At 39.6% G+C, this 72,089-nt stretch overlaps 2 protein-coding genes across 5 annotated transcripts; one reads left to right on the top strand and one right to left on the bottom strand.

Moving 5' to 3' along the window:
• The first annotated feature begins 4,549 nt into the window (after window positions 1-4,549).
• On the top strand, window positions 4,550-13,775 carry N6AMT1 (N-6 adenine-specific DNA methyltransferase 1). 3 transcript variants are annotated; one of them, XM_063447075.1, is made up of 7 exons: window positions 4,550-4,591; window positions 5,366-5,497; window positions 7,072-7,158; window positions 8,523-8,613; window positions 9,388-9,471; window positions 9,576-9,717; window positions 13,147-13,775. In XM_063447075.1, exons 1-7 carry the CDS (start codon window positions 4,569-4,571, stop codon window positions 13,257-13,259), a joined length of 672 nt encoding a protein of 223 aa, XP_063303145.1. In that variant the 5' UTR covers window positions 4,550-4,568; the 3' UTR covers window positions 13,260-13,775. The 3 variants fall into 3 exon arrangements, with proteins under 3 accessions (XP_063303145.1, XP_063303148.1, XP_063303147.1); XM_063447078.1 differs by having other exon boundaries at window positions 4,576-4,587; XM_063447077.1 differs by lacking the exon at window positions 4,550-4,591 and adding an exon at window positions 4,652-4,696.
• A 12,585-nt stretch (window positions 13,776-26,360) lies between these two features.
• Window positions 26,361-71,607, bottom strand: XPOT (exportin for tRNA). 2 transcript variants are annotated; one of them, XM_063447072.1, is made up of 26 exons: window positions 71,435-71,607; window positions 59,500-59,636; window positions 58,533-58,615; window positions 54,482-54,538; window positions 52,735-52,804; window positions 51,727-51,945; window positions 51,594-51,611; window positions 51,327-51,511; window positions 49,754-49,922; window positions 47,340-47,576; window positions 46,385-46,423; window positions 45,075-45,137; window positions 44,502-44,626; window positions 43,480-43,624; window positions 42,308-42,427; window positions 41,129-41,223; window positions 39,519-39,588; window positions 38,670-38,908; window positions 34,075-34,360; window positions 32,546-32,735; window positions 30,305-30,421; window positions 28,761-28,876; window positions 28,403-28,450; window positions 27,474-27,545; window positions 26,889-26,945; window positions 26,361-26,758 (listed from the first exon to the last, which is right to left on the bottom strand). In XM_063447072.1, the coding sequence occupies exons 2-26, from the start codon at window positions 59,557-59,559 to the stop codon at window positions 26,732-26,734; spliced, it is 2,907 nt and encodes a 968-aa protein (XP_063303142.1). In that variant the 5' UTR covers window positions 59,560-59,636; window positions 71,435-71,607; the 3' UTR covers window positions 26,361-26,731. The 2 variants fall into 2 exon arrangements, with proteins under 2 accessions (XP_063303142.1, XP_063303143.1); XM_063447073.1 differs by lacking the exon at window positions 51,594-51,611.
• Window positions 71,608-72,089: the final 482 nt, after the last annotated feature.

Below are 72,089 nucleotides of genomic sequence, written 5' to 3'. Positions count from 1 at the left end.
CATATTTGTGTATGCCGTCGGTCGATTTGGACAGGAGGCACGCCCATGGGTCCAGGGGCACCCTTCGTTGGAGGATATCTGAGCTGAGGGTCTCTACCCTCTGCCAATATTCTTGTACTCTGTGGCACTGCCACCACATGTGGATGTAGCTCCCCCCATGTCCACATAGTCGCCAGCAGAGGTAATTTACTTTTACAGAGAAAAGAGCCAAGCTGTAAGAGCGCAGCATAAATTTATATTATAGTGGAGAAAGTCAGATACGGAGTGAGATTTCCTCCAGCAGCGTTCAGCAGTTCAAGAGCATTTTTGGAGGTAACGAGTCAACTTAGTGTGCCAAGGTTGTAGTTGGGGGCGCTTGCTGTTTTTAAGTGTAGGAGGTGCCTTGATGTCTAGTTGAGAGAAAAGGAAGGAGATTGCATAGCTAGGGCAGGTGAGGTTTGAGATAGGTAAAAGGAAAGATTGGAGGTTAGATGAGAAGTTCTCTAGGTCAAGACATTGGAGTGCAAAGTAGGTAACCAGTAAATAGTATTATTATTATGTTATTATTTATATAGCGCCAACAAATTCCGCAGCGCTTTACAGTGGGTGGATGAACAAACATGTAGTTGTAACCAGACAAGTTGGACACAAAGGAACAGAGGGGTTGAGGACCCTGCTCAAAGAGCTTCCATGCTAGAGGGAGTGGTGTAAAGTGACACAAAAGGTAAGGGTGGTATTAGACTAGTGACAGTTGCAAGAGAGGAATCAGTCGGGAGCTATTAACAGTTTGATTGATACGCTTTTATAAAGAAGTGGGTTTTTAATGATTTTTTGAAGGAGTGGAGACTGGGTGAGCATCTAACGGAGGAGGGAAGTGAGTTCCACAGCCCTCAAGAAGTCTTGAAGGCGAGCATCAGAGGTGGTAGTACTTATAATAACATAATATGTAGCCAGTATACTACCACCTTCCAACATGGATATTGATACAGGTCTTCTCTTGGTCCTGGAACAGGAAATTAAATGTACAAGTCCAGCAAATAAAATGTATAATCAAATATTGTTTTATTTTTTCTTAATTTTCTGGGTATGCTGGTACATCTCAGAGACATTTGCATAAAGTGCAACATATGCAAAGACAATATAAAACATATATGCAGTGTTAATCATCCCGAATTTAGGTTTAGTTAAAATTATTGTAACTTAGAATATAACAATCACTCAAAGCATCAACAAATCTGCATGAGGATCTGCCCATTTTTATTTAAACACATAGGGATTGCAATTTAAAGTGAGTTAAACAAATAGTACTAAAGAGCCTATTGGGCACAGAAGGCTAAAAATATATGCAAGGCACGTTTAAGTATGAATAGGGCAGCATTATAATAAATGCTTCATCTACCCAGGGGGGTAGAGGGTTTTAGATTGTAAAAATTGTAGTTCCATGCTCGGGTGAGCGGGTGTGAATTAAAGAGGCTAAGCGTCATGGAATTTCAACCGAGTGGTATTCCCAGGTATTTTAAATATTAAGTGATCATCCAAAAGCATTGAGAAATGATAAGAAAAATAAACTGAGGAGCACAATGGAAGAGTAGTCCCTCAATGTTGATTCTTTATTCGCTTCAAGTTAGGTGCAGAGAAACAGCTTGGAATAAAAACTTTAATGTTATCGACATCCCAGGAGTGCGATGTCTCTGGGTCTTTAGTCAGTGATGGAGTAGCAGATACTCCTAGGGCTGGCAAAATTCCAGCTGTCTCCCATTTAGATGTCAACTTGTATCTTCGCCCTTCACTATCGACTATCAATACACAGGGTGTTTCCCGTCTATATGGAATCGCTGCCTCTCTAAGCTGTTTAATCACCACCTCGTGAGAAGCGCGCCCTGTAAAGTAAAGCGACATAGGTCATGGAAAAGGTAGAGAGTGTCTAGAGTGTCGTTCAAAAATAAAAGGAGTTTGTCCTTTGACTGCTTTCACAAAAAGGTCCTTATCACAGCAGGACTTGAAGCTCATAATGACATTTTGACCCACTGTGGGTTGAGCATTTGGTGGTCTTGTGAGTCACTAAAGCCCCTATAATGAAGCCCTCTCACCTGTTTTGGTGGCAGAATAGCAGTAAACAAGCATCTAATAAACTGGGAAAGTTCTCCTGAATCAATAGCATCAGGTATATCCCGGCTTTTTAGGTTTCTTTGCCTCTATCTTCGAGTTGTTCTACCTTAGAAGTATGCATACATCAAGTTTTAGTTAGCTTCTGTACTCTCTGGATATCTTTCTCTGTGGCCTTAATTCGACCAGTAAGAATGCTAAAGTCTTCCTTCAGGACGACCAATTCTGTTGTGAAAAAGGCATTAATGTCCACCATTAAATTGAAGATGTCCCCTTTTGTGGCCAAGTGAGTATTAACTTCCCTGGGGGTTAGTATTGCGCTATTCTGTCGGGTAGTCAGCATGTCTGGATAATCTTCTCCTCTTCTCCTCTTAGGCCGACGTTCGGATCTGCCATTTTGAACCTTGGAAGCTGTGACAGGATGAGGCCTATATTTCTTGCAGAAGGTCGAATTTTTGAGAGCGTCTCCCCATCATGTTCTCAGGCATGGAACTCAAGGCTCACTCCAAAAAAAATGTAAAGTATTCGAACTTAGATTTAACGTAGATTTAACTGCTCAGTGGTTGCTCTGCTCACCTCCCCCGGGGCAGCAGGCGACAGGGACACAAGAGGCAGCGAACCCCAGCCTGAAATAGAAGCGCAAGCCCCGACCAGTTGGGACACATGACACCAGGGGAGGCAAGACCCCTCGTAAGTCTCCTCCAGCATAGAGGTCCCCCAGCATTGATAAAGCGAGAAAGGGAGGCTGCCACCCAGGGCAGAACACACGGGCCCAACCTTCGGACTTACCTCCCCTCTACAAACCAACAACGCCAAGGGCACGGACAACCCCACTCCGACTTTATACCACTCATATAGACATTTGTATGGCACCCTGAACTACGAAAGTTGAGACTGACACTTGTGGGTACCCAAGAGTCTCCTAAGTGGCGGACGCTCAGTTGACGTGCCCTTGATCCGGGGTTCCTATCGGGGACTGATGGGCATAACAATACACTGCGACATGGGCCGAGAAAGGCCTCTGTCACACTTCTGTATGAATGATATAAAACTTATGTTGCCGACCACAGCTCAACACGGGTGATACACACCCACACATTAACCTTGATTAACCTCTTTAGGAGGCTACAGGAACACTAACACGAGGTGCACAAACTAGAGTCAGGCAGCTAACCTACAGTCCTAATCTTCACACCCCCTGGGAAGCGGGCGACCCACCTACGCATCCAATTGGAGGTGTTAAAACACCTCACAGTCGCTAGCCAAACGTCACCCAGTACACAGATAACTAAGAATGAAATGTCACCTGTATCAATGCTTTTCTTATGCCGGGCCCCCGGCAAGGTGATGAGCCGCAGTCAAGGGTTATCAAGTCACGATAACACAGCTGCGTAAACACAGGCGGTACTCACCCTTGCACACGGGGAAGCAGCCAAAGGCATCTACTTCCCAAGCTTCTTTTACTCACAATACCTACACCTTAGCTATAGGATATCAGGGCGTGATGTGCTTGTTCCTGGCCCCACTCATTTACACTAGAGTAGAAATCAGCCAACAACCACACATACCGAGGTCTAACGACACAACAGAAAGGCAGACGCTGGTTGCACCAGGGGAACATAATAACATTGTTACTCTATAATGACATGCTATGCTTCATTATGTTTTACTATGTTTCTATGATACTGTTATCCTAATCTGACAACCTAATAGACCAATCTACAAAGTAAAAAAAAGAACAATGTTTCTTATTTACACAGACTGATTTCTAAACACATTTACTGTAGTTTACACACAGATGACTGTATTATTGCCTACCCTGACACACAATACGGAGCTCAAAGGAAAGGGGGGCATTGGATAGAAAAGAGGGACAGAGTGATTTGGGCCCAAAATAGGGACTGTCCCTCCTTAATAGGGACACTTTGGATGTATGTTTTCTAACACCTTTTTTTTTTTTTTTTTTTAGCAACCTAGCAAGAGCTACACAATCTGTATAAAAATGTATCTTTGGTCTGTTTATTTTGTTAGTATGAAGTTGTACCTTCATGTTGTATTTACAAGAAACATGACAGAACCCCAATTCTACTCGAATTTTATATTTACATTGTACAAATCAGCGACCAAATGTATACATATATAATTATTACGGACAAAACAGACTCCTTGTTAAACTGCCCTGAACCAGGACAGCGGAATAAGACCCCTAAATCGGGGCTGTCCCAACACTTTTGAGTATCCCTCCACATATAACCCACTGAATAAAGGTAGAATAGTGTATCTTTGGATATTACTGCCCATTCAATATCACTCTGAATGGAACTGTGTTTGTTTGACCGCTCTGAATCTCAATGCATCCGATTCACGTTAGCACATTGTATTAGAACACGTGCATGAAGCACAGGCGCTCTTCCCACTTCCTGGTACCACGTGCTTTCAGAGACGTCATCTTCGTGCGACACTCATAGAATTAGCCAGAGCGCATGCGTGTGAGGTGGCTAAGTGAGTAAGTTGGTTCATTGCTGTCATTGATTTCTGTTTTTATTTTTATTGGGGCAGCGACCTATTTCAGTTGTGAGGGACAACGGTGCAGCCAAGTGCAGCATCTTCAGTGAATAACCCAAGCAAAAACCATTCCAAGCATGTTGTACTATTCATTTCAGTGAACAAAAATCTCTTTGGTCTACTGTGTTATGAGCTGACACAAAACTGTATTAGTTAGTGATTTAAACTCTACATTACATTGGCATCCATGGGCTCCATGTTTAGGGTTACTTGAGTTTATGTTTTCGCCCCATGATGGCTTTTTATGTCAGTCTTGTCTAGTCCCTAAAAAAAAGTTTATTGCTGTAAAACAAAAAATGTGTGTATATATATTTGTTATTATTATTATATATTGTCTGCTTTAATTGGGAGGAATGTCAGTTTGATAGAATTATAGTTATGGTTATAAACATATATTTGCTCTGAGGCCACTTATTGAAAATAAAACATTTCACAACAGCAATAGACAGAAAAAGTATCTTTATATAAAGCACATCTGCAATCTATTTAACTATCTAATACAGAGGCAACCTTCGGCACGCCAGATGTTGTGGACTACACCCCCCATAATGCTCTTTTACCCATAATGCTGGCAAAGCATCATGGAAGGTGTAGTCCAAAACATCTGCAGTGCTGAAGGTTGCCTATGCCTGATCTAGTAAGTGGTCGGATGTCAGATCAATTCTGTGTCATTTGGTTTTAAAATCTAATGGCGAATTTGTACTTTTTTTTTCAGGGAAGAAATGTTTCCTACTCCTGTCTATTCACATGTCGGCCATGGTGACTTTATTAATGTTTATGACCCGGCAGAAGATTCATTTCTTTTAATTGATGCTTTGGAGAAAGATGTCGAAGAGCTGAAGTCTAGGTAATCAATCTACACAACAAAATGAATGAGGTTTCTACCTATATTTTTCTAAACTCCAAATGAATCTGTAACCATATGCATTTCTTTCAGTGAAGCATTTTGATTGCATATATACAGAAGCTATTGAATAATGTAAAACATATCAATTTAAACGAGTAGCATGGTTTACTTATCACAAGAGTAATTCATTCAGACCATACTACACCAACCTGGCTCATTCAGCAATCCATGTTTTTAGTGTGGTAGTTCCTCTTAACAATAAACTCTCCAGATAAGTGGAGGATTGTCCCTAGGGGCAGATGGAATGGCTCCCCACCACATTTTACTGCATTAAAAAACAGGAACAAACAATCTACTGATATAGGGAATACTATTGCGGTGGTTTTTTTTTTGTTTTTTTTATGGCAGCAGTTTCAATGTGTCTTCGGAGGATCCTGTGTTTTTTTTGTTGTTGTTTATTTAACAATTGGTATATCCTTCCCTAGATAAAATCAGGTCAGAGCTAATTAAAGCGGCAATGTCATATATGGTCATTTTAGGAATACTTTGTCTTATAGGCAAAGTCAAGGTTGACAAAAATTGACTAAGGTTTCCAAGTTAGGGCCCATTGGCCTTTCTTATTATTGACGTCCTAAAAGATAGGCCTGCCTACGAGCCTGTTGTCTATGACTAAAAATGACTAAAGCACCAGGGGCGGAGTGGCTAGGCTGGGGCTCTGTACTAGTGACCGTTTGTGTGCCTGTGCATGAGAATGTGTGTACAATATTGTATCTATTAGTGCCAGAGGTGGTGTCTGGGTGTTTTACTCCCTTGATCAACGACATTTCCTTTGGCATTTTTTATTGTGATTTCAATTTTTTTTTTTCTCATGCTTTCATTACATGTTTTGTCCTCCTATATGGCAATATAATATTTAAGGGAAATAAACCTCAGATTAGACTGTGATTTAAAAAAATATTAAACAAAAAGTGCTGATTTGGAAAAATTCTCCATCAGCTTCATCAACCACCTCTGCTTCCTATATATCTTTCACCCCACCTACTGTATATAGGCTGTTATTCTCAGGGTCCTCCGTAGTCATAACCTTCCAGAGCGCTCATATCTTCCTCCATAGTTATCACCTTCCCTTTACAGTCATCAAAAAAACATTACCCCTCCCATACTTTTCATGCCACATCCTTTCTTCTCATAATTTCCCTGTCTCACTCCCCATCCTTACGGTTATAAAGAGCAGGAAGCAGTTTTTCTAGTGCTGGCACCGTTGAGAGGTGGATGGGGATTGTGCTTTCACTTCTGAGTGAAGATATGACAAATTATGTCATAGCAGATTATGGGCATCTCCATTAATCGGTGGTGGCACCAGAAAATACAATTTTTCCACCTTCAGCTTCTTGTCAGTTGTTTGAGAGCAAGAACAAACAGACACATAATTCTGGTATGAGCTTAGGTGATGAAAACTGAAGAAAACAGGGTATCTCTAAAAATTGTTGCTCGGCATATTCAGAATAAAGGTTATTGGACACTTTGAAGGAGATGGTATATCACTTCAGAATATATGTTTGTACTTATTGTAGAGTTGGAATCTGTCTTGAAGTGGGTTGTGGATCAGGCGTTGTTTCCGCATTCATAGCGTCATTACTTGGACCAAACACCTGGTATCTGTAAGTATAACTTTATCACTAACTTTACTCTTTCTTTATAATTATTATTTATTTAACATTTAAAGTGTATGCAAATGTGTTCACAATAGAGAGAGAAGTCAAATGTATCCTCCAGGTACTAGAAATGAAATAATCTATAATAATTAATAAGAAGACTCAAATGTAAATTGATCGAGAAAGACCAGACAAATGGAGAAAGAATGAAAAAAGGGGGGGGGGAATAGCTAAAAACATGAAAAAAGCCATGGTACCTGCTCCAGATGTTTGTCAAGCCAAGGGGAACATATTTTATAAAACTCAACAGAAATGTTAAGCACTGCATCAGTCACCCTCTCTATTATAAAAATGAACATTATTTTGCTATCTCTTTCAATATATGAAAGTGTCCCCTTTCAGTGTTTCACCACACACAACCACTATATAAACACAGACAATATAAGGAGGAGTTCAACTGCAGTACACAGCTCTTTGTGGGGGTAGGTAGGAACTGTACAGGACCTGATAACTTCTATAAGGAATTGATCAAGGCGTTTTTAACAAAATGGAGCAGTTCGTCTCACTGAAAGTATTCAGCAGTAGACATTTCATTTGTTTCTCTTAGATCTTCTTTTAGGGGTGGGTTTATTCCGCAACACCTCTAACTCTGAAGTACTACTAGGAGAACCTAAAGAGAACTTTTACTCCTGGAATGTGTCACTACCTAAGACTGATAGCATGCAGGTTCCTGGGGAGAGGGAGTTTGTCTTTGTAGCAGTGAGCTCTCTGCAGGGAGAGGGAAAGAGTGGCATTAGGGGTGAAGGGGCAAACAGTAGGAATCTGGTAGCCAAATGTACAGTAGGGAAGATCTGAGTGGACCTACCTTGTCTTGAGTACCTCTTATCAGTGGTATTCATGGTGTGAGACGCTTAAAGGGACACTATAGTCACCCAGACCACTTCAGCTCAATAAAGTGGTCTGTGTGTCAGGTCCCTCTAGGGTTAACCCTGCCTGCTCTAAACATAGCAGTTTTTTAGAAAAAAGAAGGAAAAGGGCGAGTTGATGAAGGGGTTTTAACCCCTTCAACGCCGCGGGTGGGGGCACCCTCAGGGTACTATAGTGTCCTTTTAATGTCGGAAGGATATGGCTAGGTCTATAAATTTCATGTAGAGAACTTTATCCAAATCCTCACGTAGGCCAGGAAGAAAACATGAATACATTCTTACCAATACCAAGTTCTTCTATTTTCATTGAGGTTTCCAGACTTATTTTTTTTTTTTGCACAGCTGTGCCTTTCATAGACTATAATTTGGATAATATTAAAGTAGCATACTGTGTAATGCGTTGAAAACACAGTAAAATGTCTAACATTGCTGCTTTGCTTTCAGATGTACCGATATTAACCCACTGGCAGCTTTGTGTACTTTGGAGACATCACAAGTTAATAAAGTACACATTGAACCAATTGTGACTGATTTGGTAAGTTTTGGTATGCTTAAGTATATATTAAGTTACTTTTTTTTTTTTTTTATTCTTTCTTTTTTGTTGTGCAAGTTATAACAAAGGAGCCCGTCTTGCCACAACAGCAGTCACAAGCATAATATTATCATACATTGTCAAACATGGCAAGTAGTAGGTCTGCACAATTTTATAATATTAGTAATCAAGTGTTGGTTAGGTAAATATTAATGACCATTGTGATTTAGCACAACACAAAATACAATTTTTTTTTTTTTCTAAATACATATTTTTTGAGAGAGTGCAAAATGTGGATGCCATGTTTTTAGTATTCACTACTTTGCCTGTGACAATAATGCAGGCTAGGTAGAAATTAAGTATCAGAAGCATGAGACTGAGACCACAATGGTTGGCTCATCACCTACAGTAATCGCTGTCACCCTTTGGTTGAGCCTTTTTTTTCACCCACAGTAGAGAAGGAAGTTGAAATTAGAAGTGGTGTTGGCTAATCCTTGGTCTAGGACACAGAACTAAGGAACAGCTAAATAAACTTACTCAGTGTTTTGGCAACTTGTAATCAATTGGGCTTGGTTTAAAGGGGAACTAAATACTAAATAGGAGTTAAGCTATCAGTAATTATTATCTCAAAATCACATGGCAGTTAAATTAGCGGCTGACCTGGAATATAGGAATTGAGAATATAATTTTTTGTTTCACTTTTAATTGGTTACATTCCATATACTTTTGTGTACTGTGAAACGGCTCTTATTTGTCCTTTTTTTGTTATCTGTACAGGTCAGTGGATTACTGCCAAGGTTACAGGGACAAGTTGACCTTCTTCTTTTTAACCCACCCTATGTCGTGACCCCCTCTGAAGAGGTATTGTTTATTAATAAAAAAAAAAAAAAACCTCATGGGGCATTTCTCAAATATTTTTCCATGTGGACAACGTTGACATTGTTTTCGTCTTTTTAATTTTCTAGGTAGGAAGTCATGGTATTGAAGCAGCGTGGGCTGGAGGCACAAATGGCCGTGAAGTAATGGACAGATTCTTTCCGTTGGTTCAAAAATTACTTTCTGCTACTGGCGTATTCTACTTACTGGTACTGAAAGAAAACCACCCCGGTAAGAAGCCATAAGAACATTCCTCAAAACGAACACTTTAGCGCTCTTTGTTGGAATTTTTTTTGTTTTACGTAGGTTAGCTGTACATATATATTTATTGTGAATCCCATTAAAATGTCAGTGATTTAGCGGAATTAAATCTGTCTAGGTTGGTCAAGCTGCCATTTGGATTTTGGCATCGCTTTGATTAAGTCACTTGTTTATTTATAGGCATAGATTCTTCCTGGAACCAAAGAAGTCTCCAGTATACTTGGAGAAGTAGTGCTGATATAGTAAACAACTTATGGGAAGTTACCTAGGGCCCTATTAATATTTTATGCTTTTTCTTAGAAAGGAACCCATTTGTGGTCTTGACCAGGGGTTAAGCTCAATTCTCTGCCATTTAGGAGTTAAATCACTTTTTAAAACTATTATTATTTATAAAGCGTTAACAAATTCAACAGTACTATACAATGGGATATGCACAGGGCCGGTGCAAGAAATTCTGCCGTCCTAGGCAAAAACCCATTTTGCCGACCCCTCATGAGATAGTTCCACAAGTTCATTCACTAAACTCCAAAAGGAAACATTCCACTGATTTCTTTTATCAATTTAGTAGTTATACCCCTAAAGAAAATGTACTTTTTTTTTTTCCTGCAAGCCGTCCAATCAGAGGCTTCTCACTGAGAAGCCCCTGTTCTGGGGCAGCAGTTGTGCGCATGCGCACTCGATGACCGCTTTCCTATGGTTCCCTAGTTCAGCTCATTGAGAAATGGAGAGAGCAGGTGCATGCTAGAACAGCACATCTGCCTCTTCTGTTACCTCTGTGGGGCTAAAGGATGTGAAAGAAATCCTTCCTAGCTGTGTGACAGACAGCGAGGTGTTTTGACCCAAGGTATAAAAGGTCAAATTTCTATTGATATCAGTAATTTTATATACTGTCAAGAAAATGACAAACTTCAGACATATAAAGCACTTCAGCAAGTTGAAATACTTTGTGTGGAGTATTCATCTCTCTTAGCGAACACACACACACACACACACCTCTCTCTTATACATACAAATACAAGCACACAGAAACTTACGAATACATACATACATAAAAACTGCATCATACTCACAAACTATTTCTAATGCATACACTTACACTCTGCCTAATACATACACAAACTGCCTTATAGATACATACTGCCTATTAAGTACTTTTAAATGTATGATTTATACATACATGTAATACATACACCAAAACACAAACTGTCTCATACTCACACACTGCTATATATATATATATATATATGTGTGTGTGTGTGTATATATATATATAATACACACACACACACACCGATACATACAGGGGTATGAATTTTTTAATTTTTTTTAAATCTACTTGTTAAAGTGACTAAAGTGGACCCAAACACAAAACCAATGACTCATACATAAACACATTGACCCATACAGAAATACTCTGCACACTGACACTAACCAACACTGACCCATACTCACACACACACTGACCCATACACACACACACACAAACTGAACACTAACACTGACCCTGGAGTGGATGCTGCAGCTCTTCACACCTCCCTGTGAGCTGCAGCCAGGTCCATTTATACTATCCCTTCACTTGCCTGAGATAGACTCCCTGCTTGGCACCAACACCTACTAAGGCAGCCCTAAAAGAGTTTAAAAAAAAACAAAAAAAACAAAACATCGCTGGGTGACATACATTCCACATCCCTGATGCAACCTGTGCAATATATCATATTACATGCACGTAATACATACATACACTGCTTCATGCATTCACAAACTGTCCAGTAGAGACACACTAGTCAGGTGTAGACACAGTACTGCCTAATTCATACACACACTCTAAAAAGCACACAGAAACAGTCTGATACACACACACACTGCCCGATACAAACACACTGCCTAATATATATATATATATATATATATATATATATATGTATGTGTATATATACACACACACACACACACACACACTGCCTAAAACATATACACACACACACACACAGCAAGCTGCCCTCCTTCATCCCTCACATAGTCAGGTGGGGGCTAGGGTAACTGGAAGCAGCACAGTCAGTGTGGTACCTTTTCTGTGTCATGCTTCCAGTCTTTCTGTGATCTCTCCCACCAGGAACAGGACAGAGGGAGCAGCACAGGAAGCTTCTCTCTCCCACTGGCCGCCTCTTCAAAGGATTTCTAGAGGCAGGGACTTGGGAGGAGGCGGGAGAGGCAGGCAGGGGGCAGAGTTAGAATGGGGCAGGGAAAGGCGGGGTTAGTTGTGGGAGATGCGGAGTTAATTGTTTGTGGGCGGGCAGAGGCAGGGTTATGATCGTAACCCCTAAGCTTTAATGAAAGCATTTTATTTGGTTAATTTACAAAAAGGAGGAGGGCAGAAGCAGTGAGGGGAGGACTCCAGCGGCTCTTATCACAGGTGGAGGCAGGGTCTCAGTGTTTTCCGTGAGTAAACACTGCCAGCATACTCTACTCTGAAGGATTCAGACAGTATTACAGCCCCTGTGGGCGCCCCCTCTCACAGAGCGCCCTAGGCCACTGCCTAGTCTGCCTATAGGAAGCGCCGGCCCTGGATATGCAGCCCTAGTCACACCTCCCTTCATGTGATTTACACAGCTTTCCTAAACACTTCCTGTAGAGAGACATCTAACGTTTTAACTTAATTTATTGCACATTCTGTTTAATGTAGAATTTTGTATCTTCTGCTCTGTTAATAGCCTTCTAGACTCTGTGTCTGAGTAAATTTCGGCTTACAAAAGAGATCAACATTTCTAAAGCAAGTTAACATTTGATTGGTAAAAAAACTAAATTTTTATGTACCGGGAATTGTAACTAGGGCTGCATGGACAGAAACAAAAGTGACTTAACGCTTAAATGGCAGAGAATTGAGCAGTGCGACTGTTGTTTCGGTGTCCTTTTAAATTGTGTTTGCTTACAGTATACATGATAACATTAATGTGTGAGATGTTATGTATGTTCCAAGTCATACATTCTGCCATGTGGTGGTTATATGGATAAAGTCTTGGCTAAGATTCTTAATGATATTTCTTTTTGAGTAGGGAGTAGTGCTAGCATAACAAGTTATAACTTGCATTTTGGAGACTCGGAATATTAAAATGATAATTAAATGATACATATTAGTTTTATGTTTGAATGTATTGGATATGTGATTCATTTCATATCCATATTTAACATTCTGGAGGTAATCTGGACACTCTCTTTTACTACTGTGTGTTACATTTTTTGTGGTTTGTTATAATTAGTGACACCATACTGTTGGATTCTAGGTTAACCATTAAAAATAACAACTATGATCGGTTAGGGTATGTGCATTACTACACCTTTTCACCAAGATTATTTATTGAGTGTCTTTCAATTTAGATTTCTCCCCTTGTTTATTTGCAGATGAAATTATTGATCTTATGAAGACCTACAAACTAACAGGCTCCAAGATGCTCTCCAGACAAGCGGGCAGGGAACACCTGACTGTGTTGCGATTTAGAAAAGGACTGCTCTAAGCCTTCTAGCATTCACATATGCTATTTATTTAATTAATGTTTCCTCTAAGAGGAATGTATGGGGGGAAATGAATTGGTCATAATGACTGTATCAATGTGTCTGTTGTGTCTTTCACTTACTAGACTAGAGTATGAAAGTGATGGGTAATATTGCCTGTTTCTGAACAACACTTTCTGTGATCGTAAGACAGCAAAACCTTAACGGTCCTACAATATACAAAGAATTATCAGTTACCATGACACCCTGCTGTATTGGATATTGGATTCCTCCTTTGCTGTGCTATGTTTCCACAGAAGCTGGGAGCCTACTTGATGTCTTGTGTGGTTCTGGCAACTTCCATGTGGCATGTTGCACAATTTTACCTAATTAAAGGATGAATGGTATATGTTACATTAGTGAAGCTTGTTAATTTTATATCTAAGCATATTTTTAAATGTAGTGTACATCACCATCATAAACCCTAAACTGTTCGTTGGCAGCGGCTGGTAACATTTTAAGTTGGTGGGGCGCTAGATTTGACTAAATGTTTTAAATGATGAATAGGAATATGTCTATATGGCTCTGTTACCTCCAAAATATGAGAACGATCCATTACAGGGAGTGCAGAATTATTAGGCAAGTTGTATTTTTGAGGATTAATTTTATTATTGAACAACAACCATGTTCTCAATGAACCCAAAAAACTCATTAATATCAAAGCTGAATATTTTTGGAAGTAGTTTTTAGTTTGTTTTTAGTTATAGCTATTTAGGGGGATATCTGTGTGTGCAGGTGACTATTACTGTGCATAATTATTAGGCAACTTAACAAAAAACAAATATATACCCATTTCAATTATTTATTTTTACCAGTGAAACCAATATAACATCTCAACATTCACAAATATACATTTCTGACATTCAAAAACATAACAAAAACAAATCAGTGACCAATATAGCCACCTTTCTTTGCAAGGACACTCAAAAGCCTGCCATCCATGGATTCTGTCAGTGTTTTGATCTGTTCACCATCAACATTGCGTGCAGCAGCGACCACAGCCTCCCAGACACTGTTCAGAGAGGTGTACTGTTTTCCCTCCTTGTAAATCTCACATTTGATGATGGACCACAGGTTCTCAATGGGGTTCAGATCAGGTGAACAAGGAGGCCATGTCATTAGATTTTCTTCTTTTATACCCTTTCTTGCCAGCCACGCTGTGGAGTACTTGGACGCGTGTGATGGAGCATTGTCCTGCATGAAAATCATGTTTTTCTTGAAGGATGCAGACTTCTTCCTGTACCACTGCTTGAAGAAGGTGTCTTCCAGAAACTGGCAGTAGGACTGGGAGTTGAGCTTGACTCCATCCTCAACCCGAAAAGGCCCCACAAGCTCATCTTTGATGATACCAGCCCAAACCAGTACTCCACCTCCACCTTGCTGGCGTCTGAGTCGGACTGGAGCTCTCTGCCCTTTACCAATCCAGCCACGGGCCCATCCATCTGGCCCATCAAGACTCACTCTCATTTCATCAGTCCATAAAACCTTAGAAAAATCAGTCTTGAGATATTTCTTGGCCCAGTCTTGACGTTTCAGCTTGTGTGTCTTGTTCAGTGGTGGTCGTCTTTCAGCCTTTCTTACTTTGGCCATGTCTCTGAGTATTGCACACCGTGTGCTTTTGGGCACTCCAGTGATGTTGCAGCTCTGAAATATGGCCAAACTGGTGGCAAGTGGCATCTTGGCAGCTGCACGCTTGACTTTTCTCAGTTCATGGGCAGTTATTTTGCGCCTTCGTTTCTCCACACGCTTCTTGCGACCCTGTTGACTATTTTGAATGAAACGCTTGATTGTTCGATGATCACGCTTCAGAAGCTTTGCAATTTTAAGAGTGCTGCATCCCTCTGCAAGATATCTCACTATTTTTGACTTTTCTGAGCCTGTCAAGTCCTTCTTTTGACCCATTTTGCGCATTAGGTCTCCTCGGCCGGTGAGCGAGATCAGTCTCGCCCACCGGCCGACGTAATCACTAGGAGGAGCGTCGCGGAGGCGGAGACAGCGGCGAGGGACATCGCTGCTGTCCCAGGTAAGTCACTGAAGGGGTTTTCACCCCTTCAGTAACCGGGGATTGGTGGGTGGGAGGGAGAGGGACCCTCCAGTGCCAGAAAAACGGATCGTTTTTCTGGCACTGGAGTTTCCCTTTAAACTACAGTTTAATGTAGTGGTTCTTGTGTCTAAGGCAGCGGTCCTCAACTCAGTTCTCACGGACCTTCAAACAGTACAGGTTTTGACAGTATCTCCATTTGAATAAAAAAGGGAAATACATAAATCCTGGACTGTTGGTGGTCTATGAGGACTGGGTTAGGGACCACTAGTCTACAGCCTGTCCCTGCAGGCTGAGCACTGTAAATGCTACCTTTTCAGAGAAAAGGCAGTGTTTACTTTGCTGCCTAGGAACATCTCCAGTGGCAGTCACTCAGACCGCCACTAGAGATGCTTCATAGTCTAGTGCTGCACAGTGTGCAGCACCTGCATTGAGCGTCTCCATGCACTCATGGAGACGCTGAACGCTCCCCACAGAGATGCATTGATTTAATTCATCTCTATGAGGAAATGCTGATTATAGAATTTTTTTTCAGAGCTGCTTAGGTTCCTAGTCCGGCCCTGGTATGCTTTGTTGGTATCAGTAGTAAGAGGAGGAGGCAGTGGCCACGCAAAACTGGCATCATGGGACTGAAGGGAAAAAGCTAAATTTATTTAACTATTTAAGGGGGAGGGGCAATAATCTAAATCGCCCATAGCTTGCTCTAGCGTTAGGAATATATGTATTTCTAATGTTTAATTTCTGTTGTGAACTACAATTCAATGCTAGTTAGGCAGGAAACATAGATTGTTCCTAAAAAAAGTAATGGTTTCTTCGCAGATCAGTGTTTTTTATGTAAATCTTTTTATTGAAGTATTAACATGACATAGAGAATGCGCAGTGAATAAGCAGTGGGAAACACGCAGGTTTCAGGCATTTGAAGTAATAAGTCATGACACGAGATATGCAAATCTCAGCGGGATTATCAATAAGGAGATACGCAGGTCTCCTGGTAGGTAAACATAATATTCGTGCTTAATGGATAAAGTAGGCACTTAATAGGTGTAATGAGGGGATCTCTTGGAGCACCAAGCAAAGGGTACCTGTAGGGTTTCCCAAGGCACATCAATACGTTAAGGACAAGTGTGGCTAGCGTCGGAAGAAGCTGTTTTCAACTAGGCATGGGACACGGGAAGGATACGTAGGTATGGAACTCTAGAGTCTTTGGCGGAATGCCAGGGCAGAAATAAGAAAGGTGGTCTATGTGTCTTTATCGAGTCAGGCGCACCAATCTGTAACTATGGCGTCTATCAGTCATGTGGACCCGTGGATGTCGGGGTCACCATGGGTGCCTTTCACAGTCTGCTACGGGGTGCTCGGGATGACATCTATTCTCTTCAGTGTGTGGATTGGGGCCCGATCGCCCTCTCGAGACAAAGTGGTCTGAGAAGTTGTCCCTGCTAAGGCTTCGCGTTCCCAGGGGCCTTTCCCTCATGTTCAAAGACGTAGGTGGTCAGTGTTTTTTATGATGGTGCTGTTGTTCTTTTCATCACTACAAAACTGATATGATATCTCAGATCCAGAAACATTTTCTTTTCTGCAAATTAAGAGTGTACTTGCCTCACATGCCAGACCAAGCTCACACCCTGTAGTTAAGGACCTACTTGCACCACTTTTAATCTTAGATAGATGCTGAAAAGCACCTATAAAACGTGGTTGTAATTTTTACCAGACTATAAGCGAACCTTCGAAACACAATGGGAAGAAAAGTGTAACCAAAACTTTTCTGAACCAGAATGGCTCAAAATTCTAAATATTTTATCTGTATTGACATCCTGTTTCACGCATATTGAAGCTCATAGGAAGCTAATTTACAGCCGGTACTTAAGTCACATAAGCTTCACAAAATATATCCAAATATCATTCCTCTTGCCTGTTGATGCTGCACCGAAACTGGCACAATGCTATACACATGGTGGTTATGTGGTGGAGTTCAACCACTTTGGAAAGATGTCCGTATACTATTTATGTCCTTAGGCATCGAAGATCTTCCTCTGAAACCCACTACGTCACGTGCCTCATCTTGCTCTTCCCACACAGGTTACTAGAGGCCCTAAATTTGTTAACTGCTCTCAATCTGATAGCATCCAAATTGAAATTTGCCTTCCCAATGAAAATAAAAAATTCAACGAAACTCTTTATATGAACAAATGTCCCTACATATGGCCCATAAGAAACGTCAGTTTGACATCACTTTGGAGAGGTGGCGTGACCTATGTTGAAACCCATGCGATGAGCATACCCCCGGGGAGACGAGAGCTACTGCTATTGCCTAATCACCCACTCATATCATGCACACTCTTCAGTGACAAACCACTTGCAGGACTATCACCACATAAGGTCTTGTTCATTATGATTTACAGTTTGGATTATTTGTCCATTATTTTTCACAAATAGCCACGTTATTACTTGAGCTTTACAATTATGTATGGTAAGCTACTGTATCACGCAATGTATACGGCTGAACATCTTGTATAATCAACATCGCAATATCACAATATGATTTTCTCACAAACCATATGTACTATGTACCACTGTGTTAAACTATGTGTGATTATACCTATTTTTCTGTAAAAACACAATAATATTGAAATAAAAGAAAAAGCAATGCATTCTCTTGAAATGTCCTTTAAAAAAAAAAAAAGGGGTTTCCTAGGAGACTAGAGTGTTCCTTTAAGAAATATATTTCAATTTAAAGTTGATTAATGACACAAGGACAGCTGGGAAACACAATGTGGGTAAGTACCCCAACTAACTAGGAGAATTTGGCAAAGGCATTTCTTTTATACTGAACAACTATAGATAATAAAATAATAATATATTTAGTCCATACCGGTTTGTATCAGCTACAGAAAATAGGTAAATAAATCAAAGAACATGTCTTTGGAAATGAAAGTGAAGATATTTGTAAGTAATTAATCGCAGGAAACTCTCAATTTCTGTGAATTAGAACTATATAATGGTTACCACAGAGATATGCATCATGCAATGTATCCACAAATACCCAATTCAGCCCTGAAAACCTCAGAAGTAACTCATTTCTGAAATATGTAAACCATACTGATAAACCAAGCCTTGAAATAAAGGGGTCACCGAGGAGCCCCTCCTTTTTATTCACTAACACAGCTGTGTAAGGGTTAATGTAAAATGCCCAGCAGGTGGGTGGGATACATATTAACCCTCACAGTGCTATTAAAAAATATTTGACTCTGCAGGGTGAAACTAGAATGGTGGCCAAATGAAAATCCCCTTCTATAAACTGCTTGGAACAGAAACTTTACAAATCCATGTTTAACCTCTAAAAAAGCATTTAAAAAATCTGAATAAATATTTCCAGACCTACCAGCACATTTCTAAATTAAAAAATAAATACACACCATATAGAGCCATAAATGTCACCATCTACTATACATAGATAGCAATAGTAGTGAGAGCCACCACAGAGCGCATACCGATCTAAATAACCACTAGATCCCAATATGCACCGTACAGCAGAGTGGCGCAGCGGAAGCGTGCTGGGCCCATAACCCAGAGGTCGATGGATCGAAACCATCCTCTGCTAACTTTTTTTTTTCTTTCTTTTAATGACATATATAAATAAATATTACATAGATATTGTAATTATTCCTAAAACGTCAGATAAAGCGTTTATATTTATTTAATTTAGCATAAATGCAGCACTTTAAGGTTTGTTAATAAATGACCAGTCCTCTAGGATCAGTCCATTTTGCCATGGACACTAATGGATGTTTATTAATATTTATTGATTAATAGAACCAGTGCCCTCCCTTCCCGCACTTTAATTATTTGCCCCCTCTATAGGGACAGAACACAGGCTGGGAGAGTGGAAAGTAGAGAGTGCCCTATATACCCCTAAGGCTGTGTGAAAGCCATGCATTCCACACACAGAATGAAGGCGGCGGCTACAATGTATCTCTGACAGGATTCCATGGCGGGAACTCCGGCCGTATTAGCCCACTGTGGGCCACAACGTGCAGTACTTCTACTGTTCAATCTATTTTATTTTGTCACTTTTTTTGGTTTACCTGTTAACCTTTTGTGTTCCTGGTGTAGGAATGCATAACTTGTTTATTTATTTAGTGGGGGTGGTTAGGTGCTTTTTTACAGTTTGGATCAGAAATGTAACCACTTGTGTGCCAGAGAAATTAGTTGTCATATTGCTCTGACTAGAATATGTCTCAAAAGCATTAACCTCCGGTGTGTCAGACTCAGAGAGTGAGGGTGGTTATAGCTTAGAATAAAGTTGCCTGGTTTTAACTGTTGTGAAGAATGTGTGTTGGGCCTGGTGAATTAACCCACTGTGTGCATGAGGAATCAGGGTAGTTAAGGTTATGGCTACATAACTCAAATTAACAGACGTGTTTTAACCCCCTGTATGCCTGAGTGGCAGGGATATTAACAGTCATGGCTTTACTTTTAGAAATTATTTATGGCATTTATATAGCGCCAACTTATTCCGCAGTGCTTTACGATATCATAAAAAGGGGGAAATAAATTAGAAAATGACAAAATGCTACAGGAACAATAATTATGTCTTATCTGCAGGTTTATTAACCCTCTATGATTTGGGGCAGCAAAGAGAACGTGCACGTTTCGGCCTTTAGATAAAGTGTATATTAACTCCGTGTTTGTCAAGAGTGAAGGTGGCTAGTGTTATGAATTCATTGCAAGGCAGTACTTTACCGTATGTGTTAACCCCTGTATGGCTGGCAGATACATTAAAGCATGGGTCCTCAAACTCCAGCCCCCCCAGATGTTGCTGAACTACAACTCCCATGATTCACTGGCTATCTATGTAATTCTAATAATCATGGGAGTTGTAGTTCAGCAACATCTGGGGGGCCAGAGTTTGAGCACCCCTGCATTAAAGTATAAATCGGTTTATTTTTTTGGGGTGAATTTGTTTGAGCAGGGCCCTCACTGCCCTAGTTCATGCAAGATAAGTTTGTCTTGTTAAATTAATATGTATTATGCTGCTCCACTCATTGCAGAGCACTATTATATTAATTTAAACACATTTGCCTTTGGGGGCTGGGGGAGATATTTTAGGACATTCAGATCATGAAAACCATTTTGTTACTTGTTTTTTATTGAATGGTGGGAACGAGAATTCTCCTCGGATTTATATGAACTTAGATCTAAAGAAACACATCCTGGTGAAATTATTCATGGTACCATTGCAGAGGGTTTCACAGGAATTGCTGATTGTAAGTGGTAGTTTTAACTTTTACATAGACATCCAAACATGCAAAAACTCATTTCAGGGACATGGTTTTGTTGTAGAATTATTAGGCCTCATATAAAAATTGTCTTTAGGCCTCATAAAAATTGTCTTAAAGAATGCTGTGTCAGGAGGAAGTGTGCGTCAGTGGAACAATGAGTTTCTGTTTAATGAAACATTGTTCCAACTGAGCTACATTTTGGTCCTAATAAAATATGTGTCAGCTGAATCATAAAATGTGTATTTACTAAAAGAACCTTGAATTCTAACTTTGAAACTAATAATGCTAACTACTCAAAATTGCTGCCAAAGCCCCCCTCCCATCAAGGGACACCTCGTGCTAACGGGATGACACTTACACCTTGTGTCCACTCTCGTGACAAGGATATCACCACCTCTTGATGGGAGGGCATTTAACTAATCACTTTACACCTAAACCAATTATTAATGCATAAATCAGTGTTATCTCTGACAATGCCTATGATGTAATTGTGCTTTATAAGGGTCTGCGCACTCACTTTTTAACAGATGCCATTAAATTTCCTGAAGTGCTTTCATTAACCTGAACCACGTGTCTCAGTGTGAATTTACTTCTGCATGCACGCAACTTTATTATTTCTAATTTGGACAGGAACAGATAGTCATTCAAACTTATTGGTTTTCATAAAATAATCTATTACAGTTTCACCAGCTTCAGTTGCCCCGGTCTCCAAACATGTATGAACAAGGACATGCCATTTTATTTATTTATTTAGTTGTGACAGAACACAACTATTTATTTAATAACATATTGCAACTATTAACACGTCGACACATGCCCACACACAACCTGACATAGACACATACATGTTATAATTTTTATATTTGAAGCCACCCTCCTGTTAGTTTACCTTTTGTGTCCAGGAGGGTGGCTTGCTTGGGGTCCTGGTTATGCTGGCTGAGTCTGATGGGAGTGAGCGTGAGGGTCGGCAGCAGCTCATTCATGCCTCTCCTCCTAATGCTGCCCGGGGTGCCGCCACCACCACCGCCTCGTTCCCTCCTGTGCAACACTCTGTATGAAGCTACTACAGGGGCCCAGTCACGCTCTTAAAGAGCCGCTGTTCGGCGATACCCTTTAGGTGGCTCTAAATTATTTAGGGCCACCCGTCGGGTATCGCTGAACAGGAGTATTGTTTCTGGGATACTGCATATAATTTGTGGGCGTCAGGGAGCCACAATTAAAATGCGGGAGACTCCTGGAACTTCCGGAATAGTTGGGACATCATTGGGCATCCTGTGACAGGTGCAATCCTGGTGGACAGAGGGACACGGAATTTGTCCCTGAGGGGAATACTTTGCATAGTCCACATGCCTTGCCGCAGTCTGTGAGATTAGTTTCACATCCTATCTCCTCCATCCATCTATACCTCTTAGGCTGTTTATTGCTACTAAATTACTACTAATTAGAATAAGCCCGGAAATGTTTTTTTTTTGTTTTTTTTTTAAATTCACTCTCCCAAAAATAAATAAATGTATTTCCTGGATATTGTATATAATTTGCATGTGTCAGAGAGCTGTTATTAAAATGCGGGAGACTCCCAGAACTTCCGAGAGAGTTGGAATGTCTGCCTTTAGACGATATTAGGGCAATTTCTTTAAATACATTATAACTATAGAATTTGTATTAGCCTTTTTTTGATGTGATTCTCCATTTTTTAGATTTTATATATATATTTTTTTTTCTCCAAAGGGCAGAAAGAGCTTTCTTTTAATATCATATATGTACACCAAATACAAGATTAAGTGGTGGTGGTGATGGCATAGTTTGCAAGCTAATTTTGTTTTCTTTTTTTTCCACATTCATTGCAACGAAACAAATATAACTCAAATAGACTCAAATTTAAATCATAATTGTTAAATGTCTAGGATATAAATACATTTTTGGCAGTCAACATTAACATGTACCTTACCCTAACCCTAAAAAAATACCCTCTGCTAGTATGAACAGATGGATATCCTAATTATAATGACCACCATCTACTGGTTGTTTTCAGCATTACAGAGATATTTCCCGTTACTGCAGAAACTACAGCATGCTGCTTGGTCAGTTGGCAAAGTACAACACTGACTGACCATAAGCAGTAGAGGGTTGGTAGGTGGGCATGCAATGAGACTTTGTCGGGGTCTCCTTTGAGCAGACGACAGCAAAGAATCTCAATGGATTTAAACACTGTATGCAATTCTCAATTTGAGTGCTGTGTACAGCTCATTGATCAGCCTGGGGTCCCTAAATATGGCCTCAACGGATTCCTTTGACTCCTGATGTAAGCAGGGATTTAGATCTGCTCACACCAAACTTGGCATTTAAATAGCTGTATGCAGGGCTCAGGGCTCAATTTGAGCGCTGCATACAGCACGTCTGTCAAAGTAGGGCCACTTAAAATGGCCCCAGCTGACAGATGGGAGCCCCAGGTATCAACGGGTTTCCAGGGATTTAAACCTGCCCTTCGCCCCAGGGCAGTACCCTCTACTCTTTGTATTGGTCTGTTTATATTGTATTGTCTTTTTCCCAATTGTACAACACAGTGGAATATGTTGGCGCTTTATAAATGGCAGTAACAAACTCTTTGTCGTGTTCCTCAAACAATTCCTGCTATGTGGCAGGGTGCATTATCCTGCTGAAGGAGGGCCCCTGCCATCAGGTAACACCATTGACATGAAATGGTTGTACATGGTCTGCAACAATCTCTAGTTATGTGCCAAAGTAAAATCCACATGAATGCCTGGACCCAAGGTTTCCCAGAGCACAACACTGCCTCTGCCGGTCTGCCTTCTTTCCATAGTGCATTCTACAAAAACGTGATTTTTCCAACCAGGTATCCTACTTTCATTGCTTCATGGTCCAGCTCTGATCTCCACTGAAGGCACTTTCGGCGGTGGACAGGGATCTTCATGGCACTCAGCAGCTAGGGTTTTCAGCAGTTTTTGAGCTACAGTAAGCTTTTCTGTGATCGGACCAGACGGGCTAGCATTTGCTCCCCACATGCATCAACGAGCCTTGGGTGCCCATGATCCTGACGCTGGTTTACCGGTTTAAGTTCCTTGCACTACTTTTGGTACGTGCTAACACCCCACAAGACTAGCCATTTTAAATATGCTCTGACCCAGGTGTCTAGTCAAAGTCACTCAAACCTTTTTGCTTGCTCATTTTTCCTGCTTCCAACATATGAAGTTCAAGAACTGACTGTTCACTTGCTGCCTAATATATATCCCACTATAGGACACATCGCAGCCATGTTGCCTCTTTGGATACACACAAATGCATGCACACATTATGATACACTCAAAAACGGTCAAGTGTATGTGCGCATGTCAGGCTTTGTGCATGTTCCTTAGAATGTGCTGCAGTGAATATTCTTGTATGTGCATATGAGTGTACATGTGTATCCTCTGTGTGTTTGGAATGCATATCGGTGTACGTGTACCCATTTCTGTGAGCTGTTTTTAGTGTGTTTTGTGTAAAGGGGGGCTGCTTGTAGTCTTGACGTGCGAGCAGTCTTTATGGCAGTTGTGTGTTTGGAGGCTGGGTTTATACGTCCAACATCCCCACTTACCGGTTTACCTTTTATGCAAGAAGATGGGCAATGTACCCTGCTGGTTAATAGTGGGCCCTTGTAGTTCAGTGAGGCTACAAAGTCTGTCCTTGTTGGTCCAGTGCTTTAGATCTGCAACCCCTTTCAATGTTCTCTTCTGGTTTATTGCGAGAGAGCTAGTCTATTGCAAGAGAGCTAGTGAGGAGCACTTTAGATCACCTCACTGGTCTGAAGACATGCAGCATGCCCCATATTTGGAGCTCGGATGGTTGCACCGCCTCTGTCTGACACAAACAGCCTGCACAATATACTATGGGCACCAATTTCAAATAAAATTTTCTGGTATGAGTTCCTATGAAAACATTAAATCGTAAGTAGAAATAACGCTATGTAACCTAGTCCCAATTAATGGGTTAGGAACATGGTCAGTACAGTGGTACCAGCTCCACCAAGTGGACTTGGACCCAAGAAAACATTACGTATAAGCAAAAGGTGAATACACCCCGATCAATACATTGCTGCCCTGCTCTTTACCCATCTCTTGCTTCTAATGTTATGTTCAGCCACCAGAGCACTATTTAGTGAACCTTCCCTGTATTTATAATGTTTATTTTGGATTTATCAGCCATCATTGGGACCTACCATAGCCCCAATAGTGTTTGACTGCTTTTTGATGACATTAAACTAGGAGAGGGGAATGGGGCTGTAACTACCACAACCACTTGTACACTTGCTTCCCAGCCCAGTTCCTTTTTGTATCTTGATTTTCCTGTTTTATTCAATAAAGTAGTATCCCATTAGATACTACTGGTACTTGAGGCTGTGGACAACTGTGGTATTACCCCACTAGACAGATCTCGAAGCTAGCTATTAATAGCTGTAATTTTTAATCTTTTTTCCCCTCTTTCAATATACCAGCACTGAGTTCCCCCTTGATCGGTGTGTATTCGCCTTTGGCTTATGCCTATAGAAACATAGCCTGTGAATGGTGTATACATGATTCCCACAGTGAAGGTGTTCACCACCAAGTCTGTCTGATTTGTTACCTCATCAAAAGGGTCTAAAAAGATTAAATAAAAAGACAAGAACGGCTTTAGAGAATGTTTTACAAGGTAACAAATCACATGTGTACTGGATAACCTCTTCACTACAGGACCCATGTGTACATGATTCCAAGACTGTTTGCATACCCCAGTATTATGCATACACAATTTTACCAGTTGCAAGAGAAATTAGTTTATTGCAAGCCATCAGTATTTTGTATGCGTGCATGCGCATTCATGGTAAAATAATATTCAATTCTTGACTGTGTTGTAGTGGTGTGTTTTTCCCCAAGACAGTTCACTTTATATACCGTGTTGTTTTGTCCAAATGTCTATTTTTTCCTCTTTAGTGTCCTTTCATGTCTATAATATATATATATTTATATATATATATATATATATATGAAAAAAAAACATTCACGCGCAAACCCATTTCTGATAGCACTAATTGGTAATGTATGGTCATGCACAGTGAGACTACGAAAACAACAAATCATGATACTTTTCTGATTTGTCTACATAAAATTTATTGTCATCCTTTTATTAAAAAAAAGTCTGTATAACCAGCTTCTATATTTAAAGTCTGACATTTAGTTAAGTAATGTCTTCTATACTGAAACCTCTTCATCTCTGCAGTTAAGATTTTTATATACACACACAACTTCTACATGGTCTCATCCCACTAAAAATTTAGTCTAAAGCAGTGATTGTCAGCAATGGTGGTAAACCGACATTTCTGAAATACATTTCCTAAAATGCAAACAAAGTGACACGGCTGGCTGAGCATTATGGGAAATGTAGTTTAGATACATGTGAGATGCCAGCATTAGCCATCACTGTTCTAAAGATACTTATTGCTGTCACAAACAAATACTTAAGAGAATTAGTTCTGGCTAAGCATATTGCTAGTGTTTATTTCATCAAAGAACAATTCACTGCCTTCAAGATGTACAACCCAGCGATGAAGTTTTTCCAAATAAGAGACAATTATAATAAAAATGTCTTGACTATCTATACAATTCATTAGATTTTTTTTTAAACCACCTTACACAGGAGATCCCATTTAGAAGATTGAAGCTTTCAACCAAATTAGAACCTTTTTTTTTTTTTAAAATAAAAAAAAATGTACATAAAAGGATACCTGAACGGCAATATATATATTTTACAGTTTTTTTTCCTCAAATTCCTAATGTAAAGAAAAACAAAAAAACTCAAATATAATTTACATTGCTTTTTTTTTGCAGGGCACAAGCTTGAATTCATTGGCAGAATAAAGGGTGGGAGATGGACCCCTTGTCCAGGGCACGTTTTACCACCATTTAAGGAATACAGAGCAGGTATGATGTGTCAGCAGCTTTAAAAAATTAGACCATGAATTATTTACGGTTGTATGTCAGAGAACAACATATTAAATGGCATGTACAAAACTCATAATCTACATAAATAACTGGAGTTCCTGAGCAATGGAATCAGGTACGAGGGATTTCCAGTTTAGTTTTCAGGGCCTTGCCCTCTGAAAGAAAATCTGTGAATGATAAAATAAATTGTTAATCTTATAGAAATGAAGATACCAACATATTATACAAATCAGAAAGAAAAGACAAATCCATTTGATTATTCTATTACTAATTTATAAAATCTAGTGCTAGGCTTACCTTCAGGTAGTTCTTGAACACTTTAGCATCTGGTTGTTGAAGTGCTTGACAAAACTCCTGCAAAACAAGGGAATGAAGGTTGTAAAATGTACGTGAATTAAGACCTTCATATGGACGATATTCACAACTATGACACATTTCCAACGTCAGGCACGATAAAATGTATAAATAAATCAAGAATTTCTTAAACTTCACTAAAACAATTTAAAACCCTTTCATGTAATTGATAAATATAAACAGGTGGCAAAATAGTCGGGAGGTGGACTTACGTTCTTTTGTGGTTTTTCTTATTTTTATGCAATCTAAAGAATTAATAAAACATGAATTTTAACTAATGTATAATGTGGACCTGGAGATCAACATACAACTATGATTAACACTGGTTATACCGCAGATTGTATTTTTTTCTTTTTAATACTACTTTTGTAATTTGAACCTGGTTTACTTTACTTGTTATATGATTACAAAATAAACCCACTACAGCTTTTTTATGTTTTGGGCACAATCCAAGTTAAGGGTGAAATGTAAGAAGAAAACCATTGCTAGTCTTTGGCCCTGTCTGCAACAAAATAGACAGTCACTGACCTGAATAATTTCTGGTGCCACATGCAGAGAGGGAAGGTATTCTTGTTGTAGATACTGAATGCATTCAGGTCCCTGCAAAAGAGATGTACTTTAAGTCATTAACTACATAAAGCAAAAAAAAACAGTTAACCGAAATGGTGAAATAAATAGCAAAGGGGCAACTAGTACATTTTACAATTTATATACGGACTACAACAAATTAAAATATGTGAGCACTGGAGAAGCAGTAGCATTATCATCTATTCACAAGGGCCAGAGTTGGTCTTCATTACAACCAAAATTAAAATTTGACATAACTCATTAATATAGTGAATGGACCTACTCAACCTAACATGGAGTGGTGGGGATAGGAAGAAGATTAACATCTGGAAGGTTCAAAGCCAATGCGCATTAAAAGAAACTTGCAAAAGTGGTGATATAACTCTTGGGTACCAGGATTTCACAGAGTTGAACTCTTTGTCTGTCATCATTTTGAATTGCATAGTAAGTAACACAAGGGATGTTGGCTAACAAATTCTACCAATGCCCCCCACAAGTAGTGAAAATAATAAAAACAAAATTGGGCTCCACTAGTCTGTTCAGATACAAAGGAGAGTAAAATTTCCTAGAGAAAATAATAAAAGCCACCATTATACAGTTACTACAGGTTCAAAATGCAGTTGAAAACAGATGGTTTAAATCACAAAAATAGTGTTCGGTCACCATTGTTTTTGAAGTACACTTATTTATTGAATATCAAAAAAATAGAAATGTTAACAAAATTGCTATAGTCAGAGAAAATGCTACAATGTTGCCTCACGGTTTATTTAAAAAATAAAATAAAAAAAAAAGGTTTTAATTTCTAATTTCTTTATAGAAGCCATCGAATTATGAGAACACATCTCCATTTTTTATAAAATCACCATAAAGAAGAAAAGCACAATTCTTACCCTTTTGAGATAAACAGTTTTAATTGTTACTGCACATTCTGATAAAGCCTGCAGAGTAGAAAAAAAAAAAAGTAAATATAGTTACAACCGCTAATATCAGGAAAAGAAATGCAGTTTACATTGCAAAATGTTATGTTGTAGCCAATCATTGCCAAAACCCCATCAACATGAAAACATTTGTTCATTTTAATGTTTGGTGATGCTCAAAACCAAGCAAATATGCACTGCAATGAACATTTGTGCTTTAACAAGTTGTCAGCAAGGAGGGATTCAAAAATAAATATTTTATCTTAATATACAGACAACCCAACTATAGTCACTTACAGAGAATACACATGTCTAGGTGGGTCTTACTTACCAATACTGTTTGAGCATCTGCAAGATCAAAGGTTGGTTTCAAAGGTGCTAGGAAGCATGCAGGCACAATGTGCTTGTAAACAAAATCGGCAAAGCCCACTAATCCATCTTTTCCACCTAGCAGGAACAAACAAAAATGATTATATGATATATGCATACAAATGTATATGTATGAAGGCCGATATATACATAAAAAATGCTTGTGATCAAATTGCGATGTTTATTATTTAAGGACTTTCATACAGCATAAAACAAATATTTCGAAATCTCACTCACACACATTAGGTCTAAAAGGTAATGTTTTAGGATCACATACAGAATGTCATCCAATTTATATAGTGAGACCAGACCGCACCGGTAATTTTTACATTTAAATCCCACGTATCTGCAGGATTCATAGGAAACGGGCTTTTACTTTATATACGTTTCTATATAAGGCCAATGCACAGCTTTGGATTGAAATGAATTAATGCCTAGCAGCCGTGTATTTAACATGCATGTTGCATACAAGTTTATTTGATCATATAAATTTACACAAATATGTTTCTAATTAATAGGGATACTATAGTCACCAGAAAAACTACAGCTTAATGTAGTTGTTCTGGTGAGTATAGTCCGTGTTTACTGCAAAAAGCCTGCAGGGACTGTTTTTCCCCCAGAAAAGGCAGTGATTACATTACAGCCTAGGGACACCTCCAGTGACCACTCCTCAGATGGAAACTAGAGGTGCTTCCTGAGTCAGTGCTGCACAGTGTGCAGCTCTGCCATTCAGTGCCTCCAGCCTCTGCATGGAGAAGCTGAACATTGCTCAAAAAGATGCATTGATTTTTGATGAATTAATCCTTGGCGGAGATCATCAGAATTGACAATCTCAGCCAATCCGATGCTTTCATATGGGAAAGCATTGTCATTGGCTGAGATCATCATTTCTGATGATGTCATCCAAGGAGTCAGATCAGGGGCAGAGCCAGCACCAGCAAACTGGAATAAAGTTACGTTTTTACTATATTTAGGAGGGGGGTTACATAGTGTTTTTAACACTATAGGGTCAGGAATACATGTTTGTGTTCCTGGTCCTAAAGTGTTCCTTTAAATGTAGTGTTTCAAGTGACACACTGTTGATTTTTGTTTTTAACAATATAGCAGAACTAACCGTATTTGCAAATGCTACAGACCTTATCTGCAGCCGTTGCAGGCCCTCCCCCTCTTTCTTAGGCACAGATTTTTAGTCAGTGCTGGGAAATTGACCCATCAGATGATTCTCATTAATAAGTCTCTGGGCTGGAGCTGTGAGCATGCTCGCACAGGATAGCAGCTTTCCTATGCTTCTCAATAAGCTGTTGTACAGTTTATTAAGAAAAGTGGAAGGATGACGTGTGCTAGCCCAGCGCAGCTGCACTTCCGTTAGCTCTCAGTAACAGACAGAAAGGTAATTCTGCCCTCAATTATAAAAATGATGATCTCTAAATACAACAGACTCCAGACATGAAGTGTCTAGAGTGCCCTTTTAAGTAAAGGATTTTAGGTATGTGAATAAGAACTTACCCCATAATTCTACAAGTTTTGACAGGATAATAAAGCATGTTTTTTGTGCAATTGGATCTGGATATTCCACAGCTCCTTGAATAACGGTGAACAAGACTCGTTCCACATTCTCAGCACCTGTTTCCAACAAAAAACACCGGAATTTAGCTTTGATAAAAGAATGGTCAAATATATGCATGCCACAATTTGTAAACTCATCATTTGTCTAGAAACCTATTATTTCCTGTAATTGTTTTAAATTGCACTGCATTTCATATAATTCAGAAAATGGCAGAAAAATAGTTAAAATGCTCTTAAAGGTGAACTGACACCTCTGTTGAAATTACACAAAACATTGAAAATCAGATAACTTGCATTAACGTTTATCATGTGACACTCCCCCTCAACCCAAAAATGTTTTTTTAGCATGTCAAAAGTTAAAATCTTACTGAAACATCTATAAAGACTATGTTTGAATTTCACTAAAATTCCAACTCGGTCAAAAGAAACCATAAGATAAAGGAGGGACTACTTAAAAAAGTATTCGCTATTTTCCCAACAAACCGACAGCCTTTTTTATTCTCTTATGTTAAATTTTGTTTTTACGATTTAATGGTATTGAAATTTTCATGGTGCATGGACTCTGTATAGACAGCATTTCAGTTATGAAACACTGCACATATTTCATGTTGCTGCCAGAGGGGTAACTCCAGCTCTGTACACTCCGTAAACAACTGAACCATCCCAAACGGTTACATGTTTATTATTACACACTGTAACTCCCACTGCCAGTTTACCACCCTACTTTAGCAGCACTACAGAGGCTGGATGTGGCCAAGACATCATTCAGTAAAACTCAGCGCCCAGGGAACACAGGTAGTGGAGAACTATTGCAAAATCATCTGTCACCTTATTGGGGGAACACCACCACGGTACATCTTGCAAAATAAACACTACAGCGAGTCGTTGTGATTATGATGCTTGTAACCCTTTAACCCCTTAAGGACCAAACTTCGGGAATAAAAGGGAATCATGACATGTCACACATGTAATGTGTCCTTAAGGGGTTAAAGAAAGTAAGGTTTAAAGGAATACTCTATTGATTTAAAAAACAAAATAAAAAAACTATTTAATAGATATAGACCACAAGGAAACATGCACATATTTTTTCACAGCATGTATAGGAAAAAAAAAAAGGTTTGCAAAAAAACTGCTGGCCAACAGCCTTACAATGCCCCCCCCCCCCCCACCTTATTTCCCAGACACAGAGTATCAATCTCTACTGGGGAAATGACTAGATTCCATTGCTATTCAATGAGCTGTAGTACAGAGCGCCTGTTACTTCCATTAGCTTTACAGAGTGAAATCAGCACTTTTACAAACGGTCAAAGAATGGCAGACTCCACATGCATAAAGCAATTCAGCAACCTGTGTGTGTCTGGAATGTTCCTTTAATTAAAATGTATCTGCACAGGTCAAATGCATAAAAAAATAAAATATAAAAACTAAATGATAACTAGCAAATTTAACAGTATCAAAAAATGATTTTTTTTGCAACAATTTATATATATATATATATACATACATACATATATATACATACATACATATACATACATACATACATATATATACACATACACATACACATACACATACACACACACACACACACACACACACATATACACATATACACACACAAAGATATTGGAATGTTTGGGGTAGGTGAACCGTAAAGAATGACACCGGTAACCATAACCTCGTCTAAATGCAGTTGTTATGCTGCCAGGAAGCCACCGGACACACTCTTACCTTAAGGGGGTTACATTATTCTTGAATAGTTTAACATTAAAGGTTGCCTCCAGCGCCAATCTCCAGATCCCCCAGGTGGCACCCAGCTTCTGAATCTGAGTTACAGGAAGTGCAGAGTGCCGCTAGGCAGGGACGCCACTGATTGGCTAAGAGTGTCAGCTGACCACTCTAGGCAATCAGTAGCTTCTTATTCATAAAAATGGGGACCCTGACCGATGGCACTCCACGCCCCCCTGAAACTCAGATTCAAAAGTCAGATGCCGCCTGGGATCCCTGGAGATCAGCATTGGAGGCAATCTTTGCGGTTAAAGTGTCAGAAAACTGTTTAACCCCTTAAGGCAAGAGAGTCCCCCTGGGGGCCGCGTGGCACCCTAAATTCATTTAGCGTATGTTATGGTGACTCTCGTGACCCTTTAACACATATTTCAGACTGTAGGCATTACTGACCCTGATTAGCAATGATCTCATTCATTCCACTGCCAGTAACGGTTTGAAGGAAAACAAAGTAACTTCTTCGTAACATTTGTTTGTCTAAAGCAGCAGACTGGTCGTTTTCTTCTGCTGGACGAACTAAAATCTCAAATATTGCATGGAGAAGAGGCATGAACACTTGTTGTAAAAATGGAGACACTTGTGCCTAAGGAAGGAATAGTTCAGACACGTGAGCACAATAAATACTTTTTTTGTTTTTACATAAACACATTTGAAAGTTTCCAAAATAACATTTTAGGATTTGACTACATATATCGGAGCTTGGGTCCAGTGAGTCTGACTTACCAGCTTGCGGACTCAAACTTTTTATGCACACCAAGCCTATATCTTGCATGACTGAGGAAGGATTAGATGGAGACATAAGACCTCTTGCACTGTGTTCTATGGGGCAATGCCAATACTGGATGGTTGAACTCTTGCTCATCAGGGGAACATCAACACTGACTCTCCTCAAGACTAACGGATTCAGTGAAACTACAACACACTGCAATATAAGTGTAGTGCATTTATTTTTTTAAATACTTATTCGGAGCCTGCAATGTACTTGGTGTGATATCTCGCATTTACCCCTTAAGGACACATGTCATTATTCCCTTTCATTCCAGAAGTTTGGTCCTTAAAGGGGTTAAGCACCTTAACAGACTAACAGGTCTCTGTTTTATAATAAAAAAAAAAAGGAGCATTAACTCTTTTTGCCACACCATCATTAAGCTATGCTATTTGGTTTATATAAGGAGTTCCTCTGGATGGTTTATCATTACAGGTCTTACCTTAAAATGTAGGGCTATACATTATTTGTGATTATGCATTTCTGGCCCCTCATCTTCTCAGATATTGTCAAAGTGGAGGTTCCCTTTAATGCACTACAATATCAAATAAATCTGTTTCTGGATGGAATTCATTGGCTGAGAACTTCAGCTAACACTTTACAGCCAACGACTTATGTCCAAATGCAGACAATTTTATATTGCAAGCGTGGAAGGGCAACTTCTTCTTTAGCAATAAAAGTAAAGAGGAGCCAGACTGACACTTACCTGGATCTCCCAGACACCAGCAAACAATTAAAAAATGGTGTGACTCTTAACAGTATGAGAGCAACTCAGGACTCCTGGGACTATAACTACTACTGCATATTGAAGTATTTATAGTGTCTAGACTGCCCTTTTAAATATGGTAAAAAACACACCGGTTATGTGCACTAAAAGGTCTTTGCACGACTCAGGTTTATCCCCTGCACATTAGGGTAGACTCCACTGAGCAAACTCACCTGATATGGAAATATATAGAATGCTTTTTTTTGTGCCATAAGCCTTCAAGATATTTATCAGTGTGATGTTAGATCAATGTTTCTCCATTTTTTTTTTTTAATACTTTCTTTGTTCTGCACTTTTCCCATGAAAAAAAAGCCCAATAAAAAATTTAATTGCATATAAAAATTCCCAAGTGTGGTTGATAGGATGGGTAAGTTGTAGAAAAAAACACACCTTGAATTTAGCAGTAATCTGATTAATTAAAGGAATGAATTCTTGCAGATCCTTTGCCTCACAGTCTTTCAGCATGTGCTCAGAAGCAGTGGGGATGAAAGGAAGCACTTCTTCCTCCAAGCAGATTATCATGCGGTGAAGAAAAGTCCGTACACCACCTCTAATGAGCTCTTTCTGAACAGGGCAGTTTAGAGCCGGCAGAAATGTTCGCAGGCAGTCCAGGTAAACTCCAGAGCATCCGCACTGTTTCACAGTCTGTTTGTTGCTGAAAGCTTTACTTGTACGGCTATAAAAATGAGCAAGCAAATTTAATGAATACACAATAACAGACATGCATTGCACTGACAGCGAGCATGTACACAGTCTGCACTGGGCTCATACTACCAAAAAGTTACTTGCCAATGTAAATATCCATGTGTAACTCAACCACTCCAAATAAACAGCCTGTGCACTCCATACCTGTAGTCTTTAAAAAGACTTAAGAGCAAGCATGTCAAACTCAAAGGCTAGCACAGGCCACACAAACAAGGTTGTTTACGTGGGCCGCAAAAAAACCAAAAGTCTTACATTTTCATAGAAAGTAGGTTTATTTTGAAAATAACAGTATATTATTTAAAAAAAAAAAAAAAAAACAGCGCCCCCCTCTACTAAACTGGCCCATATTTAAAAAAATAAAAATAAAACAAAAAAAACCCCACAATATTAGCCAACAAACAGACTCCACTAACATTGCCGCTGCCAGTATGCAACTCTGGAGTCCAGCCTCTTGTATACCCCCAATGGCGCCGTCCGCACTAGAGATCGACCGATATTGATTTTTTATTTATTTATTTTTTTAGAGCAGATACCGATAATCTGTGAACTTTCAGGCGGATAGCTAATACCTTACCGTACATTTACGGTTTTGGAAAAAAAAAACTACCGTATATACTCGAGTATAAGCCGACCCGAATATAAGCCGAGGCCCCTAATTTTACCCCAAAAAACTGGGAAAACTTATTGACTCGAGTATAAGACTAGGGTGGGAAATGCAGCAGCGACTGGTAAATTTCTAAATAAAATACGATCCTAAAAAAATTATATTAATTGAATATTTATTTACAGTGTGTGTGTGTATGTGTATGAGTGCAGTGTGTGTGTGTGTGTGTGTGTATGTATGTATGAGTGCAGTGTGTGTGATGCAGAGCCTTGGTGGGGGGTTATTTTTTAATTATTATTTTAATATTGTTTTTTGTTTCATTAATATTTTTTTATTATTATTATTTTTTATTTTATTATTTTTATTTTTTTTAAGTTACTTTATTATTATTATTATTTATGTATATTAATTTTTTCATCCCCCCTCCCTGCTTCCTAGCTGGCCAGGGAGGGGGGCTCTCACACCCTGGTGGTCCAGTGGCATTGGCAGTTCAGTGGGGGGGGGGGGGGGGGGGCTGTCAGAGAGCACTTACCTCTCCTGCAGCTCCTGTCAGCTCCCTTCTCCTCCGCGCCGGTCCGGTCAGCTCCCCTGTCAGCTCACAGTGTAAGTCTCGCGAGAGCCGCACTATGACCCAGCGGCTCTCGCGAGACTTACACTGGGAGCTGACAGGAGCTGCTGAAAGGACCGGCGCGGGGGAGAAGGGAGCTGACAGGAGCTGCAGGAGAGGTAAGCGCTCGCTGCCAGCCCCCTGTCTGTATTATGGCAATGTAAATTGCCATAATACAGACAGTGACTCGAGTATAAGCAGAGTTGGGGTTTTTCAGCACAAAAAATGTGCTGAAAAACTCTGCTTATACTCGAGTATATACGGTATTTCTACACAAATCTACTGTTAAAGGACCACTCTAGGCACCCAGACCACTTCAGCTTAATGAAGTGGTCTGGGTGCCAGGTCCTTCTAGGGTTAACCCATTTTTTCATAAACATAGCAGTTTCAGAGAAACTGCTATGTTTATGAATGGGTTAAGCCTTCCCCCTATGTCCTCTAGTGGCTGTCTCATTGACAGCCGCTAGAGGCGCTTGCGTGCTTCTCACTGTGATTTTCACAGTGAGAGCACGCCAGCGTCCATAGGAAAGCATTATGAATGCTTTCCTATGTGACCGGCTGAATGCGCGCGCAGCTCTTGCCGCGCGTGCGCATTCAGCCGACGGGGAGGAGAAGAGGAGGATCGGAGGAGGAGAGCAGGAGGAGATCTCTCCGCCCAGCGCTGGAAAAAGGTAAGATTTAACCCCTTTCCCCTTTCCAGAGCCGGGCGGGAGGGGGTCCCTGAGGGTGGGGGCACCCTCAGGGCACTCTAGTGCCAGGAAAAGGAGTATGCTTTCCTGGCACTAGAGTGGTCCTTTAACTTAACATGTTTATTATTATTTATTTATGGCAATTTTTTTTTTTTTTTTTTTTTTAAAGGTAAAGGCACAAAATATACATGCCAGTCAGAATTTATGTTTTCAATAATGTGTATGTATATATGTGCTACTGGGACCAAAATACAAAATATACATTATTAATAAGCGAGTGCACTGGTTTGTATATTTTGTATTTTGGTCCCAGTAGCACCCTGTAATATATGCATGTTTAGGTGAGTGCAGCCCTCCTGATTTTGTTTATAATTGTGGGGGTCTAGGCAAACCCCAGGGTTTTGCACCCCTCCCTGTCACAGGTGTCTCATTCCAGGATCCTATTTAGCCTTGACTTGCAGAGAGTCCCAGTAAGAAAGCATTTTAAGTAAGTGGATTAATCTCATAAGAGCAAGCATTAGGCTGCTAGAGTAGGACCTGCCAAGAATGGGGTACTTTGATGCAGTTGGCAGGCTTATGCAATGTATGATCATATAATGTAACCAAACCCCCATTATTTTTTACCTAGGTGAGGTGTTTTTAAATAGTACTATTTAGGAAGTTAATAAGCGGGTGCACTGGTTTGTATTATATATATATATATATATATATATATATATATATATATATATATATATATAGGGTAGGAATCTGGGGTAGATAGGCGAGCAGGGGCGCTGGGGTAGATAGGCGAGCAGGGGCGCTGGGGTAGACAAGGAGCAGGGGCGCTGGGGTAGACAAGGAGCAGGGGCACTGGGGTAGACAAGGAGCAGGGGCACTGGGGTAGACAAGGAGCAGGGGAACTATGGTAGATGGGGTTGTAAGGGCACTGGGGTAGATGGGGTTGTAAGGGCACTGGGGTAGATGGGGTTGTAAGGGCACTGGGGTAGATGGGGTTGTAAGGGCACTGGGGTAGATGGGGTTGTAAGGGCACTGGGGTAGATGGTGTTGTAAGGGCACTGGGGTAGATGGTGTTGTAAGGGCACTGGGGTAGATGGGGTTGTAAGGGCACTGGGGTAGATGGGGTTGTAAGGGCACTGGGGTAGATGGGGAGCATGGACTCCTTTTAGCTTACCCCACACTTACCAGTTCGGGCCACATTTAGCCCCACTGCACGCTAAGCCCTGCGCTAAGCTCTGCCCCTCCACTGCCCTGTCTGCATTATCGGCAATATCGGTATCTTTATAGGCAGATACCGATATTGCTGAAAATTCTGAATATTGGCCAATAATATCGGCCAGACCGATTATCGGTTGATCCCTAGTCTGCACCCTGTGCCAAAGTGGATCCTCCCACTACTCCTTGAAAACCTGTGAAGGTGGAACACGCACGTTGAAATGTGACGTGGCGTTAAACGTGCCTCCGTGCACCTCCAGGTCATCCACTGTCCAGCCTGAATAACACACACTGACAGACACACACTAACATTTTCTTTATTGCTCCCTACTTTTGGGTTCTGGTGTGGGGGCCCCTCCCTGGGGTACCGTGGGAAGAGCTCAGTCTTTCTGCTCCTCACGTGCGCAGTTTAGTGATGCCGGAATGCCGTCATATTCCGACACCCGGCATCACTACAGAGGGCATGCGCGAGGGAGCAAAGAGGGACCTCTCCACCCTGGCCAGGTAAATTTTTTATCAGAGTAGGCACCTGCAATGTAAGGAGAGCAGGTGCCCACTCTGCCTTAGTAAGCATGTCTCAAAGTCGTGGCTCGACGGGCTGCCATGGTATTCATTGTGGGCCGGAAGTTTGACATGCTTGCTTAAGAGCAAACGAAAAGGAAATACAATTAATGACACTACTGGAAATGGAGTTATACCTCCGGCAGCAAAGGGGTTAATCTCTGTATGTTCAGCATTTCAAATCAAAACTCTCATGGTGGAAGATCTGCAGCTGCAAATCTATCTCAAAAGCATGTAGCAGGCCAATACTATGGTTAAAATCAACTTCCAAATGCCTGAGACACCAGCAGTGGAGTTCTATGAAATACTCCTGGGGGGACGATTTTCCATTCTCTAGATCTGATCCTCCTCTCGCTAATCACTAGTGGATAATTTGAGCTCTGTCCTACTACACCACAATCAGCAAAATGTAAACACAATTGTATGGATTACACCATAAAGAAAAAAAAAATATATATATATATATATATATATATATACACACACTCAAAAAAATCATGTCCCCACAACTAAAAAAAGTTTCCACCTGAACATGTAAAGTTATCACCGTAATAGTTTTTGTTTTACATTCACAGAAACAATTTCCTGAGCTGGTTCTACCTACCTTGTAAAACCCACTGCATGATTAAGGCAATCCGCCAATACTGACTGTCGCTCTTCATCTTGCTCCATCATCAATTTCCCTAACAGAATTTTAAACTTCTGCATTAATGGAGTCAACAGATTTCTCATTAAAATACTTTTCCGCTCTCCTGAGTAATCACTATTCACAATCAGGACTCCTGCCGTTTCATATATGAAAAGCTGGTCATCGCTGCTCAGCAAGGTCTGAAAACCATTCTCCTGGAAGAATATTTAAAAGAGTAAGCTATAAAACAAAATGAAGAAGAACTAAAACACAAATAAACAATGTATGTATGTTTGTGATCTTTTAATGAAGAAAGGGTTTTAAGTATGTGTGTTCTGTAGCAAAAATCTGGTTAACAAATCCATCACACCACTCCCCAATGAGCCAACAAACAGTCTATTTTGAGATTTTAGAGGAAACATAAGAACCCTTTGAAATGATCTCCCTAAAATAAAGTGCAAGTGCAATGATAAAGGATAATTATATTGAAATTAAGGCAACAATATTTATGTTTCACGGTCAGTATATGTTTTGTTAAAGTTAAGTACAGTTCTAAAACGTATTTTTGTTTTATTTTTATAAAGAATACCGGGGAATGCTAGCCTTGTTTTGGGTATTCTATATTTGACATCTCCCAACGCACTCACTATGGATCTCGTACACAGCCAATAAAAATAAATACATTTTTAGACAGTATTACAATAGTTAAAAAAAAAAATAATTACAATTGTGGAGCTTATGCACATGCAAAACAAAATAAAAGCAATAAAAAGAAAACAAAGTGTACAACCATGCTTTTATATTTCTAATCCAAAAGTTACTTACTGGTGGAGACAACTCAAGTAGATCTTGTATCTGATTCAGAATGTCTTCAACAAATGCATTCATTTGTTTACTAGGTGGAAAGAGAACATGTTCAGATATACATTATACACATCTAGTATTTATTGCAAATTGTACTTCTGAGCCTAAAACACTATAGATAGGTTAGAATAAAAGAGCCAAGTATAAAACCGCAGCCAGCACGACAAACAGAACTTGACATCCCTTTAATGAGCATAATACTTCATCTATACATTGTGTTAGCCACCCACAGGTAAATGTAGAGGAATCATTTAATGGTGTTATATGTTCACAAACCTAGAGGTCAAGAGCCACTGTGGGAGTAGCAGCCTACCTGCAGGCATCCCAGAACCCCTAATGTAATTCACATACTAGGAGTATTGGGATGCTGAATGCATAATTTTGCATTTGGCACCTTTGTGTGCATCTGCACAACTCCCTTATGGAGGAAGAGAACATCTGATAAAAATGATGTATGTATCGGAATGGGAATGTGCCATTAACGCAATAAATGGATGACAAATGTGGTTTAAATAAACTCTTCTAACCTCAGGGTCATTAATACAGATGTATACTATTTCTAAAATGATGCATTTCTATAGTTCATGGATGCAAAACAATTATCAAGAAGTCTGCTATTCTGAACAGGACTTCTATTCCTTCAAAACATTAAATGGACACTTTGGGCACTATATCAACTTATGGGGTGCTGATCGCTCTGCCCCTCAACTGCTTATTAAAGGAATCCTATAGTGCCAGGAAAACAAAACCATTTTCCTGGCACTGTAGGCTCCTGGAGTGCCTCCCTCCCTCGTGCACCCATCCCATGGGGCTGAAGGGGAAAACCCCTTTAACCACTTACCTGAATCCAGCGCCGATATCCCTCGGCACTGGATCAGGCTCTGCCCACGCTCCTCCTCCGCCGACGTCAGCCGGCAGGAGAAACCTAATGCCCATGCTTTCCTATGGGGAAAATCTGACGCTGGAGGTCCGTGAGGACGTCCAGCGTCAGATAACGGACCAAAAGTCCATTTGAATTCCGGAAACCCGAATTCTCTGAAACTGCAATGTTTTACATTGCAGCACTAAGTGCAAAAAAGACATGGCACCAAGACCACTTCAGTGAGCTGAAGTGGTCTGGGTGCCTGCAGTGTCCCTTTAATGTCAGAGGCGTCAATTATACCTTGTGTATGTATGAGAGCATTTAGAGAATTTTGCTTTTATTTAGCCTTATTGTTTTTATTTCTCATGCATCCATCAACTACAGGCTATTGCTTAGTGGTCCGTGTAAATTTTTTATTTCATTTTTTTTTTTTTAAATGAAAATATTTATAGAAACTCAATTTAACACAAAATAGTAAACAAAACCAAACTAACACACATGTAATGGGAAGCTAGGTAGCTTTTCTCCTAAACACTAAATGTCATCACTATATAAACTACATAGCTCCACTATAAACCTTAATTCAGTTTAATATAGCTGCAGAGATTTACAGCTTATCTCATTTGCTTCTAATCCACACAGATTAATTACTAAGATTCCAATGTAGAACCATGGCTTCATGCGGTTTCCCGACAAATTCTGTACTTACTGAAGAGACTTTACGAATCTTGAAAAGAGGTACGATGTTCGACTGCGAACTTTGGGACTAGGATGCCGCAGTCCTCGGTGATCCAAGAATGCCATCTGAAATAAATTACTTTTTAAAATCTGTATACATTCACATACATACAGTAGGTGCAAAATGTAAATTAAAATGTTTATTCCTGGAAGCTCTAATTCCCGCACCTCGAAGACATTAAAACAAGACTTGGAAACCTTAATGCAGAAAATGTATCTAAAATGACGACCTCTTGTGCCAGCCAGCAGCGCATCAACGATGGAAAAACAACTAAACCTCAAATAAGACACCTATTTCATGAATCAGCATAATTTATTATTTATTTTTAAAAAGGAAAAGTCACAAGAAAAATTTGTTAATTCCAGATCATATAAAAACATCTTAATGGATCAATTTAGGCTCCCAGGTCACTTCATTACAATTAAGTGGTCTGGGTGCAGTGCCCCAGTCATTTTAACTCTGCAATATTTTCACTGCAGGGTTTAATAACATCACAAGTGTGTTTTCCTGACAGCCACTAGAGGAACCCCTGTGAGAAAGCAGTCAGACTGTTCTTAAAGGGACACTATAGGCACCCAGACCATTTCAGCTCACTGAAATGGTCTGGCTGCAGCGTTACTCTCTCCCTTAGCCCTGCTATGTTAATTGTTGCAGTTTCTGGGAAACTGCAATAATTACATTGCACGACTAAGACTGCCTTTAGAGCGGTCAATCCCCATAAGAAAACATTGCAGCAATAGTGCTAGGACTACAGCTTTGTAATCCTATGACTCTAGTATCCCTTTAAGTCAAATGCTGCTCATAGAAAGCATTTGATTGGATGAACATGGCATTTCGCCACACATGTGTATTGCGTCCCCAATGCTTCTGCAGTGGAGTTTTCTCCACGCTGGAAAGAAGGTAAGTAAATTTGAACAAACGTAATTTTTTTTTTTTTTTTTTTAAACATTAACGGGTATGGACAGAGATCAGAGCAAAAGAAGGGTACTTATAGTCCCAGAAAAGTAACATGCATATCACAGCACTAATATTTGCTAAAGTATTAGACACAAAACACTTGCATAAAAGCTAAAACATATTGTGATGAAAATTAAGCATTGCAATCTAAGTTAAATTGAATTTGTGGAAAATAACTATGAAATCACCTACCAGAACATCAGGAATGTGAACGGGCTCAACCGCAAAGAACTTTTCATACCGAACGACAGTTTCAAAGTATTCTAATGAAACAGACGTATGATTGTACGAACTCACTCCAGATGTCACCAGCTGAAAGAGAAACATACAGTGTTAATAGAGATAACCACAGATATACTTGATGTGCAGATTGGTATTGCTGCAGCCGTAATAAATACAGTGGATCAGTGCTCCCATCTCCAATCCCTATTCTTCAGCAGAAACTGGTCTTATTTTGACAATTTGTCTCAGTGTATTGGTTTAACCCCTTAAGGACACATGACATGTGTGACATGTCATGGTTCCCTTTTATTCCAGTTTGGTCCTTAAGGGGTTAAAGGACCACTATAGTGCCAGGAAAACATACTAGTTTTCCTGGCACTATAGTGCCCTGAGGGTGCCCCCACCCGCCGGGCTCTGGAGAGAAGAAGGGGTTTAACAATTACCTTTCTCCAGCACCGGGCGGGGAGCTTTTCCCCTTCTCTCCTCCTTCCTCGCGACGTCATCGGCTGAATGCGCATGCGCGGCAGGAGCCGCGCGCGCATTCAGCCGGTCGCATAGGAAAGCATTTACAATGCTTTCCTATGGACGCTGGCGTCTTCTCACTGTGATTTTCACAGTGAGAATCACGCAAGCGCCTCTAGCGGCTGTCAATGAGACAGCCACTAGAGACTCTGGAGGCTGGATTCTCTGAAACTGCTATGTTTTTTTTTTTTTTGTTTTTTTTTTTAATAAAAAGGGTTAATCCTAGAGGGACCAGGCACCCAGACCACTTCATTAAGCTGAAGTCGTCTGGGTGCCTAGAATGGTCCTTTAAACTAAATTTATACAAGAAATTCTAATACATTGCATTACAGTTCACATTTTACGTACTACTAATAACATTATAAAATTTGTTAATTGGACTGCAATCCACTAAAAATATATAATAATAAATGTTTAATTACTTAATCAAATTTAAAAAGAGAACCAATAGTCAGAAATTGAAATGGAACACAAAACAACCATTTCTAAATACAACCCAAGCAATTATGTCAAGCGGAATGCATAGCCAAAAAATATTAGATTAAAATGTGACTTATTTTAGGAATCCACAGGAGTCCATTTAAAACTTAATTTAGTTCAAAGAAAAACACATGACTCACCGTTCTCATCATGTCTTGTAAAGCGCTTGCTTTAGTAAAGTCACCACAGAAATGAGCACCATGCGATGCCGGGATTGCCTCGCCCAACATGTATACCAGTCTGATGGCCACTTCCACTTCCATAAATGGCGCCGTCTGCCAGCTCCTTAACAGAAATAGATACACTTGTTCATTCCTACATTGTTTCCCTCCCTTTTTTTTTTCCTTTACCCAAAACCATTTCAACCGCCTTCTTGGGCATATCAACTTATTCCAGTTCCCTTCTGTTTTATCTGCACCATCTTATTACATGCTCTCCACCAGTGATCTCAACCCACTTCCCCCATACAATACCCCTGCACCTAGATATAACCCCTCCCCCACCACATGCAAAAATAATTAGCAAAATACAGGTTTTACTCACCTTTTCTAGTGCCGAGACTCCATTGATGCTGCATACCTCCCAGCCTCCCACTAAGTTACCAAGGAAGCATGGCCTTCTCGTTGTTCGTCCAATCCTATGCTCCTCGGAGGAGCATTGAGGATCTGATGTGCATAAGCAGCGAGCGCCATGCGCCCATTCAATGCTTCTCATAGGAAAGCACTGAATTCAGCATTGCGTTTTACTTGGTCAGTGCAGAAGTACCTCTAGTGGTGGTCATGTATGTGTTTAACCCTTTAAGGTAAACATTACTCTTTCTGATAAACATCAACCTGAAAGGTTAAACATACCGAGCCGCTGCATCTAGACCACTTAATTTAGGGTGACTAGTTATCTAAACAAGGTATTAAACTTTATCTCGGACTCTTGTTAAGATGTTACGGAGGTTTAACATCTCCAAAACATCCATAAAACGTCACATCAGACTGCTGTAAAATGCACGGAAGAATATTTGACTTTTGGAGTAAACTTAAAACTCATAACAGAAATTTTAGCGTATAATAACAAACACAGAAAAAATTGCCACTGAGCTCTCCACAAATTACTGTAGGAAGATAAGGACCAACCAGGACTTTCTACTAGGACAATCATTGTAACTTACTGTAGTGTACTATTAAAAATTCTACGAACGGAAGCCAGCAATAACTCTGGTGAGACTTGAGCTAGACGATCCAGCAACAACTTCAACTGTTTCCTATATTCTACAAACATTGCTTCATCTTCACCCTGAAAACAATAAAATTAAAAAAGTCAGTGTTAATAGATAGTTTCTGAAATAAAAGCATAATTTTGTTAAAAAGTTGGTCATGGTGATAATTTGTATCATCACAAATATATACAATTTTTGTAAGGAACAAAAATATCGGGAGACAAATAGACACACAACTATCAAGGTTTTCAGTCTGCTTTGTGCTAGCATTAAAGGAAACCCAATTGGCACCCAGACCACTTCAGTTTAATAAAGTGGTCTGGGTGCCCGGTCCCTCTAGTTTTAACCCTGCAGCTGAAAACATAGCAGTTTCATAGAAACTGCTATGTTTACATTGCATATTTAATCCAGCATCTAGTGGCTATCTCCCTGACAGCCACCAGAGGCCGCTTCCGCGATTAACACTAAGTAACTGTTTTGAAATTATACAGTTTTAATTTAATTTAAGAGGATTTCTTAACTTACCTCATTTTCAAAATTATATTCTTCATCATATGTTAGCTTTTTCATTACAGCGAGCATTATCGCCTACAGTATTGAAAAAAAATAAAATAACATTAAGCATAGGAAAATATAAGTAGCAATAGAATACTTGTAAAAACAATCTTTTAAGCAGTCAGTCTAAAATGTCAAACAGAGAAAGAGATAAACGATCAGTCACAACAACTCCTGAGTACATTCCCAGAGTACAAACTAATATGCACTTAACACATTCACTGGCCACTTTATTAGGAACAATACTAGTAGTGGGTTGGAGCATTTTTTTGCCATCTGAACATATGTCTTTGTACAGGTGCTGGAGAATTTGTTGATATTCTGGCCCATGCTGACTTAAATGGACACTATAGGCACCCATAACACTTCATCTCATTAAAGTGATATGTGTGCCCCTGTCCCCTTAACACTGCAACTGTAATTATTGCAAACTATTTTGGAAATGCTGAAACTACTACTACAGGTACAAACATTGATGGATATTTTGCATCATACATTCTGCTGATTAACCCCTTGACCGTGTTTTATATCTTGCATTGCAGACACCATTTAATCAGGTTTGTGTTAATGAACAGGTATACATAGTACAGTTGCCAATGACTGAGTGTATATATAATTATTTGCATATTCATCACACTACTTACATGAAAAGAATGAAGAGGCAGGACTTTCACATTGCCAAATAAAAAGCCTACTTGCATGTATTAGGATTCCTGCCCAGAATAAATACTCCAAATTGATTCAAATACGAGAAACCAAATAAATAATTACCATTTGTTTCTTAATGCAGTGGTTTAGGAGGCCCGACTCCCAGCATTCTTACATATTGTTTTGTATTACCATTTGACTAAGGATAAGTGTGGATACCCTGTGAAACTGCAGATTAGCACCAACTAAAATGACTCTGTATTAGGCACACAGACATAAATAAGCTGAGGCATAGTAGAGAGCAATTGTTAAAGGGTGCTTCAGATTTATTTAACAAGACTATAACAGTCAGCAATTAATGTATGGGTGGAGTGCTGGGAATGCTTGGCGACAGAGACCAAGCCTTGAATTTCAACATCTGTATCAGTAAACGGAATGCTGTCATCCATACATAGAAAGGATCATACTCAGTAGGATTGTGAATAAAACAGTCTTAAAAAAAAGTCCAGGGCAATCAAAAATATCCACAACCCATTCTCTCCCCAACACCAAGACAAATATGCACGAGATAAGGCATATAACATATATATAATAAACACAAAGGGGTACAGGGCAATGAAGGAATATTTTACCTCTATGTTTGTCTTCTGCTGGTCCGAAAGCAAGGCAAGCTGTAAATAGGACACATTTTCCATGTTAATTTACAATTAACTCTGCATTATATATATATATATATATATATATATATATATATATATATATATATGTGTGTAAAGCTCACACTCAGACTATTTGTTTATAAAATTATATTTTCTGCACAGATATACAAATATACATACACAAAAAGTTCCTTGCATCTCAAAATGTATGTATGAAAGATACAATATGCCTTTTTCTCGTCCTAGAATGAATGACTGTTTAGGTTTAAAAATCTAACAGTCATTCTGTTGATTAGCTTACGTTCTACCTTCCCTAGGGACACTTGTAGCTTTTACTGTATTAGTAAGAACACATGTACACTGAGCTGAAAACACATTAGTCATATCAGTATAAATAGCAGTGCCAAAGCAACAGGGTCAGAAATGGCCACAATGTACTCTGGAATAAAGTCCAGAAAAAAAAACAACAAAAAAACAACAACTAGGCAGTTCTCCATAATGATTTACCTATTATTTTATAATTTATATAGCGCCAGCAAATTCCGCAGCGCTGTATCCATCTACCCAGACAGTAAAATAAGATTTATTTCCTCTATTCTTTAGACTCTGGCATAATTAAAGCTTAAAAGGGAAAGTACACTGCTCAACATGCTGAGAGTTTTCCAAAGTTGGAACCACTTGTTGGCAACTGAGAGCGAGCCAGATAAGCAAAATACTTATTGAAGACGTCAGGCATTTGGCTCCTGGGGGTGTGGGTTACGACTCATGCACCGTCCCTAGTTTTAGCACATCAAAAACATTAAGCTTTATAGACTGCAGCCCCCAAACCAATAGAATGAGACAGATTTTAATATATTCACTGGTCTTATGTAGCCATATATGTTGTGTTTTGTTTTTATCCTTGTGTGCAATCCATGCCACTTCCCACCTGTTTTAGGATGTGTAAATATTCATAACAAAAGCCAATAATGTTGGAAGAGATGTCGTCATCTTCATGGACGAGTAACTGTAACATCAGAGGCACTTTGGATTCGATAGAGTGCAGGGTATCCTGGGCATTCTTCATATCACCAGATTTTACCAGCTTAGTCCAGCTAATGATGAGTGACTGCCCCATTCCATTGACAAGCTTGGAGAATCTGGCCAGGAAATCCACATCTTCCTCCTGTATCATTTTTTTTATGAGCATTAGCAGTAGGACAGGAAACAGATAATACCAAATACAAAACAGTCTTTTACTTGACAAACAAACTCTGAAAGAGCTCAAAACAAACAGCTTGGCAGCTGGCCATTCACTATGCTCACTTAGAGAAGGGAAAGGGGGGTGGGGGATAAACAAAAATTGAAAACCTGCCATTACAACAAAACAACCGCACAACTACATTACTTAAATCATAACATGTATTAAAGTGTATATATTAATGTACAAAGGTAAAACTATGACGTACTAAGCAACAAAATAAAAGAAAAGGTTACCTGTGCTCTCTCCTTAATCCCTATGTATATTTAGACAAATGGAGGTCATTTAGTTGCTCCAATGGCCATTGGAGGGAATGCCTGCCTGCCAACGTCAAGGCAGACCCCCCTAAGCGGGTCCTAACACTGACCCTTCAGCCTGCTTCCTTGAGCTTCTGGCAAAGATATCTCTAATGAGACAGGGAGGGGTATTTTTTTATATACACCCCTATATACTTATTAACCCTTAATAGGGAACACATGGGATGGGCAGCAGCATTGTAACAAAGCTGTGTGATACAAAGTAAATACAAATACAAAAAGAGAAGTCCTGCGCTCACTCCCATCACTACTGGGCCGGCTGCAATGACTACAGTACACATCAGCCCCAATATATAGTAAAAACCAAAGAAAAGAAAACATTACTTGCACTCTCTCCTTAATCCCTATGTATATTTAGATAAATGGAGGTCATTTAGTTGCTCCAATGGCCATTGTCATTCCTTGCCAGAAGCTCAAGGAAGCAGGCTGAAGGGTCAGTGTTAGGACCCGCTTAGGGGGGTCTGCCTTGACGTTGGCAGGCGGGCATTCCCTCCAATGGCCATTGGAGCAACTAAATGACCTCCATTTGTCTAAATATACATAGGGATTAAGGAGAGAGTGCAGGTAACTTTCTTTTCTTGGGTTTTTACTTTATGAATTGGGTCTGATGTGTACTGTAGTCATTGCAGCCGGCCCAGTAGTGATGGGAGTGAGCGCAGGACTTCTCTTTTTGTATTTCTATGTACTAAGCAACAAGCCTAGACAAAAAGTTACTCACCACGTAAGTACCCCCATGGCTAACTTTTTGATTCACTACATTTCACCATGAAGTTGGTTCACTAAACGGTTTATCGACCCCCTAACGCCACTGCATACTTTCTAAAGGTCTCCGGTTAGGAAGGACAGTCCATGTCTTAGGGTTTTGTCCTGCCTTCCTGGGTTTGCTCTCTCATTTATACTGCTTCTGGGGACACTAGAGATCATATCCACGGCGAGCACAATGTGAACACATCATGAAGCATGCAACTGCTGAGAAAAGTGCTCTCAGACCATTCAGTCTATGGATAGAGCATTTCAGAACTGATCAGTGCATGCGCAGCAATTAGTAGGAATGGGCAGCATGACTGAAGGTCAGCACTGGCAATGTAACCCTCTCTGTGTGAAGAAAATACATCCAATTTAAAATAAGGACATCTGAAGTTTAAAAGAGTTAAGGGAGCAAGGGATACCCACAAGTCTCCTCTCCTATTAAAGGGAGCAAGGAATAGCTCCAAATCTCCTTCTACTCTATAAAAATGTTAAACCCAAGCTGGTTCTGTTTCAGAGGATCTCTGTGCATTGTGTCCAGTAAGGGGAAGGAGAGGGACTGGTCAGCATGTTTGTGTTTATTTACAGCAGTGGTTCTTAAACCACCACCCATAATCCAAACAACAGTCCAGTTTGTGTCAATAACTTTTTTGTGTCAGTATTAGATTAGAAAAGGAAAATTAATTCTGGTCTGTTACTGGATCATGAGGATTTGTTTGCGATCCACTGCTTTAAAAGGAACACCCCAGGCACCATAACCACTACACCTCCCCCTGTTTATAGCAACACATTACATACATCTAAAAGCTTCAAGTTAGAGCTTACCAGACATGTTCCATATATCAGAATAGTGAAAATGTCAGTCTGCTGCACTTGTGAGAAAACTGTAGTTCACAATCAGAATTTCACAAAAAAATTTTTAACAAAAAAGCATAGTGTCTTGCGTGTTTTGGATATAACTATTCTTAATCATTGGCATGCTATACGTAGTTAATTTTCTTGCTGCATGAGACTTTACAAATTATTGAGAGGACTAACCTGATCAATTCTGAAAAATCCTGCAGACTGCAAGACTTGACACAAAGACTCCACTAACTTGGTTTTATCACTTGGATCCATTCCCTTATTTACAATTTCATACAAGCAGTCACATGCTTCCTCCCGGAGAACCTCCACTGACATATGACCTAGCAACATATTGATGAACCTGAAAAATGCAGAAAATATTTCAGTGATAAACTAATGAACATAAGTAAAATGCTAAAGAAGAAATACTTGGGATCACAGTATAAATAAATATCGATTTATGCCATAAACTCTACCCTCATCATGTAGGCTGCACCCTTTGAAATTCTATGCCTTCTGGAGATTATTTAGCATGACTGATATTTTGCATGCATACCATTCTTAAAGGAACACTTAGATTACATTAAAATACACTTATTTCTAAGCTTAGCATGTTACAGATGTGTTGCATTATTTATATAAATATAAAACTGTTGGGGTACATAAGCCAAACATAAAAACTTACCTGTAATCCAGTGCCTAAAAAGCCTTCTCTCAACACTTGCTGCTCCCACAATGACATTGGTGATAGAAAAGTACTGTGGACCAACTGTACATGTGCAGCAATCACAAAGCTCTGCCAATCAAATGTTTCTCATAGAGATGCACTAAACCCAATGTTTCTCTATGAGTGCTCAGCATCATCATGCTGGACTTGATGATGCCAACGTGAACACATTTGACTATTTTTATAATAAGGAAATGCATCTAGAGACAGTCTCTAGAGACACGTTCTCTTACAAATATTAACAATGCGGGTTCTCAGAAACAGAAATATTTACGTTCATCAGAGAAGATGTTCAGGGTCTACGCACCAAAACCTCTTTAAGAAAATGAAGCAGTTTTGTTGTTTATGGGGTCTCTTCTCTCTGCAGTTTAGGCAGTCCTAGACACACCCACCCTGGCTGTGACTCACAGCCTCCCTTCACTATTCTTGAAAAGAAGTGTTTATTTGGCACATATGTTCTGTCCGTACTCAGAGTGTGCTTACTTTAGAACTTTTCTTCTGCACTCTTCATTGCTAGCAAGTTCTTACATACAGTACTACCTACAGCCTCTTGTGTGACATTAGTCAAGTCAAAGCTTCACAGGAAGAAACAGGTATCAAAGAAGTAAAATTTTCTACGTATTCCAGCGCTAGATGAATGCTTTATTTTTTTCATATATTTTACGATAATAAGATAAGTTATATATTTTAGTAATAGCCATTTTACTCGTGTCCACGATGTCCCTCATGAACACAAAAGTTAGAGTTGCGCAATAAAAGAACGGATTAGCTTAACTGAAGAACTTGTCCTAGGATTTCGAGGACTTTTTACAAAAAAATTAAATTAAAAATATGCAGATTTTTGTTTAACTACCTTTTGCATTAAAAATAAAACAATTTTTAACCACCACCTTGCCTTTAACTCCGTTTGAAGCAAGTACCTTGCTGCATTAAATGTACCCGTAATAAAAAATAGATAATTAGCTTTTATTTGTTTGCCTGAATGAAAGCATCTCTTCATCTAGATTTAATGATCACAGATTTTCGTACAAAACATACCTGTCGTTAGCAATCAAGCTTAAATCTATCCAAGAGACAAATGCTCCAATTACTTCAAGGCACTGGCATGTCAGCTCGGAATTACTATGCTGATAGGTCTGAAGGATTTGGTACCATGATTCTACCAGATTTGGAATACACTGTTCCCTCATTGTATCTTTCAGCAGTGTGTTCCTTCGGGCTTCCTGTAAATGAAATGCCAATATATCAAACCCAGTGTCTAAATCTCCAATCAGCTTCAGCTCTTCATTAGAAACATCATAGTACCGTAAAATATCTGGGTCCCTGAATTAAAGAGATACAGGGATTAAAAAACAAGCAATTAAGTTTGTCTTCAATAAATGTAAAAAAGGATGCATTGAGCTATCTTTAAGCATGTGTTTTCATACCAAACACTCACCTCTGAAGTATGAATTATATCCCGATCCACCACCTCTGCATCAATAGCCATTAGGATCCTCAGGTAAAGGTCCACACCTCTTGGATTAAGGCCCACCACTGACAAAATATCAAAGAAGAACTTGGGCCACGTTGTGAGGTATTCTGTCACAAAGACCAAGGCAAATACTTGGGCTGCTTTATTACGAATAAATGTCTTCTCTGGTTGCGCATTAAGCATCTGTGTAGTAGAAGTAGTAGTTCTATGAAATCATAACTAAAAGCAGATGGCTTCAGAAACACACACAAAAAGATATTGTATTAATATGTAAAAAAACAAAAAAAAAAAACACAGCAATACAGGTGTTTTGCTTTTTTCTTTGCTTAAGTCCACTACATTCTCCAAGACAAGTATTTTTTTGCAAATCTTTATTATGACCAGATCACAGATCAAATTATCATAAAAAATCAAAGTCGGATAATCAGACACAAACATTCACAGGGTTATTTACCAAACCAGGAATTGTCCATAACACACATTAATTCTCAAAATTGGAAAAACTAACATTTTAAATTCACTGGCAAATTCTCATAACATAAATGACATTGTATAGGTATCTTAAGGTGCTATATTATAAATATAAAGTCACGGAAATCTTTTATGTTCCCTGGTAATAGGGCAAACTGGATTTACTGATTGTGGCGGGTGCCAGGACTCCTCTGTAGGCAGGTTTACAACTTCGATGTCGATTAATGATGCTCCTGCCACTCATTCACTGGTTAAGAGTGTCAACTGATGACTACCAGTCAATGAATGTCTGTACATCAAAATTTGCACAGAACTGATAGTAGCCAGGCCAAACATACAGACTCAAGGCACCATGACCTCACTGGAGTGGTCATGGTGCTTGGAGTAACCCTTTAAAATATGCATTTGCTAGCAATAAAGTGAAAGAGAAAAAAAGAAGAAAAGTGGCATCAGCTTATTTCTTTCTTTAACTGGAAACAATTTAAAATAAGTGAAAATTACCTGTGATTGAAGCCATGTGACAAGTGTGTCTCTTATTAATTGCTGCTGCAATGTAGTCAATTCTGAATATCTGCAAGAAAAGATTGCATGAAAAAATTACACCACATGTATAAAAAGTTTTTTTTTTTTTAAAAAATTTCTTCTGTCATTCCAAAAGATAAAACTTGTAAGTGATAACCACCATGGAGAAACCAATAGCATCTACAATAATTTAAAGTATCCTACAACAAAGGAGAAAGTGTTAAGATGCAGCCCCCAAACCATCATAGAAATTGTTGGGAACATCCATCTTTAAGAAAAGGAGAAAATATTTGAAAAGCTGACTAGAAAATGTAAAATCAGCAATATTGTTTTCTCCAACAAAATTGAGATCTACCTGTGTGTGGGTAAAATAACAGATTAAATTAGTATCTTGTAATACCTTTTTTATTGGACTAACGAAGTTTGGAATGACACATCAAAAGCACTTCTGAGCAAAAACGACACATAGAATTAAAAGCGGACTTGTGATACTGGGGTTAAAGCGACATAAGCGCATATAAAACACAAATAGAAAAGACACTATTCGCACAGAGGGTCAAATATTTGTGTAAGGAACACAGAGTGAGGGGGGGGAAGAGGGAAAAACCAAAAACAAACAAACAGTGCATGAGTTTGTACTAGGAGGGAAATATAAACAAGACATATAAACAACCTACGCATATATACATGCATATAGATACACACACACACACACTAATACATAAACATACAAATACATGCACAGATCTATACACAAAAACCAATACATATATCTACATATGTACAAATGCGCGCGCACACACACAAACAAACCCCCATCAACTGGTCATTAATGCTGTTCCACAGGAGTGCTGTAAGATGCTTCTTTATGGTGTTTAAGGTAGTATCTGTAAATATTCATTCTGCCATTTAATTGCTGGGTTGTTTCCCCAATGTATTTAGTGCATTGTATCATATATCCTACATTGCTAGATATGCAGGTGTACGATTCTGTAATGCTTTAAAGGACCACTCAAGGCACCCAGACCACTTCAGCTTAATGAGGTGGTCTGGGTGCCAGGTCCCTCTAGGATTAACCCTTTTTTTTTTTTATAAACATAGCAGTTTCAGAGAAACTGCTATGTTTACACTGAGGGTTAATCCAGCCTCCAAAATCTCTAGTGGCTGTCTCATTGACAGCCGCTAGAGGCGCTTGCGTGATTCTCACTGTGAAAATCACAGTGAGAGCACGCAAGCGTCCATAGGAAAGCATTGTAAATGCTTTCCTATGCGACCGGCTGAATGCGAGCGCGGCTCCTGCCGCGCATGCGCATTCAGCCGATGACGTCGCAAGGAAGAAGGAGAGGAGGAGGAAAGCTCCCCGCCCGGCGCTGGAGAAAGAGGTAAGTTTAACCCCTTCCTCCCCCCAGAGCCCGGCGGGAGTGGGTCCCTGAGGGTGGGGGCACCCTCAGGGCACTCTAGTGCCAGGAAAACGAGTATGTTTTCCTGGCACTAGAGTGGTCCTTTAAGGTTTGGTTGTTGTTGGTGGCTGTGTTGTCAGTCATATGTGCTTACATATCTTATTTTACATCTGCATCAACGGACTAATACGGCCACAAAATCTACGGCCACAAATCTACTCTAAAATTTTATATATATAATATCATTGCATGATTAGGTTTTCAACCCCAACTGATATTTGTAAATATTTTTCTAAAGGACCAATACGTAATTAAAGGACACTTACTTGAATTTTATTTGATGTTCAAGGACTTGAAAACAGAAGAACTTGACGTGATCATCACTAAAGTAAAAAATAAACACAAGTGCAATTTACGCCTTGCAGGCAACAACGAACAAAAATTACATATATTTTCAGTACATTGACAATACTAAGAAATTACAGACAAATGCATTTTTGTGTAAAATGCACGAGCAGTTGCTCCACATGCAATATGACCTCATGTGCCCATTGTGTAAACAAAGCAATGACTTTCTCTCGAACACTTGTATAGCTCACAAACTGCGATCCCTTCTGAGGATATTTGCAGGAGAACCACGGATAGTGGGAACAGTAGAAAGCAAGCTAATCCAGAACAGCACCCACACACACGTTGCACCGTTACGAAAAAAGAAAAAAGCTGTTTGTGTAGTGTGCAAATGGAATCGCATTTATGCCGATAAAACAGCACACGTAATATTGCATTCTCTATTCACATACACTTTGAAACATAAAATGAAAAAGAAATAGGGAATATATTTCCCTCACAACACGAGCAATGAAGGACAATTTAGAGCTCCCTGACACCTTGGCTAAAGCAATCAGGGTTTCGCATTAATGTGAATAGCAAGTGACTGGTCATGTGAGAGATGGTCAGATATAAAGACTGTACTGTAACTTAGAAAGCAGGAACTTTTATAAAAATTCCTAGAGGCACAGAAAAGGGAATTAACATGAAAGTTTCTCAAGTCAAGAAAATAAACTCACAAGAACAAAAACAAACAACCTTTCAGTGGTGATATTGTGGTTTCTATATCATATTACTGCAAACATATTAGTTTGACATTGTTAAAGAGAAATAGCTTCAAGGACTATTAACGGATAACACTAATGAATGCGTTTTTTAACCACATGATCGGCATCAGAATTCATGAAGTTATATTTTATGATGATTACCTGTATAGATAGGCAACATACGTACATGTAAACAACCTACCATACGGAGGCTATATCACTACGTAGCCTGCCAGACAGGAAAACCAGGACATAGTGACTATGTACCATAACAATATGGCTACCAACAAGATACAGGTAAAATTTGGGCAAAGTGAATGGTACAGATAACAGAACCTCAGAACAACCTAAGTAAACTTACATTGCCAAAAGGTTAAAAACCTAAATACAGCTGTTAGAAGAAACCCTAAAACAACTTTGGCACATATTAGAAGGTCTAGCGTGCCTACAATACCAAAAAGTAAAATGGTCAAAGTCCTGAAGACAGAAGAAAAATAAGTGTTAAGTGCTGCCCTATAGTGAAAAAAAGAATGCAACAAAAAAGCCCAACTTGGCTCTCTTTTTACCTGTATGTTACCTGCCTATACTAAAGGTGTCCCCCCTCCCCCGCCCCCCTTTATCTTGTCAATTTCTGTAGAGATCTATGTATATCAAATATCTGAGTCCTTTTAGGGAAGATTGGCCTAAGCTTAGGAATGGGAGTATGGCACTGCCCAAGAAAACAGAACGATTGTTTTGTTGTTACAGTGTCCTGGGGTGTGAGCTTTTTATTTTGTGTTTTTGCTACAAGCAATATAATTTTTAGCCTTTCCTTTCGTCATTTACCATCCTTGAATGTTTGGCTTTGTTGCTCTATGAATCCAACTATACATACCTAAACATCCTCCTACCCGTTTCACTTATGGGAAATGGCTCCTGCATTCATTACTCCAAAGACTAATGTTTTCTACTTTGCATATTTACAGTATATACACCATGTCAAAGCTTACTTTCCTTATATCCTAAGGCATCTGTTTATTCGTATTGGGATTTACGCAATCTACTCTGCATTTGTATGGTTTACCTCTTCCTCCTCTTTTTACTTTGATCTACATTTTACCACCTGCTTCTAGAGTACAGAAAATGCATATCAGGCCTCCTAACAAAACATAAATTTTAACACGATGACCTCTAGAAAAGGCCAATCTCGATGCCTGAGGTTTAAAACTCTTGGACATTTTGCAAATTATCAACCCTAGTTAGATTTTAGACATTTTATACCCACATAAATATGTCATTCTACAAGTGATATGCTTTTACTGCCTCACAGGTATTTCCATGTACTAAAAGGCTCTGCCACTGGGAACATAACAGTCTGCAGGCAGTTACTAAGATACAAGAAGTCCTCAACTCTTATATCTACGAGAATACTACTCTTGTCAAAGAATAAATGTACATGAAAGCACAAAAGTTATTGTGAGAGATGCTTTCGTGCAATTAGGCTCACACCGCAAGAAGGGGGCGATGCATCTATTAAACAATTATTGGGACTTAAAGACTTTGGGGCACATTCCTAAAACTCTTAGATGAGCAACTTACAGCACAGAGAATAGCTCTGAAGCAATACTCCAAGCATCAAAATCACAACATCTTAATACAGCAATCCTGTACTTTAATAAATTCGTGTGAAAAACAGCAATATTTACATGTGTTACAAAGGCTGTCAGACAGGCACTAGATGCACCTCCTTGTGAAAACTTTTTATTGTTTAAAACGTCTTCACATTGAGCTTTGACAAATGCTGAGAAAGCTCCTCACATAAAAAGCTAGGCACCGACCAATATAGTTTATCCAGAGCCAATACAGATAATAAAACACCTTTCGGGTCAATTACCGTTTACTGGTGCCAATATTCCGTGCATTTAAAGTTGTTTAAAAAGCAAAACAATTTCAACACAAATCTGGCATTAACTGAACATGCGGGCAGCAATCACACTTCTATTACACTCAGCAAGCACATGATGTGATCACTGTGATTGCGGTCACCACACTACAATAACTCTGAGACAGACAGCCCAGTACATTATTCACTGTTACACCTCCCTGCCTTAAGCTGAGCTCTGTATGAGGAGACCCACAGAGAAGGGTGATGTAAGGTTGCAATTTGGCTGAGGACTCGAGTTTCCAGTAGCGGAAGATGACGTGCAGTGACTGTGAGAGATGAGTTATCGGTAATATCGGTAAGAAATATGCTCAATACCAGCTCGAATAACTGGTGGAAGCAATGAAAGTACTGGATTCTATAAGAAGTATCTGTTCACAGTAAATGTAGTGAATGAACTGGAGAGACTCACAGCAGGTATTGCAGCTGTGTTGAGACCGGGAAAGCATTGAATTAAAGTTGAATTTAACTTCCTTTTAAAAGTTGAGCCAAATAATCGCACAAAAACACCAACAGTGTTTCTTGTAATTCTGAAGTAATGCACTCATTTTGACACAATGTATGTTCTACTCACAAGTCAATAAATGTGGGAAGCATCTTACAAGGGCTTTTAAACAAAAAGTAGCCATCACGTATGCCCATTATCAGATTTTTTTTAAAAAAAGGTATATAAAAAAAAAAAAAAAAAAATACATTATACCATCCCAGCTATTGCTCCAGTAATCCTTCTACTCTGAACGCTCTTTTTACATTTCATTGGACAGAAAAAGGCATTAAATAGTTGTACATTATACCACCAGCCAAGGACCGTTATCGGCTAATTTTTCTAAACGGTTTAATCGACTTTGGTGAACTTAAATCGTTAATATCATCTCAATCAATTCTCTATACTGGGGAAAATGATTATCCTTAAAATGAGAGCTCTTCCACAAATACCAGAGTCATCCAGTAACTGCCTAGTTATGTTCCAAAACATTCATTTGATAAACTAAAAACATCAATTTCCTTTATTTGGACTTCCAGACAACCTAGACTACCATTCCATATTTTGACTGCGCCAGGAGAAAAGAGAGTCTTGGGTTTTCCATATATTCCATTTCTATGCAGCCTTTCTATTTTCACATCTACATGAACGAGAACTGAACACCAAAAGTCACGGTATCCTATAGAGCACAGTTGCTTAAAAAGAACTCTCATGGCGCCATAAAGACTATCTTAATGTCCTCCAGCATTGGCTTCAATGTGGAAGCCTTGGACTGATTTAAAATGTCACCTTATATAGAGAGCAACAACACCATATATGTAATCAGTTTAACTTGCCACTTCTGCAAAACAAAGTATTATTGTAATGAGAGTACCTACCTGTATATCCGCCGGGATATTGCTTCGGCACAAACCTGCCAGGCATCATGGGACACCTTTAATTGCTCAAAATAGGCCAAAGCCTGGAATAAGGATGAAAGAACAAAAAGTTAATTGTAAATACAGTTCATTAGAGCAGGTAACAGGCAAAGCAACATAAAATGCAGTGAGTTAAAAGTATGAAGGTTATAATAAAAAATGAAATTAATAGGAATGTCAAGTTAGGGGGCGTAGTTAGAGGTTTACACCAAGCATGAGCACCACTTAAGTTATTTGAAGTAGCTATGGTGCCTGCTGCCAGAGGTGGAGTGCCACCTATGGAAGCATCATTGGAGTGTCACCAGCCAGCCCGGAAAGAGAGTGAATTCTGTGGCATTTTGAGAGCGGCCAGCTGATGATCTCAGCCAATGAATGGCGACTGGAAGGTCACAATGCATCTCAGAGCCCAGAATGTAAGTCATTGACTGAGAGTGGTCAGTTGATGTTCTCAGCCAATGCATGGCGACAGCCACCAGCTTTTGACTTCAGCAGCACTGCAAAAGCCAGAAACACATCACTGGATCACAAGGGAGCTCCGGAGTCCTGCAAGGACCTAGATAAGGGAACAAATCGTTGCTAAACAGTTTGCCCCACTACCAGGAAACTGGGTCAGGTTACTCCTGGCATCAAACCATGACAGCAGACTGTAGTTATGATGCTTTCAAAAAAACAAAGTTTAAAAATAGAATACAGTATAATATAATCGGAAAAAAATATATAAAACAGTCTTAACTAAGCCAGAACATGCGAATCGGAGATTTAGATTGTTATGCAAAAGCAGTAACAAAATGGGGAAATAAAATGAATAAAATATATATTTTACAGAGAACATTTTTTTCATTGACAATTGATTGTATATGTGACTATTTAGATAAATAAAACACAACAGACAGACAAGCTCCTGTACATTGAAGAAAGACCAACATACTCGTTCTCTGAAGTCAGCATTGGCATTTGGGTTAAGTCCAAGCAGGGCTTGTTCATCCATGTCTGCTGCTATACTCCAAGCACCCTATTAATGTCAAGAGGTTTGCCCCTTTCTGGTACAGCAGAGTCAACCAACATCTGTCAAAGAATGAAAAAGCAAAGTTAGGAGAAACATTGCATTTACAACAATAGTGTTGCTTGTCTCAGCAGAACTGGACACATTCTGTACAATGATACAAGCGCAGAAAGTTTATATATGATCACCAAGTGGTTTTCAAAGCTAACCTTTTCAGTGCCAGATTGATCAACAATATTTCTGGTAAAATGTTGGATGAAATGCATTAATAAACCAATTGTAAAGCTATAATAGTCATAATAACATTTTAGAGATCTGAATAACGTAAATATGTATTACAGGGATGCTTCAACCACCCGTATGGTAGGTGCAATATGTAGGTTACGTTACAGCTATTTATGCTCTGCAGTTGTTGTTTTTTATAATTAAACATTGATAAAATTCGTTTTATTCCATTTGCACATTCTTGCTGCCTCTTCCTCCAAATTTGCTGTCTTTTTGCTCCACCAATACATTAGCATGGAATATCAGCTCCCCCCCCAAAAAAACATGTTTTCCATAAGCACTTCCGTTTAAGGCTTTATGGGACGAGCTGAACAAAGCTATAGAAGGTTAAGAGAGGACAATGATTGGAGCTCACTGCATAAAATTGCAAAGATGGGGGATCCGCAACATAGTACCTGCGCCAGATCAACTTCCTAGCTACAATCAGGGACACTGGAGCACATCAGACCCAGTCACGGAGGAACTCTTCCACCGGACCAGGTTGCAGTGAATAAAAAGTCTTGGAGACCCTCCTTTCTGTAGAGCAGTATGGTTTTATAATAGCCTTTACCCCACACATTAGAGAAGTCTAAATGTAAGGGGTAGAATAAGTCTTTATTGCATGCATACAGCTATTTACATTTAACACTGTTGACTCTTTCTACAAAAGAATGTAGTGCACAATTGTCCTTCCCAGGCACCACCCTGTCAGGGGTCTTAATCACCTTATCTCCAGCTAATTCAATCAGCTCCCTGCTGTGCCCTCACTGTCCTAATGGAACAGCATAAAAATGTCAACCAGAACCCCCTTTCTATGGGCCGTACCCCACAATATATTTAACCCTAGAAAGCTCGTCACCAAGCGACTTTGCTGTCCAAAAAGCACCCTGATCAGAGTAGCCACGCCTTTGATTCAGCATGTTAAAGTTTTGCCAGGTCACGGCTATTCTCCCATTCGATGGCTTAACCCTGGTTTTCATAAAGGGTTTCCCGGACCTCTGTGGAGGGGAGCGCTCTCAAGCATCCTTCAAATAGTGCTCTATGCTTAAAGATTGACCAGCCCTTGGCACAGTTCCAGGGTCTCCTGGTCAGGCGCTCAAAATGTAAAAATGAGTCCAGGCAGTCCTCAGAGGTCCTAAAGTCCACATGGGAAGCACAGCAGTTAGGGACCCCACAGTGACTATTGCCCCTTTTAGGTGCTCCCATGAAAAGGCATTCACGCCTCTCCAGAAGGCCGTGGCACAGGAGCTTCTGTCACAGGAACAAATGCAGTTATCTTCCACAGAGACGAAAGCAGTAATTACACAACGGGCGTACAGACCAGCGAGGAGAGCTTCACCAAGCTCTATATCAATGCATTAGTCAGGCAAAAAAGAAGAGGGGGGGGGGGGGGGGAGGGGGGGAGAGAGTATAACAAAATATAACTATGATTAATTAATTACCTATATAATAGATTAATAAAACAAAACATTAAGCACCATAACTACTATGTGGCTAAAACAAAGTTCTTATTTTCTGCCATATCAATTTTGTGCAACTTTTACAATCATTTAAAGAGGGGGTGGATGAGCAGACACAAGGCTGGCTGCTGTGGCTATGGTCTTACAGTGTTTGTTTCACATGTTGAACATTATTCAGATTCGGAAACCAAAAAAAAAAAAAAAAAATCTTGCTTATGCTTCAGTTTTAGATTCCAATACGACATTGATAAAATTAAGCTATTGCCCTTGCCCATTGAATACTTGTAAAAGAGACGAACAGAACAAACTGTAGGTACTTTTCAGGTCTTGGACTAGACCTATATGCCAGCAGCATGAAATGCTAATGATTAACATGTGAAAGGAGGAACCACATTTTTAAAAATAGATTTATCTGAAAAGTTACATATGCGTATAATTCAACTAGCAGAATGCACAGCTAATATTTATTGTACAATATTTTATCTAAAGGTGTGTGAACCATGGCAGGTATACATCAGTAGAACTGCACGTACAATAATAAATGGTGTCCATAAGTCTGATGTGTAAGTCTAAATATGTACAATAAAAAAAAAAGTCTGAATGGCATAAATATGCAATGGTTAAAATTGAGTGGTAGGCCAGTGTGATGGTCATCTTGACATCAAAAACAGCTAAAACAAACTAAACTTCACACACACACACACACGATTGGGAAATAGATATTACATTGACAGTTACACTTTGGGGAAAACATTTTTAAACTCAGGATATTGTCATTTTTAAGAATAACAAATCTGAGTTGTTTAGTAGATCACCCCCTTACTTGCTATCCTTTGATATGACAATCCTTTATAAGAATACTAAATTAGAGAGCAATATACTTAAGAACTGAAAGATCAAATTTTAAAAAAGCCCTTTACACCTTTGTAAGAAATATTAGTTAATTTCTCATATCATTTTATAAGATGTATTATCATTATTGCTGACTTGTTAAACTACTTTTTGCTTTGTATGCTAAAATTTAATGTACGTCATAGATATGCTGAGTGTGGCAAAACTTGGACAATGACATTTTTCCTTTTAGGATGTCTGACAATGTGATACTATGCTTAGTATACAATTGTATAGGATGATCTAATATGATTGAGTGTGACAGACTTACAATTCTATAGGATGTAAGACAATGCTAAATACTCAGGATGTCTGGCCTCGGATCCAGACATATTCAAAGAAGGTCTTATCTATCTATTTAACATGTGATATTTAAGGAAGTAATCAATCTTATATTCTGAATGGCATATCTCATGACACATGTAAATACAATTGTATAAATGCCCGATTCACAGTAATACAAATTGAGAACTTGTCATGCACCTTTCGTGTGTCTGTTATTTGCTGAGCAAGTTTCTCCCGTCAATTGATGTGGTGACCGAGAGATACAGAATTGAGGGAATTGAGTCCAAGACAGCATTAACCCTTTCAGCTTGGTGTCTAGAAGTGGGATCAGCAAACAGCAAAACCATTGGGTAAGTAGCCTTTTTGTGTCTTAATTGACACTGATTGTCTATGATTCCCTTTGGTTTAGTAAGACTGTATCCAGTAGGAAAGGTGTAAGGACTCTAGTTATATTGAGACCATGAGAGGTCTCCAGTTTATATTGAGACTATAAGAGGTCTCCGGTTTATTAGACATTTGGTCTAAATATATAGGGTTTTGGTAACCCAGGTTAGTATCTAAGATAGATACAGGGTATCTCAGGTAGATACAGGTTTTTGAGACCATAAGAGGTCTCCGGTTTATTAAGACTATAGGTGTTCTGAGGAGCACGGTTTATAGATCTATAAGTATAACCCAAACTTCTCTTTCTCCCGGTCACCTTTGTTTGTCTTAAGTGTTCTTTGTGGGTGATTGTTTGTCTATATTGGGGACACACTTTGGTAAGTTAGTAGTGTCCCCACTCTGAGTATGGGAAATGTGAGTTCAGGTCCTGAGTGACCAATATGTGTACATGTATATGTGTGTGTATGTATATATGTATGTATGTATATATGTGTGTATATATGTATAGATGTGTGTATATATATATATGTGTATATATAAGATAGCAGTACTTTTAAACAAATGGAGGTTTTTAAAATACATAGGGATTAAGGAGAGAACGCAGGTAACTTGTTTTTCTTTGGTTTTTATGATATATTGGGGCTGATGTGTGTTGTAGTCCTTGCTGCTGCCCAGTAGTGATGGGAGTGAGCGCAGGACTTATCTTTTTGCAAGATAGCAGTACTGTGTATTAGAAAAGAAATGACTCACAGGTTGTACTTGATAGACCTACTTAAATCTTTTTGCTTTATTCTTTCTGTCGCATAGAAGTATAAGTTTTATTGTAAGTTATTTCACATGGGATCTGTGTGCCTGGTATGATTGTTGCTTTAAAATACCATAAGCCCACTACACTTTCTATGAGAGTGGGATAAGTGTAAATGTGTTAAATTGTTTAAATAATGAGCTCAGTATATTTTATACCGAGACAAAAAAAAAGAGACACTTCATTAGTATTTGAAAGTTAATTCCCCATATGGGATTAATTGTATAGAACACCAATCAGCACATCTTCCCTGCCCTGTGTGTTTGTTGCAAAGGATCCATACTAAATATGATTTTTGTTTGAAAATAACAGAGTAACATTTTAAATTTTCAGCGGTCCAACACATGCTTTATTTTGTGCTGTAAGTTAACCTTTTTATTGCTACAGATGCCTTAGATAATCCAGTACAATAACTACTGCTTGTGTCTTCTATGTCTCACATTATGTGTTATTTTAAATTGTGGTATATAGCCTGGATCAGAGATCATTGACAAAGGTTTCTACCTGTTGTACTAAGGCTCTTGGAGACTGACCGGTCTAAGGTTTGCCATGCCTTTTAAACATGGTATAGAATAATTTTTTTTTAAGTCTCTGAGAGTTCTGAAAGATTCTGGTGAAACCATGTCTGTGTAATCTGATCCAGATGTTTGTTCAATTTCTATAAGATGTAAGTTGATGCAGAAGCATCTCAGATTAGTTAATGGAAGTTTTATACAAATAGTTGAGTTATGAGCGCGCTATATAAATGGATCCTTTCTTTATATACAATACTATAGTAGAGTAAAGTAATGAAGTTAATTAAGAAAATGTATACATAAGAATCCCTAAAATGAATCTAATCTAATATTGGTATACCATAAAAATATGTTGTGATTACAGCTGTTAACGGTTTATTCTGTGTAAATGGTGATTGTGATAATGTGTGAAGTGTGAAGTTTAACTGGAAAGTGGTTTAATTTATATGTTGCTGTATTGTTTTAAAATTATATGTGAATCAGTTTGTTACAGTCTAGTGATACTGATAAGAATGCCAGCTAAATAACCTAGCAAATAACTGTTTTACTAGCTGTTGAATACTAGCGTTTTGGCTGAGGATAGTTGGAGTTGTGGTCTGATATAGCTATATGGGATTGGAGATTTTGAGATGTTAGTTTAAGATTGCTTTTATATTGTGTCTATCCGTGTTTCCTAGGAGGGAGACAGAGTGTGTAGTTGCGTGCCCATAAATGTGATTTCTGTATTGGCATATCTGCTGGGTACCGATTATGTGTTTCTACAAAGATACTGTTAAATTAATTGTTGTTTATGAGCTTAGTACTTCAGCAGGATGTGCTAAAATGTAGAATGAGGTGGAAGTTGAAATGTTGAGATTATGGAAGAATAAGCAGTCTATATTCACTGTTTTGGCATATAAGCAAGATGCGAAGGAAGAGATTGGTAATATGATTTGTGTTGGAAGGATGAGGCAGGTTTAATGTCTGGAGATGATATGGATCTCCTTAAAATACAGTCATGCCTTGGTAATATGTTGCCACAGTATTCTTTGCTTGTGAAATAATTGATTTCAGACTGGGCCAATTTGGGTGGCTAAGATTTTCTTACCAAGGATATAGAAAAGGAAAATGCAGGTTGTTTTGACTTAAGAAGGTTTTTAGGAAGTAAGGTTGCTTATTATGCTCAGGGATTGCAACACTGTCCACCTACACAGGCTGAGAGCGAACATGGGATGGAGCACATAACGCCCGTGGATGGGGTGGTCAAAGAGGGGCAAGGGGATGGAGACAGGGAAATCAGGGTTATAGTGGCAGGGGTAACCAAGGAGGAATAGACAGGAACACTTGTTTTAACTGTGGCCAGTATGGCCACTGGAGAAATGAGTGTCCACACCCCAGGAAACCCCAGATACCCCAACAACCCCACAATTCTCAAAATATGCCCGGTAGATAAGAATAACACCAGACCCACTCCCAACACCACTGGCCAGCATATCGCTTAGTTCAGGACTTTAGAGCCCTGAATGGTTTAATTGTGCCCATTGCACCCATTGTCCCTGATGTGACATCCCTCATTACAGCCATTTCACATGATGCCACTTGCTTCACTGTTATTGATTTAAGTAATGCATTTTTTCTATACCTATTGATCAAGAGACACAGCTACTTATGGTTTTTATTTTAATTTTTGAAGGCTGTCAGTTTACCTGGACACGCTTACCCAAGGCTATGTGGATTCCCCAGCTGTTTATTCGTTGGTACTCCAACATACTCTAAAAAACATGGACCCCGGTCTTGGTTCCGTCCTTTTGCAATATTTTGATGATTTTTATTATGTAGCCCTAGCTATGAGGCAAGCACTGTGGATACTGTCAGCAACTGTGGGTCACAAGGTTGTTAAACACAAAATGCAATTGTGTAAATCAAAGGTTGAATACTTAGGTTTTGTTCTGGCTTCAGGCACCAGACAATTGAGTCCAAAACGTATTGAGGTCATTCAGAGGATTCCTACACCCACTACTCGGAAGGAGTTGCTCACCTTCCTCGGCATGATTAATTACTGCTGCCAATGGATCCTTGAATGCTCCCATTATGACTCAATCCTAAGGCAGGCTGTACGTTCTGACAGCCCTGAAAATGTCTGTTGGTCACCAGACATGATAGCTGCATATATTGCCCTCAAGGTTGCTATTGTACAAGCCCCGGCTTTAGGACTACCTGTCTATTGTAAATCATTTTATTTGTATGCTCAGGACAAACTGTAAAACCATGGCCGCGGTCTGTGCATAAGAGCAAGGAGGCGGTATGCGTCCCATAGCATTCTTTTCCAAAGTAGCTTGAGCACAGGGTATGCAGGTTGTCTCAGAGCATTGACAGCATGTGCAATGGCTGTTGAAACTGCTACTACTATCACACTAGGGCATCCTACAAAACTTCATGCCAGTCACCAGGTCACTCAGCTGATAACAAATCTCACTACACAACACATGACAGCCCAGCGCTTAAGTGGTTATGAGATTCTTTTTCTTAATACCCAGAATCTGTCTATTGTCTATAGTCTTGTTAATTCTGGTCTTGTTTGTTTTGCATGCTATTCTCATTTCTGCTTCTGACTCTGTCTATACCATCTAAGCCTCATAATTAGTGATGACATTTCCAGAGGAAATGCCTTGGCTGACAAAGTGGCAAAAGGAAGTTGCAGCCATAATGTTTGGATTAAACAAGGTTTAGAGAAAGATCAGAATGATCTGTTCTCTAAAGAGGGGAGAATAGGCATAATTGAAGCAAACAGTCTTTTGTAAGATAGTGTGAACCATGTATGAGAACACATCCTAATATTCCACACAAATCACAGCACGGACATTTGCCCCCTCCAGCTGCTCTTTTTACACACTTACAGATTGATTTTATTCATGTATCCAAAATTGGTAAGAATACTTACTGGTCATAGTTGATCAGTTTAGTAGATGGCATGATGGCCTTTGTGACATCTAGGGAAGATGCTAGGACTGTAGTGAAGATTATTGTTGCTGAAATTATTCCCAGGTATGGCGGCTCTCTGCAGTATTGGCTCTCATAATGGCTCGGTTTTTGCCAGTAAGGTTACCAAGGAACTTGCTAAATTCTTGCAAGTTACCTGGAAGTTTCATATACCTTATCATCCACAGAGTACAGGGGTAGTTGAAAGGATGAATAGGACTATTAAGGAAAAGCCCAGAATTTACCCAGGAACATGGGTAAATTGGACTAGATATCTACCAGCTATTTTAGCTGATATAAGAATGAATCCCCACAAGGTGACTAAATTATCTCCCTTTGAGATTTTTGATGGGATGACCTTTTCCCACACCCTGGGCCAGGGAACCGCTTGTTATAATGTCTGGGGATTTACAGCTAATACAAGAATATGTACAGGAATTGTTGATAAAACTGAATGGTATGTATGACAAAGTGTCTTCGTAGTTTTCCCTTACCTTCACAGGAACCTACTCATCCATACCAGCCCGGTGACAAGGTGTATATCCGTCAGCTGAACAGAACCAGCAAAGGAGGATACCCTTTTGGACCACCTGCTACTGTGATTGCTGTATCCAGAACCGCTGTCCTCACAGATTCCGATGACATCTGGATTCACGCATCCCGAGTGAAGCTGTGTCCAAAGAGGGGAACCAAGGAAGACAACACCACTCCTCGCTCGGAAACAGAAGAAGTTCCCTTTAGCGAAGCATCATGGCTTTTACACCGTATCGTAGATTGAGAGGATCATACGTACCTGAGACCAAGATTATGTTTTTCGCTATGCTTTTTGGAGTTGTTATACTCCCTCTGATATTGTTCCTTGAATACCATTATGAGTACAAGTCAATGGCAAGTTTGAAACCTGTTTGTTTCTGGAGAAAAGGACTTTGACATGATGAACAATTCTTCAATACCCCCAGCCCAATTAGGCCTTAGCCCCTCATCTAGCTTTCGTCACACACGCTCCCTCAAGAACCTTTCTCCACCACCTTTCTATCAGCATGTAATATGCAATCATTCATTCACTGAACGCATTTGGATGAATTGGACAAATAGTAACCCTTATAAGTACCAGTTACCCATATGGAATGTGTCCATAACTAATGAAACGGATGCATTATGTTTGTTTGAAGGTTCACGGAATATTGTTAGATTTTATAACGCAGAAATGTGCATAGTTAAGGTTGCTAATTACACCAAGATCTGTGTCACATTATTTAATAGAAGTTCTGATGGTAAGAAGAAAAACAGGTTTTGGGATATATATATATATTATAAGAAAATTAATAAGGTTGCATATCAATATAAACAGACAGGCCGTATTACTTTTAATAATGATTATATAACTGGTACCATTAATTGGAGAAGGGGACAAATGTTGTAACATTATGTAACACAGCAAACAAAAGGCAGAAAAGGGAATGGTATGACACACTGTTAGGAGGTGCTGGAACCACTATGGGTATACTAAATAGTTATAGATATGGAGACCCTCAAGAATAAGTTAAACACAGCCAGCATGCATATAGGGACTGGTTTCCATGCTACTGCAAACTGGGCTCCAACTGTTGTTAAATCACAGGTTACAGGATTGGATTTAGATAAATCTATGTATAATTATTTAGATAATTTAACTGTTGCAACTATGAAATTCACTACAGGTCTAAGTAATTGGAGTATTTGTGCCATCAGGTATTTATGGATGCAACAACAAGGATTGGCATTAGAAAACACACTAATGATTCTTAAATTAGAGAAGATTAGAAGAATGCTTAACCACACAGATGTTTCATATTTTTCATGCTTTTGCTATTTTACATTATATCATGCATCATCAAAGGATGTTAAATTAGCTTGTCAATTTAACACATTACCAGTACCAGTTTATGATCTCTTTGCCAGAAATTTAACCTGGTGGGCACCTACATACACAGGTAGCCACACATATCTTAAAAGGAGAACTCCTTAAGGTGAGTTCACAAATTCAGAATGATTTAGCCCATCAATGGTATGACGCTTTCACTGGTTGGTCCCATACTGGATCCCAGATAATGAAATCATTCTTCTATCCGCTTGTTATTGTAGTTCTGATTTTATTGTGTATGAATTTTTATAACTGCCACCTTATTTGTACATTGAGGAAGAGAATACAGAAATTAATTCAGAACAGAAACAATTGGAAATTCTCCCCTCTGCCACTGGAGGGTATCAACCCATCTTTAAAACTGGGCCTTAGGAATTACCACATGGGAATCGAGGTGAAGAAATTAATTAAAGTCCCGCAGGGAGTGACTAGCACCCCTGAAAATACCATGTGGAGGTTTCTCTGTCCTGGTAAGATTTTTATCAATAACATGAGCAAATTTTATTTTTGCTCAAAGAGGGGAAATGTAAGAAATATTAGTTAATTTCTCATATCATTTTATAAGATGTATTATCATTATTGCTGACTTGTTAAACTACTTTTTGCTTTGTATGCTAAAATTTAATGTACGTCATAGATATGCTGAGTGTGGCAAAACTTGGACAATGACATTTTTCCTTTTAGGATGTCTGACAATGTGATACTATGCTTAGTATACAATTGTATAGGATGATCTAATATGATTGAGTGTGACAGACTTACAATTCTATAGGATGTAAGACAATGCTAAATACTCAGGATGTCTGGCCTCGGATCCAGACATATTCAAAGAAGGTCTTATCTATCTATTTAACATGTGATATTTAAGGAAGTAATCAATCTTATATTCTGAATGGCATATCTCATGACACATGTAAATACAATTGTATAAATGCCCGATTCACAGTAATACAAATTGAGAACTTGTCATGCACCTTTCGTGTGTCTGTTATTTGCTGAGCAAGTTTCTCCCGTCAATTGATGTGGTGACCGAGAGATACAGAATTGAGGGAATTGAGTCCAAGACAGCATTAACCCTTTCAACCTTATCAATATGTATTTGATCAAGATAGCAAGATGTGTTATAAAACCATGGAAGAGTTGCCAGACTATTACTTCAACATAAAATTTATTAGGAAGGATACATTGAGCTTTTGTCAGTTTTCAAATATGTGCTGCTGTACTCATAAGAACTAAACTACTGTATAGTCATAAATGCCTGATCTGACCCTGCAGTTTTTAGGCACACTGTACACTGGGAATCTAGTTGTACCACCAGCATGTAAACAACTTGCTTTAAGAAGCAATGGTCCAAATTTGACACGTGTATTTATATTACTTATATCCCACCTAAGCCATGCCAAAGCCTAAAGTGGCCACTAGTAGGTTTCTAACTGTTGTAGAACTGCAACTCCCGTGAGGCTTTCGTTGCCTTAGCCTTACAACAGTTTGGATATATTTGCACTACTACTTTTTGTAAGCCTAACCTGGTAGCCTGCTAGATAGTGTGTTTGAGATAAGATGACTCGGTACAGAATGACACGTAGCTCTGAGTGAGAGGGTATGAATAGTAACAGGCAGAGACTGACTAGCTGAGCCAGCAAGTATATCTGCCCAGTTACATGTGGTGCCAGCAAGTATCTCTGCCCAGTTACATGTGGTGCCAGCATGTATACTTGGCCAGTGCCATGTTGTGCCAGCAAGTATCTCTGCCCGGTTACATGTGGTGCCAGCAAGTATCTCTGCCCAGTTACATGTGGTGCCAGCAAGTATCTCTGTCCAGTTACATGGGGTGCTAGCATGTATACCTGGCCAGTGCCATGTGGTGCCAGCAAGTATCTGTCCAGTTACATGTGGTGCCAGCATCTAACCTGGACCAGCAAGTGCCAGCAGGTAACCCTGGCCAGGATCATGTGGTACCAGCAGGTAGGACCATGCGGTGCCAGCAGTTATACCTGCCATGTGATGCCAGCAGGTAACCCTGTCCAGGACCATGCGGTGCCAGCAGTTATACCAGGCCAGGACCATGGAGTGCCAGCATGTAACCTGGACCATGCGGTGCCAGCAGTTATACCTGGCCAGGAACATGGGATGCCAGCAGGTAAAGTGGACCATGCGGTGCCAGCAGGTATCTCTGCCCAGTTACATGAGGTGCCAACAGGTATACCTGGTCTGTGACATGTGGTGCCAGCATCTAACCTGGACCAGCAGGTATCCCTGGCCAGGACCATGGGGTGCCAGCAGGTAGGACCATGCGGTGCCAGCGGGCTGTAGGTGTCCCTCACTGAGCTCGCCGCCCCTGCCCACATTAGAAACACATGGCGCTAAGATGCTCGACCCAGCCCCTCCTCCTCACCTTCCCCACCGGTTAATACTCCATGCGGCGGCTCCTCCCCACAGACACCGCTCCGTCACCCCGGCGCACGGTACGTGCTCTCACCGGCTGCACCGCATATGACGTCAGCGCGTTGGTTAGTGATCACGCTGACTGAGAAACGGGGAGGGACGGGATTTCCACGTACCGCCTTCCCAGCGTGCTCCGGGAAAGGTGACGTCAGGACGTACGGCTGCGTGAGTGCCCCCCCCCCCGTCCCCCTGCTGATTGGCTGCTCCTAGCTGAGGGCGTGTCGCAGAGTGTGTAATATTTTCATTGCTGGTGTGGGCAGACTGGGAGACTAGTCACATGGAGGGTGATTAAACCAGGCCTACATAGCTGATCGGGAACAATTCTCCAACTCATCTGGTTGACTAGTTTTGCCTTAATTCTACCATTAGGATATCAGTTTGCTATAAGCTGGTTCATGGAGTTTTGGCTACACAGGAGAAGATGTATTTCACCCCCCAAGTGCAAGATGCGGAGTTTCGCCTAGCCGCCTTTTGGAATTTCTTATCCCCATTTTGTCTTACACCCCCTTTAGTGTACCTTATTCCCCGCAGTCCCTGTATGTGTATCGCTCATCCCCGCAGCCCCCTGTATGCCTATCGCTTATCCCCGCAGCCCCCCGTATGTG

The sequence above is a fragment of the Pelobates fuscus genome, chromosome 3, assembly GCF_036172605.1.
Source record: "Pelobates fuscus isolate aPelFus1 chromosome 3, aPelFus1.pri, whole genome shotgun sequence".
In the NCBI taxonomy this organism is placed as follows: Eukaryota; Metazoa; Chordata; class Amphibia; order Anura; family Pelobatidae; genus Pelobates; species Pelobates fuscus.
Note: the sequence above shows the minus strand (reverse complement) of the source record. Positions and strands in the feature narration are given on the sequence as shown.

Bases quoted from the DNA above. Each gene is read 5' to 3' on its own strand.
- XPOT (XM_063447072.1), bottom strand. From the start codon at position 59,559: ATGGATGAACAAGCCCTGCTTGGACTTAACCCAAATGCCAATGCTGAC. The intron at 44,627-45,074 runs GTAAGTTAAGAA...TATTGTTTTCAG, and splicing joins AATATAATTTTGAAAATGAG to GGTGAAGATGAAGCAATGTT. The intron at 26,946-27,473 runs GTCAGTGACTGT...CTTGTTTTGCAG, and splicing joins TGGCACCAGAAATTATTCAG to GAGTTTTGTCAAGCACTTCA.
- N6AMT1 (XM_063447075.1), top strand. From the start codon at position 4,569: ATGCGTGTGAGGTGGCTAAGTGA. The intron at 4,592-5,365 runs GTAAGTTGGTTC...TTTTTTTTTCAG, and splicing joins CGTGTGAGGTGGCTAAGTGA to GGAAGAAATGTTTCCTACTC. The intron at 5,498-7,071 runs GTAATCAATCTA...TACTTATTGTAG, and splicing joins GTCGAAGAGCTGAAGTCTAG to AGTTGGAATCTGTCTTGAAG.